The following is a 72,089-nucleotide window of genomic DNA, read 5'->3' on the forward strand; positions in this document are numbered from 1 at the left end:
TACACAACACTCAAACAATACAACACGTCTAATTCATATAAAACAGTTATTCATGAAAACCTGCTGGTCATGGGCCCACCGGTTAGTCCGTCCCTGAGGACCAGACCGGGTGTTGAATCACTCCAGATTGTTGTCAGGTGCTTCATGTTTGCTTTAAGGATCCTTGAGGTAAGTCTAGACCTTAGTTATAGTCCAGCTGTTGCAGATTATACAGTTGAGAAAGGGAAACAGTTCACACGGCATGTCGGCACGAAACAACAAAAACAACAAGCCTCCAAGTCAAAGTATTTCTAAAGTTTTGAGAGTCCTCAGAAGAACAGAGGACTCACAGCTGTGAATGTGAAGATGTTTGGAGACAAACACTTAAGAGGTCCTTTGAAAAAACAACCGTGTTTCCGTAGTGAACGGTCACTCGAAGATTACCAGCACAACGATGACCGGAAGCGAACGAGCAGGTCGACGCTGGAGTCGCCTCGGACATCTGTGAAGGTCCTGAAGATCTAAAGACGGTCGTTCAGACACTTTCCATCAGCCTGTTTGAGTCTGAGAGGATCGACTGAACGATGAGGTAAACTAACTAAATTCAGATGTTTAAAGCTTAAAGAAACCAAAGAAGACTTGACGCTCTAGCTGCTTCCTCAAAGTACTGAAGTGTCAAAAGATTTTTTTGTAAATGACAGATTTCAGTTTCAGATTTTTTGTAAATTTGCAAATATTTTTTAAAACATGTTTTTTTTCCTTTGTGTGTCACTGAATCCCATAATGTATGTATATTTCAATTCAATTCAACTTTATTTATGTAGCGCCAAGTCACAACATAGGTTATTTTATGGCACTTAACCCTCGTGTTGTCCTTGGGTCAAAATGACCCGCAGCTGTGTTCAACCAAGTTCTATTTTATTTCTATATTTTCATATTTTTTTGGGACCATTGGTGACAAGGATGCTGTGAGGGTTTCTTTAAACCAAAAAAAAAAAATCCCCAAAAATATAAAAATATAGAAATAAAATAGAACTTGGTTGAACACGAGGGTTAACACATTAAAGTCCTTACAACAAGGCTTTACAATATTATACAGACAAACCCAACAATTCAACAATTCAACAATTCAACAATTCCCACATAAGCTAGGAGGGAAAAACTCCTCTTTAAGGGAGAAAAACCTCCAACAGAGGGAAGAAAAACTCCCTTTAACAGGAAGAAACCTCCAACAGAACCAGGATCAGAGGTGGGAGGAGCATCTGTTAACAGAACCAGGATCAGAGGTGGGAGGAGCATCTGTTAACAGAACCAGGATCAGAGGTGGGCGGAGCATCTGTTAACAGAACCAGGATCAGAGGTGGGCGGAGCATCTGTTAACAGAACCGGGATCAGAGGTGGGAGGAGCATCTGTTAACAGAACCGGGATCAGAGGTGGGCGGAGCATCTGTTAACAGAACCAGGATCAGAGGTGGGCGGAGCATCTGTTAACAGAACCAAGCTCAGAGGTGGGCGGAGCATCTGTTAACAGAACCAGGATCAGAGGTGGGCGGAGCATCTGCCTCAACCAGTTGGGGTGAGAGGAGAGCAGAGAGAGAAAAGGACAGCATAGAGATAGAAGAGAAGAACTGTTGGTGGAGACAACAAGCAGAGCAGAGACATGCAGCTCCATGACGGGACATCTGGAAAAGAAAGAACAGAAACTACGCGAGCGAAGGAACTGATGTTTGTATGTTGATATATTCTGCTCTACAAATGTAAGAAATAATCAGAGATTCTAAGGAAAGATTTAAGATCCAATAACAGACAAAATGCTAAAGTATTTCTCTTTAAAGTGTTATTATAAATCTTTGTTCCACACTGTGCCGTCACCAGACTGAATTACACCAGCAGGAGATCAGAAGGAGAAATGATCCTGAAGCCACTTTTCCAACGTGAGTAAAGTCTCTGCTGTTGGAGGATGCAGTTCTCTGTTTCTCCACTAGATGGTGGTCTACGCTCAGTGTCCTGTTCCTCAGCTCTGAACGTGTCTCCTGTCATTTCATGACATGTGTCATGTTGGTTTGGGCTTTTCTAGGATTTATCATTAATGTAACAGTCCTGACTCCGGCTGCAGAGATCATATGCTGAAATATGTTTATGATGCTGGTTTTATTTAGAAAATACAATATTCCAGCAGGTGTGGAATTTCTTCTTCTTTTTTTTACTCCATCAGCTTTTGCTAAATTTTCTTCAGCCTTTAATGCGAATTTGTGGAGTTTAAACTTGCTGAAAGTTGCAGACTCACTCCTTTTTTTGTTCTTTTTCTTTTGCTCATTAACCGCTGCAGGCAGCGCTGGTAATAAACTGCAGAGAGTAGACTGAGCGTGCTGAGCTGCAGGGTGGTGGGAAGCATGCAGGAATTAAATCCATCTATCTGTGGACGCCGTGCGCATGACAACGTTCCTGCTATCAGGTAAACACACAACTGCAGAAAACAATATCCTCAGTGACAAGCAGGCGTTTTCATTCCAACAGGTTTCACAGAGGCCTCAAACAGAAATTAGAAAATAAAGCTGAGATGAACATGTTTTATTATTACAGTTCAGTGTTTGACAGCAGCTTTCCCTCTTCTGTCTGCCAGCTGCCTGTTTATCAGCACAAATTGAATCTTTAATGAAGAGAGTCATTCAGAAAACGATTTCATTATAAAGCCCTAATTAAGTTAATCAGGAGTTTGTATCATGCTTAGCAGAGCAGAGAAGAGCTTTTACAAAGGACATCAACTTAATGTGTTCATTCAAAACAAATTGCATGATATTTTGACCTTGAAAATCATTATTTCATTGAATATTGAGGGTTTGTTTATTTAATCCTTAAAGAAATAACTTGAACATGTTCAGTAGATTTAAAGGAAAATACCAGTTTTTACGTCATTAGCAGGTTTGATCATTTTTCTCCATGAAGTCAGAGTAGTTAAAAATATCAGGGCTTGTTTTCCCTCTTCAGAAAAAAAAAAAGAAAACCCTTTAATTTGTGTTCAGTATGAAATTTATTTTTCAAAGAGCTAAAAAGAGAGAATTCATGCAGGAAGCGTGACGTTTTTAGTTTTTTCTGGACTCTGAGCTGCAGCGTGTTTTTTTGCTCTGTCAGTCACCGGAGACTCAGGGAGAACTGGAAGTCTCCTCCAAGAAATATTCTGGCAAAGATCAATCGTAACAAGTGAAAGTCAACACATTTAATTATCCACACCGCTGCAGCACAACATGAAAAAGGGGACGGGAAAGGAAACCGTGAGAAGTGGGTTTATTCTCAGAATGATGAAACTCAATATCCTCCAGTGTGTGAAATGGGAGTTTGGTGATGAAGTGGTTTCTTCTCTTCTTTTAGTCAGCCAATCGAAAATGTATTTAAATTTAAACAACCACATTCAAGCTCGTAGGAACTAAAACGGAGACACAAAAGTACGAAACTCTACTCAAAATACAAAGTGGATTTATTCTTCGGGTTGCAGAGAAGTACAAACCTGAAATACCAAATCTGAAACTTGAGATGGTTGAACATCAATCTGCTTTTATCTTTCTGAGCATCCTCAGACCAGGAAGTCTTTCGATAGGAGACGATCCTTTCCCTTCACTCACAACAATATTCTCTTTTTCTTAATAAAGACTTTTTATTGAACGATCTCATCAAACCAGACAGTGTTTATCACAAAGTCTTCAGGTTTGCACAACAAAAATGACCTGGATTGAGGAACAAGAGGTTTTTCTTTCTGACTGTCAGATTTCCTGTGATTCACAATGAACACACATTTTGGTCCTGCAAATAACATGGCGGCTTTTAATATAGCAAACGTTTCTCAAATATTAAAACAAGTTTACAGTGCGGTGTAGTGATTTTATTGGTGTGAAAACCACTTCCCTCTCTCAACGTGAACATTTAAAACAAACCTCTTCCATCAACAGCTGCGTTTTAATAAGATGACATACCATCACCACGTCATAGTCCCTGGGGAGACAAATATTCCAACAACTGCAAATAGACATTCAACACTCCTGTGCTCAACCTTAGTTGTCAGTTTTCACAACACAATCACGTCTTCGCTCTCCTTCTCGCTCTTTCAGTGGCATAAATCACATTTCCAACTTTCCAAAATTCAGGAACCCATGAAAGCACAAAAAGCACAGAGCTCCAATCACACCAGTTTATATTGGTGGGACCAAAGCAAACTGCAAATAACCTCAAATCTATTTAGGTGTGTGTGTGTGTGTGTGTGTGTGTGTGTGTGTGTGTGTGTGTGTGTGTGTGTGTGTGTGTGTGTGTGAACAGATGTTCTTTGAGCTGAATCAGCCAGGATGCGTTTTGTTTCCAGGTGTGAGAGTCTTACGATCAGTTTGCTTGTGTCTCATTCTGCATTCATACCTTTAGAAAACCGGTGGCCTCTCCAGGTTTTGGTCACTTGTCTACACAAATAATTAAATACAGACTCTTCAAAACAAGATTTCTAGAATGAATAAAATGTGAAAGATATTTTGTTTGTCTCAGTGGAGTTTACTGGGTGTGTTTTCGATGCTGTCAGATTCACAGTTTGTAGCGTTAAATTAATATTTGGAAGGTTGTTCAGCCTCGATAGAGTCACTCTGAGCTCTCTGACTGCTTTTTAATTTGGTATTAAACTGCAAAATTGGTGTGTTTTCACTTTCAATACTAAAATGTCCAATTCTACCATCAGGTCCCTCTGAAGCTAAACTTAAACTGAATCTGAAGCAAAACCAACTATAAACCAGGTCTTCACCTGAAAACGAATGACCCCAAAGTCAAGTCCACACAGTGTAAACAGATTCATGTCCTCACAACATCAGTAATGCAAATACACACTCACACAACTCTCTCTGTCTCCTGCAGCTTCTCCAGCTGCTGAGTCCTCTGCTGCTTTGGATTTGTATGGAGGGAGGAGCATCCCGTTTCCCCCTCAGAGCAATCTCATCCTCTCTCTCTCTCTCTGTGTCTCCCTCCGTCTCCCTCTGCCTCTCAGTCTCTCTGTCTCTGTCTCTCTCTCATCCTCTGTCTCTGTCTCTGTCTCTCTCTGTCTCCGGTATCTGCGGCTGCTTCAGGAGGAACTCTGGTCAGTTTCCCGTCTGTGTGACTCGCGGTCGCTGAGGATGGACACTCGGATGTTCTCCCTTCACATCCTGATACTCTGCTGCCTCGTTCACGGTAGGCTCAACACACACACACACACACACACACACACACACACACACACACACACACACACACACACACACACACACACACACACACACTCCTGTTGGTCTTTCTATCGCTCAGAGGACTCTCCTTTTCAGATAACTCTCCTTAACCATCACAACTAAATGCCTTTCTCTGCCTGATTCTAAACTGTGCTCCTTAAATCAAGTGTTAACCCTCAAACACATCGACATTATAGTCAGTCAAAGAAAAATATTCACTCACTGAACACACCATTATCTTTAATGTAACTATAAACCATTATTTTCATTACCAGTGAATTTATTAAGCTCTTTACTGTAAAAACTTCTCTGCAGATTTGTCTTTTATTCACTTTGGAAAGTGTTTATTTTCAGCTTTATTTCAGTTTGAAAAGCTAAAATCCAACTAAAGCTTTCTCAGACAGTGAAAAACAACAGCCGATGAGCCGCTTTCAGCTCTGTAGTTCCTCTGCAGGCTAAAACGTTGATATCTGCTGTATTGTCATGTATTACAGTCTACAATCATCGTTGTACCTTGAAGCATATAAATCTCCAGTCTGATCGTCTTCCTACAGGTTTCACGCTTCACATTATTTATTGCTGGAGAAGCTGCTTTACAGTTAAATAGTGTACTTGGTGGTTTTTAACCATTTAATGTTGTGAAGTGCTGATTCTCAGAATGAAAAGGAAAACTTTTTAACTTTAATATTAATGCTTTGGAATATTAAAGCTTAAAATCAGATGTTAATTTATGTCTTTTGCCAAAACTAATAAAAAGACACTTCACACTTTCCAGAATCACTTATAGTCCCGACGCCGGCACCCATTAAATCAAATATTTTTTTTACTGGGTAATTTACTGTCGGCTGGTTTTTAAAAGGTCGTCAGTCATTTCATCTCTAATGTTTCTGACAGAATTTTGTTCTTGTCAGAAACCTGAACTCAACATTCACAACGTGATATAAAATGTTCCTTTTGAAGGAAACATTTACAGACAGGCTTGTGACCAGAACAGATATGGATTAATACATAGAGCAGTGTATATATGTATTTCTGAGCTGTCCAGCTGTACCTTGCCTTCACAGGCAGCAGAGATGGAGACTTGAACTCCACAAGTACACCTTTATTTTAATGTTACTTAATATAGCTTCTAAACCTGTGCTGCCTGGTAAATGGAGTGTTTTTGCGTTTATCAGTAGAATAACCACAAAACAGTGTTTTCTGAGACTTGATGAAGCTCATCGGGACATTACACAACTGTTTTACAGGCTCAGGTGAATAAACCTCTCGTTTTAGAAGTGCATTATTAAAATAGTGATGTGCACCTCTGTAGGCACACACACAAGGATTATCATTGTGTACATCAGCTGCTCAATCTGCACACAAGCAGATGTGTTTCCTCCGCAGAGACACGTTGCTAAAGTGGATTCACAAACACGTGAAATGCAACTCAGACTAAATATAGAACGAAACGTTTCAGCTCGACGAGGAAGTGCTCCGACTCTTTTTCCTTGAACTTCCTACTGTGGAAGTGGAAGTGGATCATATTGTGTCTGTTGATATCTGTTGAGCGTGATTATGTCACTCCTTCTTTTAAACAAATATTTGATGAACTAACATACAGAGTGACGCGTCGAGCTGAAAGACTTTGTTCAGCAGTCTGACAAACCTTCAGTGCTATTTACACACTGGATCTAATTACATCTGTTCACCTGCAGCTCTGAGAAAAGATGTTTACTATTATATTAGTGAATTTAGAATGTGTCAGTGATTCATGAATTATTTATAATAATCCGATTAAAAACAGAATAAACTGCCTAAATGTGGTCATTCAAGTCACACCAGTATAAACAGTCCAGATTTCCATAACATGGTACCATTATTATTATTATCATTATTATTGTACCACAAACTAGTCAAATTAAAGATAATACCGTAAACGTTTTGCACCAAAGATTGTTTTTTTAATCCAATCTCTGAAGTGAATGAAAATGCGGGCGTGATATTTGTTTGGTACGCTATATGTTTGGTACGCTATATGTTTGGTACGCTATATGTTTGGTACACTATATGTTTGGTACACTATATGTTTGGTACACTATATGTTTGGTACACTATATGTTTGGTACACTATATGTTTGGTACGCTATATGTTTGGTACACTATATGTTTGGTACGCTATATGTTTGGTACACTATATGTTTGGTACACTATATGTTTGGTACACTATATGTTTGGTACACTATATGTTTGGTACACTATATGTTTGGTACACTATATGTTTGGTACGCTATATGTTTGGTACGCTATATGTTTGGTACGCTATATGTTTGGTACACTATATGTTTGGTACACTATATGTTTGGTACACTATATGTTTGGTACACTATATGTTTGGTACACTATATGTTTGGTACACTATATGTTTGGTACACTATATGTTTGGTACGCTATATGTTTGGTACGCTATATGTTTATTATGCTACACAGAAGGGACTAATCATGCAACCCGGTATCACGGCAAAACGTGAAATAGCCACGCAATGGCCTGTCTCGGCATGAAAGTTACACGTTTTCCTGTAGTGGCCAAAAAAGAAACCTACTGCATGTAGAGTCATGTGATTTACAGGAAAATGAAACATATGGTTGGAAAAATACAAACAACTTGACAAAAACGTTGTCAACTCTTACATTCGAACCTCATCGTCCCGCATGGCAGTAGTCTGTGACGAATGCCACCAAACAACCCCTCCTGCCTCCTGATGCTGCCTAAAAACGTGTCCTTTGTTGCCTCTGTTGTGAGGCTTTGATCACATGATCCAGCATCACATGACATTAACATGCTTGTAAGTTTCACGCCTCGACAGGCCAAAGCGTGGCTATTTCACGCTCTGCCGTGGTTGAATCATGACTGTAATTTTGTTTTGCCGTCACTGCGTCATAAAAACTCTGATCCTCAGGACTGACAATAAGAAGTCAGTCAATCAGCTGTCCGTCTGGCTGATCACCTGTCAGGCATCAGGACGAGCTTTCATCTTGAACCCCGCTGATGTAACCCGCGTCCGTAAAGCCTTTTAAAGCCCATATTAACGGTGCGATGACGGACGGGCTGAGATGAAAGGAGACGGTCGTAAGAGAGATGTGGTGAAATCTTTGTCCCAACAGGGGTCTCAGATCTCACAATGAGTGCTGCCGTAACCCACGACGACAACGCAGCCAATCAGAACTTTGTGGATCACTGACACTGCAAACAACAGCTTCTTTCTCTCTATGAAGTGGATGGTGAGGTTTTGGTACAATTCACTCTGTAAATAGTGACAGGACACATTTGTGTTGTGTTGCAGATGACAGAATTCCCTCAGTTCACCAACAAATAGAGCTCTTACATGTCAGGACTCGTACTGCTGTAGTGCAGGAAGAGTAGTTTTGTTTCAATCTGCACACTGCTGTTCTGCACTGACAGGAAATGACCTCATCATGTGACCACATCAGCCTCCAAAACATCTGCAGCTTTAATTATTTTACCCAGAAATCAGTGCGTTTTTGTGTCCTCTGTTTAACACTCAATAAACACTCTGATTCTTCTGTCCAGCAGCAGCAGAGAAGAAACACGTTGTGTTCAGGAACAGCTGCAGCTTCCTCACATACCTTTAATTTGAAAATCCTTTATGGCCCCGCCCCCTTCCTCTACGGAGCCAAGATGGCGACCGTTTAGGGTGAAAGTGTTTCTCACTTCTTCTTTGGAGCGTTCTGAGTGATTCATCCTGGAACTGGTAGTGTTCTGATGGTTCTGTACTGACAGAGAGAACACACTGATGGACTCAGAGTAGAGAGTTAGTACACAAGTACAACATCTGGAACACAAGTACAACATCTGGAACACAAGAACAACATCTGGAACACAAGAACAACATCCGGAACACAAGAACAACATCTGGAACACAAGTACAACATCTGGAACAAGTACAACATCTGGAACACAATAACAACATCTGGAACCAATACAACATCTGGAACACTAGTACAACATCTGGAACAAGTACAACATCTGGAACAAGTACAACATCTGGAACACAATAACAACATCTGGAACACAAGTACAACATCTGGAACACAATAACAACATCTGGAACCAATACAACATCTGGAACACTAGTAGAACATCTGGAACACTAGTACAACATCTGGAACACAAGTACAACATCTGGAACACAATAACAACATCTGGAACACAAGTACAACATCTGGAACAAGTACAACATCTGGAACACAATAACAACATCTGGAACACTAGTACAACATCTGGAACACAATAACAACATCTGGAACCAATACAACATCTGGAACACAAGTACAACATCTGGAACACTAGTACAACATCTGGAACACAAGTACAACATCTGGAACACAAGTACAACATCTGGAACACAATAACAACATCTGGAACAAGTACAACATCTGGAACAAGTACAACATCTGGAACACAATAACAACATCTGGAACACAAGAACAACATCTGGAACACTCGTACAACATCTGGAACACAAGTACAACATCTGGAACAAGTACAACATCTGGAACACAAGAACAACATCTGGAACACTCGTACAACATCTGGAACACAAGTACAACATCTGGAACACAAGTACAACATCTGGAACAAGTACAACATCTGGAACAAGTACAACATCTGGAACACTCGAACAACATCTGGAACACAAGAACAACATCTGGAACACTCGTACAACATCTGGAACACAAGTACAACATCTGGAACAAGTACAACATCTGGAACACAAGAACAACATCTGGAACACTCGTACAACATCTGGAACACAAGAACAACATCTGGAACACAAGAACAACATCTGGAACACAAGAACAACATCTGGAACACTCGTACAACATCTGGAACACAAGAACAACATCTGGAACACAAGAACAACATCTGGAACACAGCAACGGAGTCTTTGTACCTCTGATCTGAAGCCCTGATTGAATCATGTCTCCTTGAGTGAAGTTAAACGTGCTGACGGTCTGTTTTCCTGCTCCAGGTTCTCTGCAGGGTTTGTACCAGCGGCGTCTCTACAAGGAGCTGATGAGGAACTACAACCCGCTGGAGCGGCCGGTCAGCAACGACTCCGACAGCCTGACGGTCCGCTTCAGCTTCAGCCTGCTGCAGATCATGGACGTGGTAAGAACACACACGGCTGAGTCGAGTGTTTGTCGGAACACGATGATACCAGATGAAGTGGAAGAAGGTTCATCTGAGGTGTTAAAGCAAATAATGGAAGTCAACATGTATCTTTTGGACATGAGCTGTCCAAAGTGATCTGTATATCCGTAACCGTAGTAACGGGCATGTACATCAGCATGTGTCAGAGTGACTAGTAGTTCAAACTAGAGACGTGCAACACCACAAATTTCCCGTCCGATCTAACTGCAAGTAAAAATGTGGACTGATATCACAGATGCAGATACTTTTTATTAAAGCTTTGTGTTCAGAAAAGGTAAATAATAAGTTATAGACGCAGCCTCTCAAAATGTACTGTAGCTCAGAGGAGAGGAACTGACAGCTGACCACTTTAAAATGCTCGTTGAAATGAAATGAAATCCATAAATGCCATAATAAATGTATAAATCAGACAATACATTTTGAAATAATCTGTCAGCAGTGAACATCACTGGCTGTTCAGGGGCACATTTAGTAGGTCAGGTTTGTTGCTTATAGAATAAATAGTTAGTTTATTGTTAAAATCAGCAATAAAACAGCTGTTTCAGCATCATGACACACTGAGAAATAGGCTATTTTATTGATGTTTGCTTTATCGCTATTTATTGTAGCATTTATCTATTTCAGTACGTACCTCAAGACCATATTTATTTATTTATTTAGCTACATTTATTTGCATCAGTTTAAATCCTGTGGTTTTAAGATTGCGGTGAATTCCCGTCGTCTCATGGACACTTCAATCTTGAACAAACGGAGCTGGTCAGTAGCACTGGTTTACGACTCTCTCTCTCTACCTGCTCTATGACCTCATCATATTCTTTGTTGTCGTCTGTTTATCGACTTTGTGTTGCTGCCATCACAAACGAACCTACATCCCCATGTGACTGTTTGCTCTCCGTCGAGCACATTTACCTACGACAGGCGGAAAGAAAAGTAGTTCCTGCATTCACTGCTCTGCTGCTGTCCGTGTCGATGTCTGACTGTCTTCGGGTGGACAGGCTTCTGTCTCAGACTGTTATTTGGCTTGAAGTGTACAAAGATGCACTGATTGTTGAAAATCCCCTTTTCCTCTCCGACCGTCTGCTTCAGGTCTCGTTTCTTCAGCCGCATATTTAATGTGTTTTTGCTGCTTCTCCTTTTTCCTCGGGGACGCGTTGTTGGTCCGATGATGGAGGGTTCAGAAAAAACTTAGCTTTGATCTAGTAGATGGTGAGGATCAAAGATTCATATTGATCTGTGTGTGTGTGTGTGTGTGTGTGTGTGTGTGTGTGTGTGTGTGTGTGTGTGTGCGTGCATGTGTGCGTGCGTGCATGTGTGTGCGTGTGTGTGTGTGTGTGTGTGGGGGGGGTTAAATACACTTTGATGTTGAGGCTTTTGTCATCTTCAATTTCTAAACAGACCAGACGATTTCCTCTGACAACCTCCTGCGTGATGTTGCGGTCCACCGCACCGATCTGTTCTGTGAAGACTTCCACTTCCTGTTTTGATTTTGACCCGGGTGTCATCCATGTTCCCAAACCAGAGACTGGGACCAGTGAAGAAGATCAGTGTCCTGCTCTCTTAAAGCTGCTGACGATGTGTCTGAGTGCAGCTTCAATGTCCTCTATGATGGTTTGTTTGTTTCCAGTTGTTGTTTGCTGCCTTGTTAAATTTGCTGAGTCAGTTCCCTTTGGCCGGGTCGTCCCCTACGTTCAGAACCACGGTGCTTCCTCCGTCATCATCCCACGAAATGGGGATTTTTTTTTTTTTTAAATGTATTTATTTCTTCAGTCTTGTTATAGCGACGTCAGCTCTGTCCTGTCGTCGATGGTGACGGAGGAAGGCGGAGCTTCCACACTGGTGAGGATGGCTGATACCTCCATCTGGAGTAATTCCACCTGTGTCACACTGCTGAAACAACGATCCACCTGTAGGGCGGCGACACATCTTAATATTTATTATTGCATATTTTATTGCAGTTTTTGTGAATTTATATTACACATATTTAAAACAAGAAATATTTCTGTCTGCATCAGAAATACATCTGTGAACCGGATTTTTTTTTTTGTATGTGTGGAAAGTTTTTTTTGTGCATTGAAAACTATTTTAGTGGAGAGATATTTATAATGTGAGTTTGCTTGTGGCTGCGTGGGTTTTCTCCAGCTTCCTCCGACCAAACACATGCACGTTAGGTTGATTGGCGATTCTTGATTGACCGTAGGTGTGAATGTGGTTGTCTGTCTGTTTGTCTGTTTGTCTGTATGTCTGTGTGTGTGTGTGTGTGTGTGTGTGTGTGTGTGTGTGTGTGTGTGTGTGTGTGTGTGTGTTGGTCCTGTAATGGACTGAAACGTCATCTGTAATGTTCTTCAGCCCTCCTGTGATCCTGCAGGATGAAACAGGTGTGGATGTTTGTTCTGTGTGAAATCATTGATTGATCTGACTCAGCACTTTTCACTCCATCTGTGAGTTGTTTTTTATTTGTTTGTTTCCGTGAGGCTGAAACTGACAACACACTGTTTACCCCGTGTGTGTGTGTGTGTGTGTGTCTTTAAAGTAAACAAACACACACACACACACACACACACACACACACACACACACACACACACACACACACACACACACACACACACACACACACACACAAACGGAAATTCTGATGCACTGAAACCTCAGCATGACACTGACACACAGCGGGAGCATAGGGCAGCTTCACTCCTCTCATCTGCACACACACACACACACACACACACACACACACACACAGTTTGACTCAGCTGGTGGCTGTAGAGATTCCACAGGAGGATGAATTCAGAGTGAAACTCCAGGAGACACATCTGTGCTGCTGCAGCTCGATATCAAACAATACTTCACAAGTCTTTGCAAGTTTTTCTGTCTGTCAAATGCTGAGATGAAACTGAATATTTGGTCAAATTAATTAACTTTTAACATCATTACAGAAAGAAACACAACATTAGCTCTGTTGGAAACATCGATCACTTTGATTTTACATCACGAAACAATTTTCCATCCAGATGTAAAGCAAACGGATTAAATGACATGTTGGTTTGTTTCTCATCCCATCATATCTGATGTATGTATTTAATCTCATGGTCTTATTTTCATTTCTGCATCTGTCATCACTTCTCACCACATTTAATATTGTTGTCTTTTCTCAGTTTGTCTAATTCTATTCTCCCATTTTATATCATTATATCTTTTCAGTTCTCATACCGAGATCTTATTTAGTCTTTTTGATCATCATTTTTATTATCTTATCTCATTTTATATCAAACAATCTCATAATTTTAGTTTATTAATATTTAGTTTACTTAATTGTTCTCATCTTATTGTCTCATTTCATCTCAAATATTTCTTCTCATTACAGTATTTTTCATAATTTCCTTTGAGATATTAACACATTTCACACATGATCTTATTTCATCTTGTCTCATTTCATATCATCTTCTCTGATGATCCAGTTCTACTTATGCGATATGTATTTTCCCTGTTTATCCCGTCTCATCTCATCTCCCTGTTACGTGCGATCTTCAGGTTATGTGAGTCTCTCCAGCTTTCTTCTACCTGCTCTGTGGGACAGTTTCTCTGCTGCAGGAAACCTTCTTGTTCTGCAGGTTTTTATCTCTGATACCACACTGTGTGTGTGTGTGTGTGTGTGTGTGTGTGTGTGTGTGTGTGTGTGTGTGTGTGTGTGTGTGTGTGTGTGTGTTTAGAATATGCTCTGAAAATGGGTAAAACTGAGTCTGACAGCACAGAAACACACAACAAAGATACAGATCAGCAGGATGGCACAGTTTACAATATGACTCTTCATAACAACAACAAACAAAACGTTGTAATTATGGTAATTAGTTAGATGTTTAATTAAAGATTCTCTCAGTGTTCAATACCACAAAATGAACAGAATATATTTTGCGTGGGCTTCAGAGGATTCTTGATCAATATCAGTGAGTCAGCCTGAACTCGGCTAGATGCTGAGGGTTCAGCTTTTACAAACTTTACTCAGTAGACTCTTGTTTAATCACATTATTGTCAAAGTTTTGTAGCTTTAATTTAACTCTTGAGAACTTTTGCCATTTTCAGTTTCATTTAGTCATGTTTTTGTTCTCCTTTAGGAAAAAGTGAGTGTTTTGTAGTTTCTGAAATGTGAGTCTTCTTAACTTTTCATCTGGATTTCCCATCACTTTCCTGTTGTTATTTCCTAGATTTGTCTTTTCTTAGTCCACATGTTAAGTGTGATGCTCCAATGATCTCCATTAAGAATCTGATTGATTAAAAACAAAAAATTCACTGTCTTATTTAAAAACCCATCTCAAAGACAATTGGTGAGACAAATATCAGATTTGAGCTCTGTGGAAGTGTAGATATGTAAATATGATGGGCTCATTTCAAGGTAATTAAAACATACCGATACTCCGTCAGGATTATACACTAATTAAAACATAATTATTTGATTCCATTTCTGCCAGTAGATCCTTTTAAAACCTGCACACTGGACCTTTAATCTTTCTGGCTCTCTGGAGACACACTGCTTTGTCTATTTTCTGTTTTCGTCATTCACAGTCTTGGAGTCCTTATTCATTACCGAGCCTTGTAATTCATTACTTATTAATATCAGATAATGACACAGATTCAGCTGAAGAAGCAGCTTTTGCTGTCCTGCAGCCTCTTTGCAGACTCTGTGTTCTCCCAGGGAGACGTTGGAGAGGTCTGACCTCATTGCTCTCTTATTTTAATTTTTTTGGACTGTTTTCAGGTGATTTTTGTTGTTGTTGGATACTAACAGAATCTCCTTCATCCTCCATCTGTGTTGAAACGCAGCCTGCCTGATGTAAGTCTGCTCCGGACTCGAAGCTGCAGCCTTTGTCTAAGTCTTTATGAATGCTGTGAAACTCAGGGGAGCTGCCGCCAAATATAATACTTAACTCATATCAGCTCCTCAGACGTTCCAGCACCGCATGGGAACATCCACAATATTATGCACAGGGAGGAACTACAGAGACACAGATTTTTAATGATGGTATTCCATATGTTGAACGTAATGCTTCCAAATTGCTCGTTTGTTAATTAACTACAATCAGTGTCTCTTGCAATAAAGCTCCATTCTGTGTAAAAATCAGAGCTAAGCAGTTTGACTTAATTTCCCTAAGATTATATTTTATGTTTGTCCCACTTACAACATTTTCACAACTTAAAATGTTTTATTCTGTTAATGTAGTAAAAGTCAAGAAAGTTAAATTCATGAGACTGGTTTGATTTGGTGACATCATTTCAATATTTGCTTTAAATGCTGATATTTAAGTGTCTGAAGTGAAACAATTCCGTGCCTTTTATAATGAAAGCTACAGGCTGTTCTGAATAGTTGGATGGACTCCAGTGGACTTAAAGTCCCAGTAAATACTCACCAGTGAGTCAACTGATCACTCACAGAAACAAATAACATTGATTGAACAAGCTATAACTTCTATTTGTCCAACAAACTCGAAGAGAGTCGTACTTTTTACAGAATATATTGTTTAAAATTTCAAACGGAGTTTTACTAGTTGTGGTTTTTGTGTGCGTCCATGAAGGAGAGTTACAGACAGTCCTTCAGGTCTGTGTGTCTGTCCGACGTCTGTAGTTCTGGTAACAGAAGCCCGTCTGTGAGGAGGGCAGCGGCGGTCATGAACTCGTATCATCTGAGCTGCAGTTTCACAGCTGCTGCTGTTTTGCCCCGTTGCTCCAGAGTTTTATCTCCAGACCAGTGGCTTCTCTTTCCAGCTCGCTGGGCGGTCTGGTCTGTGACTCGCAGGTGAAGTGGAGGTCACGCTGCAGCTCCTCGGCTCGCTCTACATGCAGGAACAATGAGCTATAAAACCAGATGCAGCCTCCTGCTGCCTCTCTGACCCTGATAACCTGTCCCTGAATGTCTTTGTGAACATCAGCAGAGGTTTCCCTCAGGTACTGTTAATGATCAGCATCGTGGCCCAGTGAGACGCTGCTTTGACAAAAATACACAAATATCATCCAAAACACTGCGAAGAGGATCAGCAGAGTACAAATGATCCCTGCAGCTGTTGACTCTGTGCAGGAGGTGATGAATTTAAGAGCTGTCCTAATTAATGTTTTAATACTAATGATGATTCAGGTGACTGTCTGATGATAAAAATGTTGTTTGGTGACAAACCCACAGAGATTTCTCACCAACTGCAGCTTTGCAGAGTTTTCAGCTGCTGCTTCTTGTTTTCCGGCACATTTACAGTTTGATTCAGCTTCAGTATTTCCAGCAGCTGTTTTTCAGGAGTTGGTGGAGACCAAATCAGAGCTAAACATCATTAGTACTGAAGTATATCTGCGATGTGCAGCATGCTTATTATCAAAGGAATTGATAACATCTGACTATTTATCAGTTACTGCTTTAAAAAAATAATAATTTTAAAATCGCTTTTTTTCCCCTCAACTTCCAATGTTTTCTAATTCCTGCAATTTTACTGCATAAAAATCCTTTAAAACTTCACAAATTACATCACGATTTTGGGGGGAAATTAGCAGCAAAATCAACCTTTTTGATAGCAACAATCACTAAAAAACTCATTAATATCCTGGAGGGACTGATTGAAGAGTTTAGAGTACTTCTAGCATGCTGTGTAAATACGATATAAAATACAATATACGTTCTTTAGATTCAGAGTCAGTGTGTGCATTCGTGGTAAAGTCCTGGTTACAATTATTGGCTCCCAGAAATAAATGCAAAAAAAAAAGAATTTTGTCTCATCAGATTATTTAAGAATGACTACATTTATTCTTTAATATAGTAAAATGTCTGTGAGAAGAGTATCTAACTGCCACACCTCATTTCAACAACTCCAGTTATTTTTGTTTGTTCTAAAATAAATGGAGGATTTGACTGCTGGTGTTACCGCTCATTATTTGTCACGGTTTCTGAACTGGTTGTGACATATTGGGAGTGTGGGGGTGTGTGAGAAAGTTCTCTGTGATGGTGCTTGTTTGCCTTTCGGATAAAATGTTTTTTGTTTCCCTGACAGGACGCATGGTGGCTGTTAAAATCCAGAGATAAACAGGCACGTTGGATTCACTTATCCTGGCGTCAGTTCAGTGATATGATTTTGGGGATTCAGCGTTACTTTGGGATATGGGATTGTTCTTCTCGTCTGCTCAAGTGGAGATGTTGCATCTCTTTGAAGATGTGGTGCAGGGGGAAGTGTGCATTGCGGTGTGTCTGGCTTTGCTGGTGGAAGGAGTCCATGTTTTTCTTGAGGATGGGCCAGCTGGTGGGTGGATGCGGCCAGATGTTCCTCCACCTCCACTTGTTAATCCAAACCCTGGGATTAACAGTGAACTAGATTTGAGTGTGTGTGACTTCCAGGAAGTTTTTGCAGCATGTGTTGTTACCTGTATGGGATGGCCCTCAGGCAGCACTGCTTTAAAAACAGACATGAATCTGTAGTGGAAATCACTGCACGGGCTCAGGAACACTTGTGAAAACCATCGTCTGTGAACACAGTTCATCGCTGCGTCCACAAATGCAGGTTAAAACTCTCCAAAGAAGAAACCAGATAGAAACATGATCCAGAAACACCACCGCCTTCTCTGGACCGAGATCATTGAAGATGGACTGAGGTGAAGTGGAAAGCTGGCCACTTTGAAATCATGGATGCTGTGTCCTCCGGGCTAAAGAGAGGGACCATCCAGCTTGTTATCAGCGCACAGTTCAAAAGCCAGCATCTGTGATGGTATCAGGGTGCATTAGTGCACATGACATGGGTAGCTTGTACATCTTGGAGGATATTTTTAATGTTGAATGATGGTTTTGGAGCAACATATGCTGCCATCCAGACAACGTCTCTTTCAGGGAAGGTCTTGTTTATTTAGCAAAACAAAGCCAAACCACATTCTGCACGTATTCCAACAGCATGGCTCCGTAGTACAAGAGTCCGGGTGCTGAACTGCCTGCCTGCAGACCAGACCTGTCAGTCATTGAAAACACTCTGTTCAGCTGCTTCCACCATCTCCCTCAGTGCCTGCTGCTGAGGTTTAAACTGGTGGAAACACAAGTGTGACCTCAAAAGTGACACCAAAGTTGCATTGCACAAGCAAACCTTTATGGACACGCCCCTCGTAGAGCTGCTCCACCCATCTAGGCGCAGCCGGGCTCATGTTGAGCTGCAAAAGGTTCACGCAAGCATAAAAAAAGCTCCTTGAGCTGTGACAAATTGCAAATTCACTCGCATTCACTCTTGGACCAGTTTTATACTTTTATGAAAATTGTCTCGCTCACTCATCGCTGTCTTTTGGCTCCATAGGTTATTTATGCTTTCATATGCAAGCCCCTCTGAACAAATAACAAATAACACACTGTGGATATTTCATGTTGCTATTGGCTGAGCATGTAAATCAATATTGCATGAAGTCAGAGTGATATTTCTGATATATCCTCGTGTTTCTGAGGTGAAGAAGCTGCTGTTGAACTTTCAGGTGAAACACATGGAGACATCTCCTGTTGGCAAGAGTCCTGAGCTGCAATACTTTATCTGAGAAGCCATCCCTCAGGTCGTTCATGTGGTAACTAACTGGCTGTAGCTGCTTGGTGAAGCTCGATACTGCGGCTCAAACTGTTTCAAATTAAAAGCCCTGTAGCGTTTCTTTCACGGTCCAGTCTGAAACTGGATTTTTCACCTGGTTTTCTCCACAACTATCTGGTGATCCTTGGAAATGATCTCAGAGATATAAAATAGACAGGTTCTAATCATTGTCACCTCTGAAGCTCTGATTCTAGTTTTAAGTGCTTTTTGCATCACTGTGACTGATCTGATTTTACTTCCTGTTTTGAAGAGGGTCTCGTGTTTGCTAATTCAAATACAGTACACAGAAAAAGTCAATAGTTTCCATAGAATGCACTTAATTTTTCACATATTGTGTCTTGGCTTTGCATCCTTAGGATACTAAGTGAAGGTCAGTCCTGAAACTTTTTATTATCTCTGTATGCTTCGCTGCCTGAGAATATATTAACAGACTGGACATTCATCAAACTGACATTATTCGTATCCCCCCCTGATGGCTGGCTGCCATGTTTAAGATTAATTTAAAGGGATGAAACAAACAGTGGAGAATGGACAGACTTTGTCTCAGAGGAGACGGACGTCTGCAAACAGACGAGGCTCCTGTTTCCCAACAGTGTCTTTAGGCCGAATTTTTTTTTCCATGACTTAGTTTTTAGATTATCATGCAGCTCCTGACTTTTTGAAACAAGCCAAGAGCATCTTCAACATCTTAAACTTTGGATTTAATTCATTTGTTTGCTCATTTTCGGTCCATACTTCTATCATAAACTGTTCCTTGTAAACATTTGGTGAAAAATGATTGATGCTGAATACCTGATTTGCAAAACTGATCTTCTGGCTGCTTGTAACATGCAAATACAAGCTGCTTATCAGCCAACCTCTCCGTGCATACAGTACATGTGACAGTCATATTTATGTGTAGACTCAACAGGCTCTCCGACGTTGCCTCTTCTCGCCACTGAGTGAAATCCTGAGTTTCTGTGAATTGTCATCCAGCCTCCTGAAGCTTTTTGTTATTTTTCCGCTGTATGTAGGTTGAGACTCTGATTTGAATAAATTCCCGCAGCATCACTCAGCAGCAGGAACCACATGTGCGTCTCTAAAGTGAAAGCTCTGCTTATTTACTCAAGTCGCACAGCAGCTGTTGCCTCATTAATTATTTATACTGATTAATTATCAGGACATGCTGACGAGATCGGTAAAGATAACGGTAACGGACCGTTTACTTTTGTATTTACGTCCATGCTTCAGCTGTTACGCAAACTGTTTAATCCAAAAAAAAGATATTTTCTGTTCTGACTTTCTTTCTTTGACACCAAAAACAGCCGAGCAGCACTGAAAATAACTTGACTTTCTTATCTGATGCCCACTCGGTAGCAGCGAGTTTAAAGCTGCAGATTGCAAATTCTACAGTAGACCTTACTTTTATGAAGGATTACTCATTAACAACACCTACGTTTTGAGATGTATGTTCTTCCAACATAAAGAGCAAGTCCACATTGTCTGTTTGCGCTCGCTCTCAAGTGCTGTTTTAATAAACATGAGGTACTTGATAAAAATTCTCAGGGACTGATTGTGTTTTGGGGAAATGGGGCGAAGACACTGATTGCTTTTGTTGTTTGTGTTTTTTAGGATGAGAAGAACCAAGTACTGACCACCAACATCTGGCTGCAGCTGGTGAGTTTTCAAACTTTTCTGTCGCTTTACTCTGATTTCTGTTTAATCTGTGCTCAGTTTGCACTTTTAACTTTGTATTTGCTTTCATCCTCATTTGTTATCTTTTATCTGCAAACTTTGTAAAATACATCGAACCGTCTGGAGTGTTTCTTTTACTACCGAACATCCTCCGGGGTTTAAAGTTGCATTTGTAAAAAAATCCCCCCACTGTGTACTTCAGGGGTGATCGGGAGTCACTGTGGTGTTCAGTCAGTCCGACATCAGTTCACTGTGACTCTGAAATCTGTGGCCCACAGTGGGGAGGTTCGTCAGGTTTACTGATGTCAGGTTTGATGGGTCTCCGAGGGTCTCTGCAGTGTTCAGAGGCTTCAGAGACGAGCAAACCTCGTGGCTATAGATTCCATTTCATGGTGTTTTTGTTTGTGGATATCATCCTACAACAGACACTGATTGAAGCCTTGCAGCCTTCTTGTTGTGCTCAAATGGAAGTAAACCTACCTACCTCTAAATTATGTTTTTTATTTCCTAATTTGCACCACTGGATTTGGAGCTGCAAGAATAATACAGTCATACACATCATAAGATTACCCGTCACATTTAAATCTGTAATCTTATTTTGCACAGCTGTGAACTCATCACATGTAAAACGAGGTGTTATTGCGTCGTTTATTAGTATTCTTTGTGGTGTTACATTTCACATCACATAATCGGTTTATACTGTGTATTTTTGTACTTTAGTGTGAAATTTTATTTCTACCAACTACCTTTTGAGTTTAATTTTCTCGCTCCTTGATATTTCTTTCACTTTTTAGTATTTAGTTTTTTGCAGCCCAACATTCCTTTTATGTGAAAACATACTTGGCAATAAATCCAATTCTGAATACGAAAAAAAACATGTAAGCAACATATCTCTTTAATGGAAACCACAAATGTAATCATGGTCACGTGCATTGCTGCCCTACAGGGCGCTGATAAACCTTCTAACTGCAAAGTCACACGGTCAGCGTTTTTTTTTTTTTTTTACTCCTGTCCTTCCTGCATCCAACAGCTGCAGCTGAGCTGCTTCAAGACAACAGCGGTTATGAGTTTAACTTGTTTGTATTTGTCTGATATTATAGTTTACTCTTGGTTTGTACAATAAGTCACTGCTGCCTGTCGACTGTCTGTGTTGGTGATCGGTCAGATGCTGAAACACATTCATGGAAGGATCAAGAAACTCTGGGATCCCTTCATGTGACTGTTTAGTAGTTTGTCAGCTTAGTTAAACCAGATAAGAGAAAGATATCCTGGATGTGTTGAACCTGCTGCGTAGTCCAGGTCTCTGGAGTCCTCGCTGGGTCAGAGCCAAAAAACAGTTTGGCATCAATCCAGCCAGAATAGAGAAGTGGATTATGTTGGGATTAAACAACAGGACGAGATTTCCCACTTTAACTCGGGAGCCTAAGAGGCAGTCAGGTGAATAAAATGAATCTGAGCACACAGAAACTGTTGATGTTTTCAACACATTTGAACAAGCAAACACTGTTTGTGACTACAGATAAAGGTGAAGTCATTTTCATGACACTAATCACATGGTAGGAAGTGATTACACCGCTCTGGGGTACATTACTGCCATAAATCAAGAGAATGCTCTTTCAATGTGAGAGCCGGATTTCCTGTTTTTATCATCAAATATTGTCATTTTCTCTCTGGAAAGTCTTCCCTCGGACTCAAGGACTCAAATAGTCGCTGCTGCTACGTTCATTTAACACGGCGCTGAAGGAAGGGATGAATCCGCTTCAACCGTTACGGTCCAATCGGGACGCACACACAAGGAGGCAGTGAGGATTTCATTGGTCGACGTCATACCTGTCGGTTGGGGAATTTTGACAGGGTCATTTCGAGTCATTTCATCCAAATCCAAGAGCGCCAGCTGAGGTCAGACATTCAGTTTTAAAAGAGCTCTTCAGGTCCACAGGTGAGCAGTAACTGTTTGAGCTGCGAGCGAAGACTTTCCAGAGAGAAAATTACAATATTTCAATGTGAAAACAAGAAGTCACGCTCTCAAATTGGAAGAGCATGCTCTTGACTTGTGGCAGTACTGTACCCCCATACACTTATTCATTTACCACACTTTCAAATCTGTTTTGAATATCTTTAAATATCTTTGTTTCAGATTGATGCCAATGATTCAGACCTGCTCAGGGAGTCATCTCCGGTCATGTAGCCCGTTTCCACTTACATGAGAGTGGTCTCAAGCTTTTTATATTCTGCAAGTCTCAGTAAGAAAGTAGAAAAGCATATAAAATGTCAAACTTTTCCTTTATGGTTCTTTAAAGGCTTGCTTCAGCATTTAGTAGCAGCAGTGCTCATTTACAAACAATAATCTGTATTTTATTGTCAATGGATTATTTGTCTCGTCGGCAGGTTAGAATATGTGCTGGATCTTCATCACAAAATCACCTCCGGCCGCTGCAGATGGATATTTGTGTCAGTCAGGGCACCGGGGACGAGGAGTAAACTGACTCTGGTGAAAGAAACCAAGTAAATATGATAAAGAATAAAAGCCTGCAGCCACATGATCCCATCCGTCCTCCAGCTCAGTGCCGAGAGGAATCTGTAGCTCTGCTGCTTGACCCAGATAAGTTTGCAGCGGTGGAGAAAAACTCGATCCAGAAGTCGGCAGAGTACAAACTTGTTCTTCTTCCTCTGTGAGAGTCGGTCCCTCGTGCTCTTTGACGCCTCACACCTTGCTGAAATCAACCGCTGCTTCTTTGTTCACTTCGAATTGGTTTCATTCCCTGAAAAGCTGTTTTTCTTTGCCGGTTGTCGGCCCGGACTGACTGTGGTGTGAATGTCAGAGCTAATGGAGAGTGTAGGAATTCATTAAGAGAGCTTCCTAAACCCATTTCACGCAGCTGTCCAAATTTAATTAGCTTTCATATCAGGTCCTGTGGAATGTGTGTTTGTAAAGTGGCGATGCACTAATCCGGCCTAATCTGCTCCTCTCGGATGGAAAGGTTGCTTCCTCCCGGGGGGCTCGGCATTTCCTCCCCGCAGCACCCTCCCAGGAACAACGAGTGTTTTGGCTTAATTTAATTTGGCGTTCTCCTCTCCTCCTCCTCCTCTTCCTCCCCCTCCCCCTCCTCCTCTTCCTCCTCCACTGCTGCTGCTGCTGGAGTCATGGAGAGCCTTTTTTTTGAGCAGGGGATGAATGTCTTTAAGCGAGAGAAAACATTTCTGCACTGGGAGCTGTGTGGATTTTTTAATGTCAGTGTTACTGCGGCTTTTTGGAAGTTTTTCTCCTGGCAAGCGAGAAAACTTTGACTCACTGGGAATAAAAACTGCCTCAGTATCAACATTTGGATTCAGATTTTTTTACCTTTAGGGGGTTTTGTATTTCATATCGTTGAATTATTTTGTTGACTATTGTCATTTAAAGGCTGTTTGAGCACTGAAAACTAAACACATACATAAGCATAAAAAGATAAACTACACAAATCTGAGATGAGAATATAATAGTAAAGGATGCGGTACCTTAATAGTTGAACAGTTATTTAATGAATGAAGACACCAATACAACATCTATATATTATGGGATGCCGACTGCACAATGTTTACCCTGTCCAACATCTTGGTTTACACAAAGTTCAGCCAATTCTGGTGGGATTGTCCTAATTTTGCAGGTCTTTGTTTTTGGGGTGAAATGAATGATTATTTTCATTATCCATTAATCTGCCAATGATCATTATGATTAACTGATTGATGGTTTGATCTATAAAAAAAATACTCACCGTACACACAAATTTGACATAAACAAGTGTTTTGTTTTCTCTAAAGAGAAGTAAAATAAATTAAAGATATTCAGAATACTATAATGTAGTACAAAGAAAGGTAAAAACAAAATTCACCATCAAATCGACCTGGTTCCACCCGACTATTGCTTAAGTGTGATTATTGATTGCAAAGTGTGTAACTGTCACGCCTAAACATCACCAGGCGTGTCTATTTCACGCTTTGCCGTGATACCGGGTTACAGGAAATGACTCATAGAGACTTCACCAGGAGTGAAAGTTTGTACCGTGTTAGTTTCCCTTAATGGAAAAAACATTTTTATCCCATTCATTGTTGCAGCAGCACCTCAGTATTCAATCAATGGCTCTCACAATATTTTTTTGTTTTTGTGATGGAGAGAAACATTTGTGGCAAGTAGGTCTGTGATAAAAAAACAAAACAAAAAAAAACCAGTACTACAACTCCTTTTAGAGTCCCTAGTAGGTCATCATTTAACTCTCTCTCTCTCACACACACACACACACACACACACACACACACACACACACACACACACACACACATCCTCTCCTGAAAAAAAAAACAAGGATGAATCCTTCTTTCCTTTTGATTTTAATGACCCTGTATTAAATCGAAATCCTCAGCGTGTGTTGAGTCTTTACATTTTTAGTCTTGTTAAAAGGGAAGCTTTAAACTGCTGCCAAGATCCCAAAATAACCAACAGCTCCGACAGGGAGGATAATCTCTCTTATTAGAAAATGATTCTGTATCAGACTAAAAATGTGGACAATCCCAAAATAAATGTGATGATATACAAAACCAATTTCAGTTCAGAAGTGGCTGTTAGATGACATTGTTTGAAAGGTTTTTTTTTTTTTCTTGTATGTTTTTTCCTTCCTTTTCCTTTCTTTGCATCAGTTTGGCTTTATATTGTGCAGCCTGCTTTGGTCTCATCCTGTTCTGACTCTTGGAGCCTTTGAAGCTTTTTAGACAGAAAAAAAGAACAGAGACATTCTCACCTGCTTATTAAAAATACATGTAGACACTGAAAATCAAACCATCTTTTTATGATGCTTCTGATGTCCGTGTTTCTTCTCTTCAAGTCTTCGTTGTTTCAGCTGGAAGGCTGTGATGTCATTCAACCAAAGTGCTGTTCCTATTAGTCGTGACATTCAACTTTATGGAAATTCATGGTAAAATTGTAAACTATTGTAATTGTAATTTCGTCACCATATAACGAGGAAAGCGTAAGAAAACAAACAATAAAAGAATAACATATTGGAAAAATACAGATAATTACACAAGAAATACTGGAACCGGGATCCCAACTTTAATAAAAGAAATAACTGAAGATATTGAAGCGTAAAGTAAACATTTAAATGTCTGTTAATCATGGATTCATAAATATAAATGATTAAACGGAGGAAACAGCCTGATTACTGTTTAGTAACTGTTTAGTTAGTGTAACTGTTTATGGAGTAAATAACATCTGTTGAAAGTTTGTAACTCATAAAAAATTATTACCATCTCGTGATTGAATAATAGTGTTTTCAACATTTTTGTAAGATTTATATGTTAAGACGGATAATAACTTTCATGTCTGTGTGTTCAGTAAAGAGCTTCAGTCAGGATGTGATTAACGAGGTTCAAGATTAATTAATTTGTCATTCTTACCACATCCATATTAATACGCATACAGTGGGATGAGATTAAGTTTGTCAGGTCCAGGGTGCAAAGTTAATTATCTAAACATTCCTGAACACACAATTAAAATGTGTCGCTAAAAACCTACAAATAAACATCCCTAAGACACAGCTCACAACTCATCCTCAACATTAACACGCATCCCACAAAGAAACACGTTTGGTGGCTGTAGCTCTGGACTCTCCTGAATATTCAGAAGCTTATTACATAAACTAGATGAACCTTGTCTGTACTGCAGACGAAGGGCTGTTCTTCAAAGTGTGAAGAATATTTCATGACGAAAGCTCTGCTCTCTAAATCCCCGGCATCAGGCTCAGGTGGAGGAGCATCGAGCTCTGTGGCTGAAGCACCGACAGCTCGGTCCATAAAAGTTTAAATATTAAACTCCTGACAAAACAAACTCTGGATTTTTGCAGTAAATCTGTGGGTATATTTTTACGCACAAAAACGATGTGATTGATTAAATCGTAAGTGTGTTCCTTTGTACAATAAATGTAAGATCCAGGTCACCGTGGCTCATTAACTTTTAAAACCTTTAACTCGTTAACTGTTTTTTAGATGACACAACGACTAAAGAAGAGCTTTTCATTAAAGTGACTACCGGAAACATAATGATCATTTTAGGGTTCTTTTTGTCTCTTATTTTAAAAGTTATACATTCTTGAGAAATCCAAAGTATCAAATCAAACATTTCTGAGAAGCCATCCCACTTTTAGTTTTTGGACGTGAACTTCAGGGTCTTGTCCTGTGATTTTCGGGGTCATGTCTGCAGCTACTGAGACAGTTTCTACTTCCAAAAGAGTCCTCTGAGAAAAACATTTCAACTCGGTGACAGGAAGTAAACAAGACAGAGAGAGAGAGAGGAGAGAGAGAGAAGAGAGGGAGATGTCTGCGTGACCTTCACCATCACAGCCTCGAACCATCAACACAAACCAAAGAGAGGCTGTGAAATGTAATGAGGACGGAGACTTGTATGCTAATGAGACATCAACACTGCTGATGATTCCTGGCAGCAGCGCTCGTCTTCCTCACTCAGCTTCGTAGAAACAACACAGATAGAGAAATAACAACAGCTGTTACATCACAGTCATCAGAGAAATCTGGATGTCATCAGCTGAAATATGAAGGTCGAACACAGACGAGCTGCTGCTCATCAAATGGCCACTTTAGGACAATTTTACTTTTTTATTTCTCTGTGTAGATTTCACAAAAAAACATGCACCACATTGTGGAGAAAACAATCTTGGTGATATTTAACTTTATTTAATTAAGTAGTCACAATAAGTTTGAGATTTCAACATCCAGAGCTTCGAGGCCACGTGGATAACGACTTTCAGGGGAAGTCTTCCTCCGTCGAAAGGTTTCGTAATAGTTTCAGTGATTAGCAGATGCAGACGAATCCAAGTTGTTGCTTTGATGTCCTCATTTTAAAGTCGGTTGTTACTTTATGCACACATGTAGTTAAAAGCTCCGGAAATACTGTAAGTGACTGAAGTTTTTATTTATTTATTTTGTGTGTGTATTAGTACTCACATTAATGTGTGTTTATGTGTCTGCAGTACTGGACAGATTTCTACCTTCAGTGGAACATGTCGGACTATCCGGGTGTCGCCAACGTTCGGTTCCCCGACAACCAGATCTGGAGGCCCGACATCCTGCTGTACAACAGGTACTGACCTCAGAGCTGCAGACGAACAGCTGACCCGCCAACCACAGGAGACACAACCCAACTTACATCAGAGAATTACTTAAACCCGCGGCTGTGATTTATCTCTGAGCTTTATAACATTTTAATAGAGTCGGCTTCTTTGACATTTTTTGGGGGAAATTGTTAATAATGATTATTGTGTTAAGAATGATACTCTTTTACATTAGCAACATTTTGGGAAGTAAAAAATGTACTGTGGTACGTGCCGGTACTCAAAAGATAAATAGACTGAAAGCAACACGTTACCAGTTTCAACCACAATTTTTTCCGTTTTCTACACAAAGCTTTCCCTTCGCAATAATTGTTAGTTCACAAAACAAAATCCACTTTCATCAGTATCACCTGGTCTTCATGAGCAGCGGTTGGACGAATTTCCATTGAACACTTCATGTCCAAACCTTCAAAGCACCGAATAGGATTTTGATGGATGTTCATGTTAAGGAATGAAATAATGGAAAGTCTGAACATCTGCAGTTTTATGAAAACTAGGCAACAATTGAATGTTTAAGAAAGTATTTGAATCGATGTAAATGGACTGTTAACTGCTTATCGTACATGGCATTAGGTTATTATTATTATTTTATTTGCTGGATATATTACTGACAATCGGTAGACTTACTTGCAGTCACTTGTTTTACTGAATGTTCTGTAAAATTCTCCATGTTCAGAGCAAATGTTCTCTGTAGTTCAGAGAAATGATCAATTCAGCCAGGTTTTCTTCTGTGAGAGTAACATGTCAGAAAAAAAGAAGGAACACCAGGATCAGGTTGTCTCTTAGAGGACTCATAATGTTTTGCTAGAAAATCAATGAGCCTGTAATCTGAGTGTCTCCTGGAGGATCGAGGATGTTTGAGGATGTTTGAGGATGTTTGAGGATGTCTGAGTTCACCGTGATGAACGCTGCACGAAGCCAACAGGCTGTTCAAAGGTTTATTTCCATCCCTCAGTTGTGATTCAGTAAACAAGCTAATTCAGCTAATTCCCTCCTGTTTCCTGTTGGCCCTAAATATAGTTCCTCTCCCCGCGTCAGGATTAATACCTCTCCGTTAACACACTCATCAGAGCGCTGGCTGTGGGAGGCTCTCTGCAGGGTGCTGACGAGCGTTTCAGCTCATTAACTGAGCAGCGCTCAGAAGCAGAGTTTGATTCTGGGAAGGAGGGCGGGGTTGTCAGAGGGAATATTGACCCGGCTGGCTTTAATGAGAGGCGACCGATGAACAGAACCGGAGCCTGACTTTGAGTTATTATTGGGTCAACCTGTGCAGCAAACTTACTGTAGTCACTTCTGAGTCTTCTGCTCTCTGACTTCTGCAGGTCAAACTTTCTAAAGGTGAAACAGTTTCTGAAGTTCATTTTCTGTATTGATATTTCTTGATTATGTTGGCGGACATATTATACACAGATACTGATACATCTGCTGAAGCTGTTATTGGTTGATGGATGTACCTCTGGATCTCAGGCCAGGAGATATAATCCTGTATGCTCCAGGTTCCAGTTAGATCTTCATCACCTAGAAAACCTCCAAAAGAAAGCTTGTTAGAAGTATCCTGTCTGCTGTCTGAACCATTTCAGCTGGCTAGAACAGATGTTCTACTCTGAGCTTCTTCTTCTTCTGTCTGAGCTCCTCAAACTGTCTCAGAGGCTCAACTCAGACACCTTGAAAAGGAATTTCAACTGTTTCTATCCGTGATTTAGTCGTTCCCCAGGGCCCACGCCCAGAGAAGATCCTTCTCCTAAATTCTGCACACGACTCCTGCCCTGATTGGCAAATGGCGTGAGAACCAGCCGTAGATCCCTTGTTAGCAGAGGACGAACAAAGCAAATTAGTTTTAAAGTGGACTGTGTTAATCTGCAGAGAATAAAGGAGTGACGGGTTTCTTTCAGCCTTCACCTCGGGAACACCACACCGCAAAGACTACTTAACATCGGGGCCGCGACTGCTTAACAAAGCAGCACACCAAGGAACCCCTTCATGGCACCACAGACTGTGTTTAAAAAATGGATGTAACCTCGGTGACGTCACCCGTAGGTTTCCTGAAGAGCTGTTTGGAAACTCAGTTCCGGGTCACCATCTCAGCAGTGCCTTACTCAGCCAGCTTTACTGCTGACTAATCCAAAAATGTGGAAAGAGGTGGTGTTGGTGGAGCAGAGGGATGCCAAATGAAACGTGGATGCTGAAACCTGCAGGCAGCTCGCCAACTGTCACAGTACCTACCTGTCAATCAAAGCAGCCACGTCTTATTCATGCGTAACTTTAATCCTTTATACATTTTAAATGAATGACTTGTATACAAATTTATTCCCACTAACGTTTTCAGGAATTAGGAAAATAGCTAACCATTTTTTGTACCCGGTGGTAAACATGTTTATTTCTGGACATCTGAGCACAGAGATCAGCAGGGATGGATCTGGTTTTGGAGCCTGTATCAAGTGTCACACAGATGGAGGGTGCTGCATGCAAACTAACTGTCCTCTTTTCTAACCGGCAGCATCATCATACTGGGATCACAGAAATTAATCAATATGTGGTTTTGTTGTTTTATTTTTTTGTCAGTTTTAAAGTTCTGGTCGAAGGTCTGGATAAAAACAGTTTGGTTAGACTTGTGTTCAGTACTAAAGAAAATAATGTATTCACAGTCAGCTTCTTGTCCTAAATATTACAACATTTATTTGTTTCCAAAATTTTAGCTGCAACAGTGATCAAATCTAAACGAGATCTGCTCCATTTCCTCTGTGAAAACAGGAAAACGTGTTTATTACCTGAGCGGGGGTGATGCACACCAGCAGGCTGCCTTCACTGTGATCATCAACGCCACATTTATTGTTTGGGCACAGCACAGCAGCTGTTTTCCAAGTAAACAGCATAAAGGCAGAGAGCTGCAGGGACTCGTCTGTTTGTTGAAATCTGTTTCTGTGTTTGAAAGAGGAGATCAGAAGTTCACGATGCGAAGAAGTCAGACTCAAATGAATTTAATGTAACTAAAAACACAATAATATATGAAGCCACATTCAAGTATTACATGGTTCCTCTGTGGAGTCAAATTCAACTATCTGAATAAAAGAAACTGATTTTAAAAAGAGGAAACATAGATTTTTGTCTGTCAAATTAAAAAATGTATTTTTTTTTTTTTTTTTTTTAAATGAGCATGTTGTGAGACATTTTTCAAATCTGATGGCAATTTATTAAAACTTAAAACTACGTGTTGAGAACAAGTGAGAACACTGAAAATTGGAAAATAAGGATCATTTTCAAAACTGGAGGATGTAAGTATGCAATTTTGGAAAGTGGAAACATTTTGAAAAAGGCTGAACGTGAGAACATTTTGGGAAAATTAGGACATTCTGAGAAGTGAGGATACAAATACACAGACGCAGTATCTGGAGAAAATGCTGGACTTTTTAAAATAGTGCAGACATTTCTTATTTTAAGACTTGTTTTAGGGTTCAGGACAGAATGAGATTTAGTTGAGGTCAGAGGGCTTAGATAATGACTCGTGTCCAGATGTGTGTGTTGTGTGTGTGTTGTGTGTGTGTTGTGTGTGTTGTGTTGTGTGTGTGTGTGTGTGTGTGTTGTGTGTGTGTTGTGTGTGTGTTGTGTGTGTGTTGTGTGTGTGTTGTGTGTGTTGTGTTGTGTGTGTGTGTGTGTGTGTGTGTGTGTGTGTGTGTGTGTGTGTGTGTGTGTGTGTGTGTGTGTGTGTGTGTGTGTTGTGTGTGTGTTGTGTGTGTGTTGTGTGTGTGTTGAGCTGCAGCCTCGGCTCAGTCGGCCTCAGCTTCATGAAACTATGATTTACTCTCCTGATGGATCGTGACTGTCAACCTGTCTCCGTCTCTGTCCGCAGCGCCGATGAAAGGTTCGATGCCTCGTTCCACACCAACGTCCTGGTCAACTCCACCGGCTACTGCCAGTACCTGCCGCCAGGTAGCGCACTCACAGGCTCCTCCCACTAATACAGAGACACGTGCCCGGTTTTATAGACCCCGTTTGTGGTTCGACAGATCAAACATTCAGCGTATGGGAGCTTTCTTCAGTGTGGAGGTCAATCATGGCCAAGACTGAAATATATGAATATCTCAACAACCTTGGCTCTGCAATACAATTTGCTGTAGACATTCAATATTCCAGATGATGGATGAACGGTCGGTCGGTCAAGCCAAAAATATTCAATAATGTAAGTGAAATTTCAAGCCTAAAGGCTCCTTTATGCTCTGAAACCCTTGGTGGTTGTTGTTGTGCTTTTTTACACAAAAGGACTTTTATTAACACACAAAATCAATAGAAGTTTGTTTGTGATGAAATATCTGAGTTTTTTTTTTATAAGTTTTCAACTGCATCTCAACCTTCTTCAACAAATGTGATATAAATTCAAGATGTATTTGCTGACATGCTTTGAAGGAAAAATGGAGACAAAACTCAAAAAAATAAACATTGAGTTTAAAATCTTTTAATACAGCTGTACCTCTATGCTCAAAGATGTGATGTAACTGCTCAGAAAGAGGTGGGTGCTTACAAGCTGGCCTGCTACTAAAAAATGTCCAATTATTTCAATAAACATACAATTTTGTAAATACAAATTTAAATTTAAAGGGTCTTTTCATTGGAAATGTGACTTTTTGATTCAGCCTGTATTTTAAAATCAAAGGGATGATGTCAAATAAATACTTTTTAATAAAGGCAGATGGATTTTAGTCATCTGTCTACACACACACTTCTTCATAGCTTTTGTAAATGACTCCATCAACCCAGGTTGATGGTGGTGTGGTGTGTGTGTGTGGCGGGGTGGGGGTCGGGGGGGTCGAGGTCGAGGGTTCAGCAGGAAGTCAGGAGCAGTAATAGTCCTGATAAACGATGTGAGACTCATCATGACTTTCAGCCTGGCTGCTGATGGAAGTCAGACTTTAACACTCACAGTTAATAACACTGATTATTATGTCATTTAAAAAAAAATATGTCTGTTTAAATTGGACACAACCAGCACAGGTTAACAGGAAGTAAAGACATCATCAAAATATGTGAGATAATTTATTGTTGCTGTGAAACAAACAATATAAATAAGCAGACTGAACAGTATTTTAGAGCGAAACCAGAAGATGGCAGGAAGAGGAAGAGAAGCCATCAGTCGATCAGAAATCAATAACCAATAAAAGTGGAAACATCTCGAATACCGCTGACAGCTGACTTTGATTAGTGCGTCGGGGGTGTCGCGGGGGGGTGCGGTGGTAACGGAGATGAGTTCATGTTTGATCTTTGAAGCTTCTGCAGAAAAGTCCTGCAGCGAATCACTGGAGCCTTTGATGATTAACTCATGAAACCTTTTAAATGACTAAAACAGCAAAGCTGACGTTTGAGATTGAGCAGTGAGAAATGAAATATGATGGGAGTTAGTTTATCACCTAAAAGTAAAATAAAAACAATGGTGGCAAAACTAAATAATGGAACCAGTGAAGGAGAATGCAGCCGAGGATTTTATTCGAGACAACAACAGTCTTTGTTCTCAGTTGGTGGAAAACCAACCAGGGATGAATCAATATTGGTTTTACATTCAAAAAGCAAAAATATGTACAAACTTGTAGTTTCAGAACAAAACGTTTTAGTCCTTAATAAAACGTATTTGTGCTTTTTATGCTTCCGCGGCTCAGGAAATATCTTCAAATGTGGTTGGTGCCAAGGATGAACTTCTTCTTGATTCTTATTATCCTCATCACCAACCCAAAGAAGTGTGGAGTTGGAAGGAGGGAGTTATGGTATCGGCGGTACCACTTGGGCAAATGTGTCTTCAGATGGACAAGATTGTCACCATAGCAACCTGCCCAAGTCCAAAAGAGAAGTGAGGTGTTTTTTGGTGCCTGACAGGTTATTAGTGGCGTTTCAATCTCAACTTTACAGACGTGGTCGGTGCCCCGACGGGTCTGACCCAAACAGGTGCCTCTGATCTGGTCCTGGTGGACGGAGCAGGTCACAGGGGGGTGTTAGGAGAGGAGGAGGTTCGGCCGGACGGTTCCTCCAGTTGTGTGTCAGCTGTAAGAGGGAGAGATGGTGGAAATGGTTCTGGAAACGGTGCCAGGGACAGATGTGATTAGCATCAGGTGACTCATGTTGACGGATTACTCTGTATGTACTGGGAGTAGTGTGTGGGGACACACACACACACACACACACACACACACACACACGCCCTCGCACACACACACGCACTCACACACACACGCGCACACACACACACGCACTCGCACTCGCACTCGCACACACACTCGCACACACACACACACACACACACACACAACTTTGTGCTGACTGACCTGTTTTTTTGTCCTCTACATTTTCCCTTCAGTGCTTAATTTGAATCTTTATTTTGTCAATTCTTTATGTATTTTCCAAATATGTTATAACGACATAAATGACCAAGTTTTCCACATGTGATTGCTTAAATTGTTTAAATAGAATGAAGCTGATCTTCACCAACACTCATCTGAATGTCTGTCCTTATTTTAGGAATATTTAAGAGCACCTGCTACATCGACGTCCGCTGGTTCCCTTTCGACGTGCAGCGCTGCGATCTGAAGTTCGGCTCGTGGACGTACGGCGGCTGGTCTCTGGACCTGCAGATGGTTGAGGCGGATGTCACGGGATACATCGCCAACGGAGAGTGGGACCTCGTCGGTAAGACTCCTCAGACGAGAGTTAGTGTGAAGAACTCACAGGAGTGTATAATAATCTCACCAAAACTGGACAGTTGAACTCAATCATCTCAATTTCTGCTGAGATAATAAAATGTTAGGATCAGATTTTGACATCAGCAGCTTGAATCCATCGATGCAACCATCCTTGTTTTAACGGTCCAGGCTGCTGCTGCTGGTGTAACGATGTGGGGAATATTTTTGGGTTTGAACGAGGGATCTTCCTGAAAAAGAAACTAAATATTATGCTGTTCTTATGTAGAAAACGCTGATGTCGCAAAATAAATCCTGTCTCATCTACCTGGTTTAATAAGTATGATCTTGCAGAATCCATTTCATGTAATCAAGCACTGAGGTTGTTTTGAGAGACACGCCAACAAAGTGCTCAGTGAGTGCAAAAAGGGAGTGCTTATAAATTTGTTGTGCACTGAAATGCCATTTCTCATAATTAATCAATAAGAAAACAAAAACAAATCTGAGTAAAAAAAAAAAAAAAAAAAAAAAAAACCTGAAACAGTTATAAAAAGTTCTGCCTGCATCCAACTGGCCAAGAATCGGTTTACAATCTCCAGTCCGGACGCACCTTGTTGAACTCTTGTTTGTCCCTTTAACTCATTTTTTTGGGAACATAACTACTGATTTTGGGTGATAAGGTGATGAAGTCGATGCTCAGTGCTCCGGGACCTCCAGCAGCAGCCGGCAAAACCTGATGTAAATACAGAGAAAACAGTCAAAGGGTATATACAGTGTATACAGTGGGTACGGAAAGTATTCAGACCCCTTTAAATGTTTCACTCTTTGTTTCATTGCAGCCATTTGCTAAAATCAAAAAAGTTCATTTTATTTCACATTAATGTACACTAAGCACCCCATGTTGACAGAAAAAACAGAAATGTAGAAATTTGTGCAAATTTATTAAAAAAGAAAAACTGAAATATCACATGGTCATAAGTATTCAGACCCTTTGCTGTGACACTCATATTTAACTCACATGCTGTCCATTTCTTCTGATCCTCCTTGAGATGGTTCTACTCCTTCATTGGAGTCCAGCTGTGTTTAATTAAACTGATTGGACTTGATTAGGAAAGGCACACACCTGTCTATATAAGACCTTACAGCTCACAGTGCATGTCAGAGCAAATGAGAATCATGAGGTCGAAGGAACTGTCCAAGGAGCTCAGAGACAGAATTGTGGCAAGGCACCGATCTGGCCAAGGTTACAAAATAATTTCTGCAGCACTCAAGGTTCCTAAGAGCACAGTGGCCTCCATAATCCTTAAATGGAAGAAGTTTGGGACGACCAGAACTCTTCCTAGACCTGGCCGTCCAGCCAAACTGAGCAATGGTGGGAGAAGAGCCTTGGTGAGAGAGGTAAAGAAGAACCCAAAGATCACTGTGGCTGAGCTCCAGAGATGCAGTAGGGAGATGGAGAAAGTTCCACAAAGTCAACTATCACTGCAGCCCTCCACCAGTCGGGGCTTTACGGCAGAGTGGCCCGACAGAAGCCTCTCCTCAGTGCAAGACATATGAAAGCCCGCATAGAGTTTGACAAAAAACACATGAAGGACTCCCAGATTATGAGAAATAAGATTCTCTGGTCTGATGAGACCAAGATTGAACTTTTTGGCGTTAATTCTAAGCGGTATGTGTGGAGAAAACCAGGCACTGCTCATCACCTGCCCAATACAATCCCAACAGTGAAACATGGTGGTGGCAGCATCATGCTATGGGGGTGTTTTTCAGCTGCAGGGACAGGACGACCGGTTGCAATTGAAGGAAAGATGAATGCGGCCAAGTACAGAGATATCCTGGAAGAAAACCTCTTCCAGAGTGCTCTGGACCTCAGACTGGGCCGAAGGTTCACCTTCCAACAAGACAATGACCCTAAGCACACAGCTAAAATAACAAAGGAGTGGCTTCGGAACAACTCTGTGACCATTCTTGACTGGCCCAGCCAGAGCCCTGACCTAAACCCAATTGAGCATCTCTGGAGAGAACTGAAAATGGCTGTCCACCAACGTTCACCATCCAACCTGACGGAACTGGAGAGGATCTGCAAGGAAGAATGGCAGAGGATCCCCAAATCCAGGTGTGAAAAGCTTGTTGCATCATTCCCAAGAAGACTCATGGCTGTACGAGCTCAAAAGGGTGCTTCTACTCAATACTGAGCAAAGGGTCTGAATACTTATGACCATGTGATATTTCAGTTTTTCTTTTTTAATAAATTTGCACAAATTTCTACATTTCTGTTTTTTTCTGTCAACATGGGGTGCTGAGTGTACATTAATGAGAAATAAAATGAGCTTTTTTGATTTTAGCAAACGGCTGCAATGAAACAAAGAGTGAAAAATTTAAAGGGGTCTGAATACTTTCCGTACCCACTGTATTTCCTTTTTTCTACAACATTATAACTCATACAAGTCTTCATTTTAGAGTTTTGATTATGGAGTCACCTCATGTCTCAATGCCACCAATGTTTTTAAGGACTTAAGATGTTTAATGAGGACTTACTTTACTCTGTATCTACGATCAGGAAGAGCTGGATGTGCCTAAAATAAATAATATAAATAATACAAGACAGAAAGATAAAATACGCCTGATCGAACTGATCAACAATGAACAGAACCTCTGATCAAACCTGGCGAAGGAGGAAAAAGGCCCAAAAGAAGCCTGATTTCCCTCCAAGAAAGTCTTGGAGTGGAAATCGGATAGAAACCTTTTTAAGCTTGTTTCATGGTGAGACAAGTTTTTTAATTAGTTTTTAAAAAGTTTCCATTCAGGAGTCTCTCTCCCCCACAGCGACAGTTCGTATTTGTTCAAGAATACGTCGGGCTTCACTCGGCCCTTAAATCCTCAAAGCGACAAGCAACTTAAAAGTCAACCGAGCCCGTCTGTCTGCTGTGGAGTCAAAGGGTTTCCTATCAGCGCCTCCATCCAGCATCAATCTCCTGCTAATTAAACCCTCCTGCTGCTGCGCCGGGCGAGCCTGCAGGGCGAGCAGCCCGGTGGACCTGAGGGCTGATGGGAGCGCTGCTGCCGCCGTCCCGTGCAGACAGTTTATACTGCAGGCTGATACACACAACCGAGCGTGATGATTGAGTGACATTTATTCCATCAAACTGCCCCTCCGATTTCTTTCACTGCTCTGATTGGATCCTGGAAGAAATGCTGTGATGCGGAGACGCGAGGGCTCCTGGTGTCTCCTGAGCAGATGAAACCCAGTTTAGTGTTTTAATAAAGTCGTAAAGATGTCTCATCACACTTGTACTGCTGTATGTTGGTGCAGAGAACACAGAGAACACACGAGAAGCTCTGGAGGTTTATCTTCAGCCTCATTAAACTGAATAAAAATGATGCCATTCATTAAATCTAACTGTTAGACAGGAATTTGACCATTTCCCTGACTCGTATTTGTTCCCTAACAATGGCCCCTATCCTTTTTTTTTTTAGCTGGTCTCAGAGCAGGTCCAGGTGCATTTGCATTGTGGAGCAGAGCGAAGGGCTCTTTCTCTGTTCTTGTACCTAATTGCTGTTTTTGTGGCTCAACATGAACGCCGCTACGCCGAGAGGGGTGTGTCGGTAAAGATGCAATGTTGGTGTCAATCCTGAGGTGAAAATACACTTCCACTTCCGCCAGCTCAAACTAGGTTAAGATTTATCAAGATTTTATCACCAATATTGCTGATCAATTCTGTGTTCCCTACAGAGACTCCTCTCTTGTGTCAAATCCAAAACACGGGATCTCCCTCCAACTCCAGATCAGGTCATCAGCTTCACTTCCAGTGTTCAAATCTCATTCCATCATTTAGTTTGTTTTTAATTCGATTTATTTTCCTTTTTTATTACTTCATCAGTGGCTTAATTTTTTTTTTTTTTTTTTAATCTGTTTTTGTTAAAATTGTGTTCAATGCTTTGCAGTACTTTTGTCATCTGACCCAACTGGGCTGGAATGTCCCACAAAACACAAACAAAGCGCATCAACGTTGAGATCAAAAAGTGTCCGTTGGTACGTCACTTCAGGTGCAGCGTGCACCGACCTCTTTCAGCAGTATACCACTCCTATGTACTGAAACATGGTGGGATGCTGCTCCTTTTCTACCCGTTCATACGATGTACCCACAGTAAATATTAGAGCTGGACTTCGTTAACGGAGTTGATGTGAGCTGAGCCACGGTGATCACCAAAAAGGCTAACATGTTGGATTTATTAGTGAACACGCTCACACGTTACATCAGATAAAACTCATCGTGGAACATCAATCAGGCGTCATATTTATTATTCACCGTAAATACATTGAGTGATTATCCAGTTGCTATTATTGTAGCGTGAGCTGTTTTCTCCTGGGATCAGTACGTAGGAGTTATGTCCCGCTGAAGAGGACTGGGACACGGTGTTCCTGGAGGGACATACCACCAAGCAGGTTTTAATCTCAGCGTGTCGCACAAAACTGCATGTTTGCAGTTGCAGGTTTTTTTTAAATGCTGGCTGTAACAATGTAAACGCTAACATACTTGACCAGTGGTGACGCTGCAAGTTCTTGAATCTTAAGAAAGGACCACACCCCGAGCAGGGACTTTGTTGGGGTAAACTTTATTCCTGGGACTTAGTTTTGACCCTGGTTGTTCTGATGAGAAGGCAGGTAGGAGAATTTAATTATTAAAAAGATGTCACTGTGTTAATGTGGTTCAGGACCACACAGATTACAAAGCCTCTGAAGATCAGAGGTTCCCTCCTCTTCCACAGAGCTGCAGTTGGAGATGAATGAGGAGCGTGGGATCGTCCAGAGTCTCCGGGGAGCTGAAGCTGCTCTGTTTGTACCGGCTCAAAGAGAGTATGAACCGGAGACAGAGATAACAGAGGATGAACGCCTACCTCCTCTACAGAAGCTGCTCAGCCAATGGCCCATTGAGAGGAAACCTAATTGAAAATCTCAACAGCATGTTTCCCATTTACTCCCCTCCATCACCCACCAGAGATTAAAGCCAATGTACTGAGCACAGTAGCAATGTATAGGCGAATGAAAGGCAGCCGGGCGTACGGCGCTCTATGGGCGACGGATACAATAGAAACAGGAAGTTTTTATCTGTTCCCTCCTGCAGTAATTAATCAGAACAATAACTAGAAAAAAAGGGGAAGGAGAGACTCACTGGAGCCACAAATATGATTTATCCGTGGTCTAAATTGAAATGGTCGAGGTGGTCTTAGGCCACTGCCAGCATGTTTTCTGCTTTATATTGCAAAGAGCTCTTTCGAATTTTTTATTTCCACATTGACTTCAGTGTCAAACATCGTTGATGAGAGGTTCGACAACTGAGGAGTTGAAACCAAAAAACACTTTTTGGCCGACATCCAGACTCATAATTTAGGTCGAGTTTTGATGTTGTCTGGAAATAAGATTTTGCAACCTGAGGATGAAACATTGAGATTGAAACGGCTTTAAGTCATTTAAAGGCCTTTTTCTGTGCAAGTTACTCAAGTTAATGCCTCTGGTGTAAACATAACAGAAACATATTCATGTCAAATTGAAGTAAAAATACATTTATACTAAATGTAAATTTGAAATAGAGGGCCGTGAATTCATGACATTTAGAGTCTCAATAATGCTCTAAGAACAGCTCTCTGTGCATTTGTACTGTGTAAGATGGATCTGATAATTAACAGTCATTAGCACATAAAATAAATCTCTCATGGTTTTAGGGAATCAGACATTTGTCAAACGTACTTCTATGTGCGTCCATCAGCAGCAGCAGTAACAGAGTGCTTTATATGTAATGTGAGTATCGTTGCAACTTTTTTTTAACTGTGCACAGCTGTTGTGTTGACATGAACACCAACATCATGCAGGACCAATGTAGTGAGAATCCAGCATGTTTAACACTGAATATGAAGAGCAGAAATATATCTTTGTTTTAGCTTTTCGAGACATTTATTGACTAATAATTCCAGATAGGAGAGGCACATTTTTCATATATTGAGGTCTGACTCTGCGTCCCCTGTGGCTATATTACACGCTTATTGTTTTATTCAATGAAATATCCAATGTGTTCACTTGTATTACAAAGGTCAGAGGTCACAGACACACGGTACAATAATCCTGTGAGGAATAATGACAGACGATGGGGAGAAATGTTCGGGGAAGTAATAAACTCAGATTGTTCTTATTAACTTCTTGTCATGGGCACATTTGAGTTGATCATGTTTTGATTTTGAGATCCATCGCTGGCTCAGACATTATGGCAACAGATTATCATTCCAGTAATAAAATCCAAGCAGACCTCATTAATGTCAGTCATCCTCAGCTTCACGCCTCCGAGCTGCAGCACAGATGCAGGATTTGATTTTGAGTGAAATGTTTAAATATCTTTCCTGTAGAGGAATAAATTACTTTCTGTGAGCTATTTGAGGTGAAATAGTCTCATTTACCGGCAGGTTTAGTGAATGTGACTGAAGCAAATGTTTAGCATTTAACTGAAGGAAAATATCTCTGTTGTATGTCATCCGTTTTATTTTTCTTGAACCCAGTGGATGAATTTCTGAGTTTCTGTTTTCATGAGAAAATTATAACTTTGACACTTGAAACAGCAGCTTATATTACTTACAACGCGTTTATCTTCTGTAGGTTTCTCTTCAGATCGATAGAAAAGCTGTCTGACAGTTGCAGTTCATCGAGAACGCGGCTGCTCGAGTCTCATTAAAAACAGAGACAACTTAACATCAGTCAATCTCTCTGATCTCCACGCCGCTTCTTATCTGCGACAGAGTCGATCCTGAAGTTCTTATAACTGACATTTAAATCCCTAAACGCTCCAAAACTTGTTTCTCATCTTTTGATTGAGCATCAACTCACCAGACAGCTGAGATCAACCAGAACTGTGGCATCAAATCAGAGTATGAAGACGCTGGTTTTCGTTACTGTGCTGCAAATATTAGTCGTTTCATTCAGTCGTGTATTTTGTTGTTTTAGTCTTCATTGTTTAAACTTAAGCTTCAACTTCAATATAGCAAATTAAACACAAAATAACGGATCACATCACAGAAAGACAAACTGAAGAAAATAAAGGATCTTTTTTAGTGTAAATAGTCATTATGGAGAGAAACCGTCCGGGTTTAAAGAGGAATCCTGATTTCTGCAACCAGTTAAGATTTCTACAGACTGGATATAAAAGTGTTCGCAGCTTCAGGCTTTGAAAAATGGTTCCGATACAGAAGTGCCTCAAGCTGCTGTATCTCGGTGTTGTTAGCTAAAGTCACTCCTTCTTCTTAGTTTTCTGGAGGTCCATCTGAAAATAATCCCTCATTCATTAGAAAAGAAGATTCAAGAAGACCTGTTTTTGGGGGCGTGTCTGTTTGATTGACAGGCCTGTGGTGCAGTCAGGTTACAGCTATCGGTGGGCGGGACGTAGTATCGTCAGGAAAAAACTAATTGTCATATATCTGGGGAGACTGTGTCGGTGTACTGGTGCTGTTTAAAACTCAAAGTGTGTTCCCACAAAATATGGATTTGTTTTTTGTCTTTATTGCACTTTGTATTAAAAAAAAAAAAAAAAAAAAAAAAAAAAAAGCCTTTAAAACATCAGAGGGATTTTTTTCTGGACTATTTTGGTGTTACCTTGCATTAGTATTTGCATCTCATCTGACCCACAGAGAAAAGACTGAGCTGTATTATTACAAATCGTTATGTATTTATGCATTTATTGATATCAATCAATATCTTTTCGTACATTTTGGTGCCGTTCAAAGTGCTTGACAGATGATTGACAGGCTAATAATAAAACTTAACAATTGTAGACCAGAAAAATGAAATAAATTTGAGAACAATTTAAAAACAATAAAAAACGACGATAGAGATAAAAGAAATGTAGACGATAGATTAAAAGCGAAAATGACAATAAGAGCAGTAAAACAGAGATAAAAAACTAAAAATAAGAATGAAAATGAGGACAATGAAATGCATTAAAAAAATAAAAGTATGTTAAAGTGACTAAAAGGACAATTAAAGGTATGAAAGTGTGAAGGAAATAAAGAAAGAAAAGAAGATAGATACAGCTATGGTACAGTGGAGGTTACTATGATGGGATGTTATTTCCCTGTTCAGTCTGGAGATCCCTTTAAAAAACCTCCACATGTTAGATGTGACTCTCAAACTCAGCCACAGTCTGATTGCTGCTGTTTTCTCTGCAGAGGTTCCCGGACGGAGGAACGAGCGCTTCTACGACTGCTGTAAGGAGCCGTACCCCGACGTGACCTTCACCGTGGTGATGAGGAGGAGGACGCTCTACTACGGGCTCAACCTCCTCATCCCCTGTGTCCTTATCTCCACGCTCGCGCTCCTCGTCTTCCTGCTGCCTGCCGACTCCGGAGAGAAGATTTCCCTGGGTGAGGACTTATCTCTCTGTTGATGCTGACAAGTTCTCACCTCATCCCAGAAAAAAATTATTATTTTCAGGATCCTCAAAGACTCTTCGAACCAGCACCTGGTCAAATTCAGCAGTTTTTCACCAAAAAGCTAAATGCTTTCACATTTGTGTGGACCAGGCGGCAGGAAAGAGAACCGTGATGCAGACTAGTAGGATTTTCTAGCAGTAATATAGAAACTTCTGGGACTGTCTCTCATGCAGTGATGAGACAGTCCTGCTGGTAGACCAATCAGTGATGTCATCATCCATCAGTGATGTCATCGTTGGTTTGTGAACGTTATGAATCCTCCAGTTCAGATTCTGTCCTTCACCATCTTGTTAGTTCGGAGTGGTTTGAAGCAGGAAGTGACCATATTTGGATGAGCTGGGGGAGGAGCTACCAGTGGATCTGACCAATCTGATTGGAAACCTGACGATAGCTGTAACCTGACTGCACCACAGACCTGTCAATCAAACAGACACGCCCCCAAAAACAGGTCTTCTTGAATCTTCTTTTCTAATGAATGAGGGATTATTTTCAGATGGACCTCCAGAAAACTAATAAGAAGGAGTGACTTTAGCTAACAACACCGAGATAACTGATGGACACATTTTATTCACTTTGGATTTGATGAGAGAAGTTGAATGGGAGTCTATGGAGCCGGAGGCTTTTTGGAGCCGACCTCTAGTGGCACTCGCTGGTATTGCAGTTGAAGGTACTTCTGCAATGATAATTCTTCAGACCCAGAAACTACGTCCAGTTTTGTACACAGTCTACAGTAGACACTCCAAAATAAGTCTCGGTGGAGCTCGTTACAATTTGCACATGTTGGTGCTTGAATGTCTCCATTTATAGATTCATGTCCTGCATAGAAAAATTCACACATAATCACCACCTACAACAGCAGAAATATGAGAAACAGATACCTGAACATAGACAAGCTGGAAACGATCTGTTTATGTAATTTGGTTGAGCTGGCCTTTTAAGATATCCTCTGTCCAAGCAGTTTTTGGGTGTCAGATGGCTGCTGGAGGTATTTCAGGTGGCTGCTTCCTCTGCCGAGTCCTCACATGACTGATGTCTCAGAGTCGATATTCATCAGCCATAAAACATCCTGAAACAGTAAGTTAAAGCTGCTGCGAGGCTTCCAGCTGCTGAGATCAGATACAGTGTCTTTCAGTAGGAATGTAATTTACACACTCAGTCAAACCTGACTGTCAACGGGACTATCGGTCTCCACCTCCCGACGTCCGGCCGACGCTCTTATCTAGAGCTACCGTTAATGAGCCGGCAGGAAGAGATTCAACAGGACATCTTTTATGTAAAAGCAGACTTAATATTATTTTTTACAAGAAAAAGAAGAGAAAAAAGATCGATACTGGTAAACGAACACATTTTAGGACCTGCACACCTCCAGGACACTGAAGGAAAGATTTTGTCCGACCCCTTCCACCCTGGACTTTGTTACAAACAGTGTACTTCCCTTAGTACCCGAGCACATAGTCCTCTTAGATGTTAGTACACTTGCTTGTGTAGAACTTGATTTTGACAGGGTTGCTCAGTCATTCTGCAATTACTGGAAAGAACAGAAACATTTGGACACATCACCTGCCAACATATCTGACAGCTTAATTTTGTCACCCAGAATTGAACCTGTTTTTCTGCTCTTTGGTTAACGCACACACAAAAATCACTGGTGGACTCTATCCAGCAGCAGTCAGTGAAAGATAAACACCTTTGTGTGATGTCGACGGTTCCTCCTTCTGCGCTGTTTTTTGACCGCTTTGATTACGTGATCCGTGTATTTCTAGTTCGCTGCATGTTTCCGTACTCGTCAGTGTGAACGCAGTTATTTCGTTAGCGAGTGTTAGTATGTAAGTATGCCAGTTAGAAGGCGCAGGTCTGTTTTGACAGCTCGAACAGTTTCCTCTCGACTGCAGTTTGACTGACATGGACTTTTCACATCACACGCATCAGAACCGCTGATCATAAAACCATGTGCTCAAAATAAACAACCTCAAGTGCTGATTTTGACCCAGTGATAAAACTACTCACAAAGGTTTCAGCGTCTCGACGCTCCGAGCGACGTCACGGCGCGGCGCACTGTTCACGCGCAACAGGAACAGTCTCTGAACTTTGTAATCCTCTCTGCATATTTCTGTACTTCAACGGGAATTTTTGTTTATGTACCAGTTCGTTATATTTTTCTAACTCAATCATTTGGTCTTTCTCTTTGATTTTTTTGAGAGTTGATCACCACCACACCAGAAATAATTCCTTCAATATGAAAACTTATTTGGCAATAAATCTGATTCTGATGACACGATATGATAATATTCACCTCGCTCCACTTTGTGTGTGTGTATTTGCGTGCGTTGGAGGGAGGGGTGTGTGTGTGGGGGGGGTGTATTCATGCATGTGTGTGTTTGTGTGTGTCTGAACTTTTATGGTTTTGTCACATCTATTGATCCTTTTATTTGGAAACATTGAGAGGCAGAGAGGTGGTCTATATATCTCTGACCTTTGACTTCTTCACCTCCTGACAGGTGATCATATAATTACAGTTCATTGTGTTGCTTGACCTGAATGGAGTAGTTTTACCTAGAATTTATATCAACACATTAACAGGACTGGAAACTTGTCGTAAACTAACAACAACCGCAGAGCCTGACAGATGTTGTAGTGATGTCACTGATGTTGTAGTGATGTCACAGATGTTGTAGTGATGTCACTGATGTTGTAGTGATGTCACTGATGTTGTCGTGATGTCTCAGATGTTGTCGTGATGTCACTGATGTTGTCGTGATGTCACAGATGTTGTAGTGATGTCTCAGATGTTGTAGTGATGTCACTGATGTTGTCGTGATGTCTCAGATGTTGTCGTGATGTCACTGATGTTGTCGTGATGTCACAGATGTTGTAGTGATGTCTCAGATGTTGTAGTGATGTCACAGATGTTGTAGTGATGTCTCAGATGTTGTAGTGATGTCACTGATGTTGTCGTGATGTCACAGATGTTGTAGTGATGTCACTGATGGGTCAAACAAACAGTCTGATCATGTAGATGTACATCCAGTGACACAATAAACTGAGTTTAGTGATATTACTCAATTAATTTGATCCAAATCATAGAACATAACCTTTACACCTATTTGTTCGTTTACAGATAAAATACATATCTGACAAAAAATATGTAATTTATGTACATAATTTGGAAAATTAATTATTCAAACTTAAGGTTATAGTCATGCAGAGCCAAACCACCAAAAGGCTCCTTTCACCATCAGAACCGCACCATATTTCAGGATTTTATGAAACATCTGGCGATAAGTTTAGAAAATTACAGGGAATTATATTTCATATTGTCCTTTGAGGAATGTTTTTGAATCGGCCATTTGGAGTTCTTGAAGATGCAGACTGACAGCGATGATAAATCGTTGCTCCATAGTTGGTGCTTAATATTCTGAAATTATGATTTTGGTATAATCTTATTTAAGATTAAATTATGTAGTAATATAAACATGACCCTGACACACGTTTGATTGTTGACATGTTTGTGTAAATTAATTGGTTATTGTGTTTTCTTCAATTCTAAAGTTCTATGATATTTTAGGACTTCACACACAATCACACTTTTTGTAATTAATAATATTTTGTGTAATTATTGTGAGGAATGAATAACTGCTTCTGTCTGCAGGTATCACGGTGCTGCTCTCTCTGACGGTCTTCATGCTGCTGGTAGCTGAGATAATGCCGGCAACATCCGACTCTGTTCCTCTCATAGGTGAGTCCTCCATCACCGTTTCCCTCCATCACCGTTTCCCTCCATCACAGAAATGGATCAATGGATTAATGGATCAATCAGACAGAATGACACCTGAGTATTCTGATCTGACTCGACTCTGGTGTGTGTTTTCTCTTTTATAAACGCTGAGCATGCATTGAGGTTCCTCTAGATGAACTGACCTTTGACCCTTTGTCTCTCAGCGCAGTACTTTGCGACCACCATGGTGATCGTGGGACTGTCCGTCATCGCCACAGTTCTGGTTCTGCAGTATCATCACCACGACCCTGACGGAGGACACATGCCACAATGGGTCAGTGTTCGGTTCCTCCTCCTCCGGGAGTCCGGCGTGGTCTCCGCATTCTGCTGAATCAGCGTTAATGAGTAAACGAGATCTGTGTTTCAACGAGAGCTTAAGTCGTTCCTCTTTATCTCACAGCTTGAGATGCTCAAAGAAAAGTACACATCTAGCTGTTGTCAGCCGCTCACACACACACACACACACACACACACACACACACACACACACACACACACACACACACACACACACACACACACACACACACACACTCCCCTTTGGGAATCTGAAGAAGAGAACTTCCATTAAAGTGGATTTCAGTTTGAAGGTCAGAGCTCTTTCGTCTGTGTGTGTGTGTGTGTGTGTGTGTGTGTGTGTGTGTGTGTGTGTGTGTGTGTGTGTGTGTGTGTGTGTGTGTGTGTGTGTGTGTGTGTGTGTGTGTGACTGCCCTGCTCTGATGTGTGTTATGAATTTGAACGCTCTTGCTGAGGAAGAGGAGGGATGACCGTGAAGGTGAAGCTGCAACACTAAAAGGACAAATCGACCGGCTTCTGTGAGAAGTGGAGCTCAGCAGCATGTTGCAGAAAATATTTACAGTCAATCTTCAACTTAGGAAAACAAGTTTTAAAATCAGGTCTGTGGTTCTGTGTAAGAACCAGTTTAGTCCAAATTCATAAGGTTTGTTCTTCTTCACTTTGCCTTTTGTCACCGCTCACTAATTTGTACACGGAGATTTATTCTGACAGGATTTGAACTGTCGACCTCTCAGTTTTCATCTTAAGTCTTTAACCTTGAAGCCACCGCAGATGATCCAGCTATTACTTGACAGTTCAAAGCAGCGTTGCCGACCGGTTGCTGCAGGGTTTTCATATAATCCTGGTTCACTACATGGTAACTGGTCAGCTGATACAAAAGCAGTTCCCACAGTTTTGTGTTGATGTGTAGCAGGTTAGCTGTTTAGTATACCATACCAGACATTTGTAAGTTAGCATTAAAAACTGAGGCCTGATTTAATAAGGTCTCAACTAAAGGGCACTCAATTGCTTGTTTATTCCAACAGTTTGCACATTTATTTTGCACCTGTTTTGAGACAAAGAGTAAGTGCGTCATTGATATCTGGTTGAAATCATTTAAATGAGGGGTTTGTGTGTTTTAACATGATTCCAGCCATGGAAAACAGAAAAGGAAAAGGAAATGTCATCCCACTGAATCAGAGTTACTAGTGGAGGAGGCAAATAGGCACATTGTTTAGCTGAAGCAAAGAAATATAAATATAACGTGAAGAAACGCTTTATGGGAGATTATCAGCAAGAAAGTCACTGCTGTGGGAAAAACAAAAAGATTAAATTAGGAGATGACAAGATATTAGGCAAAGAACAATATACAAATTGGCTTATAATAAATAATTGGCAAATAAAACAGGAGGGACGGTGGATGAGGTCCGGCTCTTTCTGTGATTTCAAGAGGATTCATCCTGACGGGAACATGATCATCTGTTGTGAGCTTCATGGTACACCAGATGCTCCAGACGGGAGCAAAGTGGTGGACCAACAGACACAATGAGAAAATGTATTTCCATCCTTAGAGTCAAAAAAAGGTGCTTTGTAGGAAAGTAAACACAAAAATAAATGGAGGGAAAATAAAAAGAGCAGAAAAGAGAAAATTGAAGAGAAGATCAGGAAACTTAAAATGTTCCAAAAAAAACAAACAAACGAATGTTAAAGAAAATTAAATGTAAATGCATAAAAAACAAAAAGGATGGGAAACTGGTGCAATTTGAAGGAAAATGAGAAAAGTAACAGCAAGGAAAAGAAAGAAATGTAATTAAAAGTGTCCAAACATTTGAAGGTGTTGGTGAATTTAAGTGATTTAAACTCTGCTGTCCAACTTCCTCCAGATGAGTCCCAGGCTGAAGCAGTAAATGTTGGAGGTCTGACTGATGTTCAGACTCTCAGACAGTCAACAGCCAAGAGTTTGACAGCTAAATATTTAATGAGCGACTGTGTGAGTGTGAACTGAAATATTGGACTGGAGGAGAAGATTTCCTCTGAGAGCTGAGCAGGCACACATCCACTTTATTCAAGCTCTATTTCCATCTGCCTATACACACACACACACACACACACACACACACACACACACTCACACACTCACACACACACACACATGAACTCGTCACACATGAACTCTTATCTTTCTCACGCACATTGGTTCCATATAAACAAGTTTTTGCATAAATTAATTTTAAGTAGTTTGTTTTCATGTAAATGTTTTTTTACTCCTTCATTGTAAAGTCAACTTCCTGATAACATCACTACAGTTCCTGTTTGTCTCCTTCGATCATGATACCAGAAGCTTCACACAAACACTTTATGATCGTCTCATTAGATTTATCTTTCTGCATAAATGTTTGCGTTGATAACACCGTAACTCTGCAAAACTTGAACACGTTAAGCTAATGAATTCAGATTTTATGTGTTAAGTTTGTAGACAAATATTTTGTCAAAAAACAATTTTAAAAAATCTTTGTTTATGAAGTAAATTATTTGGCCTGATTATGAGAAATCTGATTTTCTCATGAACACCATAACTTGAAAACTAAACATTATGTCCCGATCTGCTGTATGTATATATATACAGATGTGCCAAGTTCACAGACTGGATATAAAAGTTAAGCTCCCGGGTCTGACAAATGAGGCCAAAGCAGAAGTGCCTTAAACTGTAATACCAGCGAGTGCCACTAGAGGTCGGTTCCAAAAAGCCTCCGGCTCCATAGACTCCCATTCAACTTCTCTCATCAAATCCAAAGTGAATAAAATGTGTCCATCAGTTATCTCGGTGTTGTTAGCTAAAGTCACTCCTTCTTATTAGTTTTCTGGAGGTCCATCTGAAAATAATCCCTCATTCATTAGAAAAGAAGATTCAAGAAGACCTGTTTTTGGGGGCGTGTCTGTTTGATTGACAGGCCTGTGGTGCAGTCAGGTTACAGCTATCGGTGGGCGGGACGTAGTATCGTCAGGTTTCCAATCAGATCGGTCAGATCCACCGCTGGCTCCTCCCCCAGCTCGTCCAAATATGGTCACGTCCTGCTCCAAACTGCTCCGAACTAGCAAAGATGGTGACGGACAGAATCTGAACTGGAGGATTCATAACGGCTGTTAACTAACCAATGGGAGACGTCACTGCTGGTTGCTGATTGGCCAAGACATGAATGTTTTTTTATTCACTTTAAAATAGAAGCAAATCAGAAATTGTGATAGGCTATGAAATCCATTACAAAAAAATCTAAATAATTCAAAATGTTTTGGTCATCTGTGCAGGTACGATGTTTTTTTTATCAATTCAATGAGAAAATTCTCACCATAACTTTCTTTTCTTCTCCTTCTTCTTCAGACTCGTGTGATTTTGTTGAACTGGTGCGCCTGGTTCTTGCGGATGCGGCGTCCCGGTGAAGCGAAGGTCCGTCTGGCGTGTCACAACGCCGCCAAGCGTCGGCGCGGCAGCCTGTCCAGCCTGGAGCTCAGCGTCAGCCAGGGGTCGCTGCGGCACCACCCGCACGTAACCAACGGCAACCTGCTCTACGTGGGCTTCCGAGGGATGGAGGGGTTGCACTACGGCTCGCCCACGGAGCCGGAGATCCTCTGCTCGAGACTGGTGGGAGCCAGCATCGGCAGCGAGGAAGAGGTTCTGAGAGCCAGAGGCGGGGCCGCAGCAGGAGGAAGAGGAGGAGCGGCGGTGGGCGGCTCCACCCTGGAGGCGGAGCTAAATCAGATCCTGGAAGAGGTGAGGTACATCGCGAGCCGTTTCCGCGGCCAGGACGAGGAGGAGACGGTCTGCAGCGAGTGGAAGTTCGCCGCGGCGGTGATCGACCGGCTCTGTCTGGTGGCGTTCTCCCTCTTCACCATCCTCTGCACCATCGGCATCCTCATGTCGGCTCCCAACTTTGTGGAGGCCATTTCCAAAGACTTCTTCAGCTGAGGAGGAACACAGGAAGTGACAGCTGACCCACATGTCCGCTGTTGTTTTTGTTATTATTGCCAACAAATCCCATGTGCAGACCCCAACCAGTGTTAGTTTTAGTACTTCCAAACTCTCCCTGCAGCTCTCAGCTCACAGTTCAGTTTCCTCTGCGAGGCCTAAATCTCACAAATATATTGTTTCTGTTTTCTTTTTTCAGGCTCAATTACAATCGATTCCAACGGTGACCTTTCAGAGAAAAAACGACTTCCTGCCTGCTTCCCGACCTCATCGCTCTTTCACTGATTTAGTGAGTCTTGATCTCAGTGATGACAGCATCGCCGTGTTCAAAAACAACTCGAGCCAATCAGAGCTGTCGAGGCAGGTTTAAAGAAATTCTTGAAACCTGAAAGCATTTGGGAAATTCCACTTTTAGTTTTTACAATTACAACGAAAAGATAACGACTGCAACATGTGGATGTTCAGTAAAAACTAACTGAGACTGAAAATCGTTCCGTAGTTTCCAAGTGACGTTTGGTACCAATGGACCAACTCTTGTACTTTGTGATAGTTGACGCGTAGTTTCAGTATCATCCCGGAGATACACTTGCTTTAAATCACGCGTTCCCATTCGCAGGATGTCTGCCTCGCGTATCCTGCGTCTGTTTGGAGCGTTAGTTGTGCACGTCCTCAGAAATTAACGCAACTCGTCCCCAAAATGCAAAAATACACGTGACCGGTAAGGGCGGTGGTATCCTCGCTTCACTGGTGCGCCCTCTGGTGGAGTCCTCCAGTAACACGCCGAGTACATAGTCAAGTAAGGGAACAAATACGTTCACGACGCAAACAGTTGTCAACGCAAATGCGTGATTTAACAGAAAGTAGATCTCCGGCTTGAATCCATCTCCTGTTGGTGCAGTGTTCAGCAAAAACATATATATGTAGCCATGTTTATCATTATTATAAACATAAACCACTTAGTGCACAGGAAAAGTTCTGATTTGAGAGAGTTACACAGTGAAAGTATTTCTTGACTAATTGTTTTTGAGTTTCTGTTCATCGGGGAGCTTCAGTGGAGATTATTGAGCTCCAGACGGAGACATGCTAACCGTTTCCTTCCAATTATATTCAATACTCCAGACATGAGTGCTGTTAAACTTCTCATCTGATTCCCAGCAAGAAAATGTCAGAGCACAGTCTCCCATAAATCTAATCTAATCATAATGAGTCTGTCATGATATCATGATATTCATTATGGAATTGGCTCCAGCGTCAACAGGTGAACCTGAGGAGTGTCGGACACATGCTATCCTGAAGCTGTGAGCCAAACACTGGAGGGTTGTTATCACTGTCTCAGTTTAAGGATGGTCTTTGGCACCACATGTGCGTATCACTGTTTATTTATGCTGTGTGCTTGTGATCGACAATATCTGCAGATGTCAGCGCTCCTTTTTCTTCCTTCAGAAAAAAATATTTCCTGCAAGAAAAACAACTTTGGAAACAGACTCAAGAAAAACGGATCAGAAACCTCTTTTAACCGCTTCCAGTTCAAACATAACTGAATGTTTTTGTGACACTCAGCAATAACAGCTCATCTAAAACTGATCTGAAAGTTATTCTCACACAGAAGTCCACAGAGAATAATCTGTCCACAATAGAGCAGTAAAGTCATTTATTCACCATTTCAAGTTTAGCCATTTTTCTTTAGGATTTTTGTCTTTAAATAAAATAGAACATGAGTGAGTCTGATGATGGGATGCATCTGCAGCACGGGGGTAGAAAACCTTCCACCACCATGTCATGATAACTTGGTACTGAATCATTATTGTGAGCTGCCAGTCTTTAGAAACAAAGCAGCACGTAAAGCCTTCATGACGCTCCTGGTACGTCCTGAAAACATGGTGAGGAGTTTATTACTGTGAGTTTCCATCAGGCGTAACACGACTTCAATTTCTTTCCTTTTTAAACTCTTGCAAATCCAAAAGTTTAAAAACAACTGTTTACATTTTGGCTCCCACTTCCCTGACCTGAAACAACATTTAATATGTGTTATAAGTATTATATTAAAACTCCAAACATCTTTTTCATTTATTATTCTCTTAAAAACTGTAACAAATTTAGCATTTTCCCTCCAAAACCATCAGTTTACACAGATGTCACTAAGTTGTACAGTAAAACTCTAAATGTGTGACGAACTGATCACCAAAGTATTGATCATCGAGCCTGGAAAGTATTCACATAATTCATTCAGCAGCTGTGAAGATGCAGTAGCAGTGTGAGCTGTCTCAATTTAAGGAAACCTTTTCCTCCTAACTGAGTTGTATGCAGAAGCATCACATCCAAAATAAAAAATAAGTCTGTCTGTGGCTCTGGCAACATTTAACTCTGATTCATACAGTTGAAGGCACAAAAACATCATGTTCATCTTCTTTTGGTTTGTTTTTGCTTCCCTGCCTCCATGTGCATCTCTAATGATGCAGTTCAGAAAGCTCCCCGTGATCTGTGCCAAAAAAAAGCTCATGTGATATTTATTGTGTTCAGATATTTTCTTAATTGCTTGCGAGCAAACTTATAGCATTAAAAAGCAATCAAATAAAATGACCAACAGTTTATCCCTTCATCACGTCAGCTGATCACGTGAACTAACAGCAATACTTCAGTCCAAGAAGACACAAAACTATTCTGTGCTTTTATTCCTGAAATGGTGAACAGTAGGGAAATATGATTTTATATCAGCAGATACACATTGATGTGACTCAATCTCAGACCTGATATATGTTCTTCATTATTTGTTGGAGGAAAAACTAAATATTTTTAGACCTTAGATGAGCACTGTGGGAACGTGTGAGTGATTCCAATCAGCTCTGTTATGTACAGATACTGTTCCCACTTTATTTAAACTACTGTTGATGGTAAGTCAAGAAAAAAAAACAAAGGCTAATTGTGTTTAAATATTCTAATGTAAATGTAAAGTGATCCCTCTGAGAGTGACGCCTGAGACCTGAAGGATGGTGGTTCATTGGATCATGATGTGGGTGTCCAAGCGGATCCGTCAGTCGTGGTTTGTTCAGTCACAGTTGGATTTCTGTTCAATAAATGTATTTTCTTACACATCAACGAGGATCCTTTCATCCGTTTACACTATAAACACTGGAGGTTTGGACGATACCCGCTCTGTCTGATGAGCATCTGACTGGTGAGAGGTTCCACTAACAGGCTTTATCTATTGAATTCATTCCTTTACATTGATATTGTTATGTTATTACATTCTTTACATTTGCCCCCATCACACTTTCCTCTACAGTTGTGATGGTGTTGGATGGAGAGAAATAGCCTCAATAATGGGGCCAAATGTGTGTCTATAAAAATGTTTTCTTTTTATGATTTATGGTAAATTTATACTGATCACAAGTGCATTGTTCAGTTACTGTGACTAATTTCTGTCCATAGTGTTAGACACTGTTGCCAGTGGCCAGACACCCACCATGGACAATCTAATCTAAGTGAAACACTTTGATTTAACGCAGTTTTTTTCCCAGTATTTTGCCCGATAAACAACACTGTTATCTCTGACATCCTCTCAGATAACGGGAAGACGAACACTTTGTTCACACACAGAAACAAAGCTTCAGGCAGTAGCTGTTTGTTTGTGTTGTGCTGTGAGAGAGGAAGCTGTTCATTTCTGCTCGTACAGTTTGATTATTGTGATTTTCAAGTTTCTCCAAACTGAAGTGAGGTCGTGCTGCTGTGTGCTCATCACCTGAAATGACATCTTAATCATGTCTGAGGGTCGGCTTTAGATCAGGTGATGAGTGACCTGCCACCTGTCCCAGCTGAAGTCTCTGAGCTCCACACGGACACGGAGGGAGATGTATTGTTTGTGTTTGAGGAGTTGTTGATGCCAAAACCTGGATTAATCCAAGACTTGGCAGAGAGACCGCTGAACCAAAGAGACAGACAATCAGAGCGACGGAGGAGCAGCAGATGTTCTGAGACTGTTGTGATAAAAAGCAACAAAAAGCTGATTGGCTGTGAGAGTGTGTGACTATGAGTGTGTGTCAATATTCTCGGTGTCTGAGTGAATGGAGGGCAATTTTCCAGATTGTTCTCCGGGGGAAGTCGTTTCCACTCCTCCTTTTATTGTGTGTCGTTTCTAATTTGGCCCGCTGTGGAGCGTCTGCCGGAGCAGAAGAGTCCCACTGATTTCCAACCAGCAGCCAGAAGAACCAGCAGCTCCTCCAACAGATTAAAATATGTCCACATCTTTAAAAAGAGGCGATCAGCAAAGACTTTTACTGCTCAATGGTAAAGACAGATCGGGAGACAATATATCTGCCAGGTATCACCAGCTGTTCTGACTTTGATCTGTCCTGAAGTGGAACCACATTCATGACATTTGGATGCTGAAAAAAATAATACATCACATTGTGTGTAGCAGAATAATCCTGTCTTGTAATATTAGAAACGGCTGTCTCTTTTTTTTAAGTCACAGGTACCAGTGTGGTACACCAACACACCCCATCCCCAAACTTGTCCCTCACAACTGACCAGGTGAGGAAAGAACTGAGAAGGATCAAGGTGAGAAAGGCCACGGGTCCAGACCATATCAGCTCAAGGCTCCTCAGGTCCAGCGCAGACCAGCTGTGCAGGATAGTGGAGCACGTCTTCAACTTGAGCTTGAAGCTGGGGAGAGTACCACAGCTGTGGAGAACATCCTGCGTGGTACCAGTCCCAAAGACCTCGCGACCCAAGGACTTCAACAGCTTCAGACCGGTGGCGTTAACATCCCACCTGATGAAGACGCTAGAGAGGCTGGTCCTTGTACATCTCCGCCCCCTGGTGAGCTCATCTTTGGACCCACTTCAGTTCACCTACCAATCTGGCATCGGGGTGGATGACGCTGTCATCTACCTGCTACACAGATGCCTTCCTCACCTGGAAAAGACTGGAAGCACTGTGAGAATCATGTTTTTTGATTTCTCTAGTGCCTTCAATAACATCCAGCCTTTACTTCTGAGGGACAAGCTGGAGCAGACCGGAGTGGACCACCACCTCACTGCATGGATCTTGGACTACCTCACCAACCGTCCACAGTATGTGCGGATACGGGAGTGTGAGTCCGACCTGGTGTCCTGCAGCACGGGGAACCCACAAGGAACCGTTCTTGCTCCATTCCTCTTCACCATCTACATCTCAGACTTCAAATATGACTCTGCTAACTGCCACCTGCAAAAGTTCTCTGATGACTCTGTAATCGTCAGCCTCATTTCCGCCGGTGATGACAGAATACAGAGAACTGAACCAGGACTTTATAGGATGGTGCCAGCGGAACCGCCTCCAGATCAACTCTGGTAAAACCAAAGAGCTGGTGGTGGACTTCCTCCGGGGTAAACACTGTCCTCCGGTACCAGTGAACATCTAGGGAATGGACATTGAGATGGTGAGATCTTATAAGTACCTGGGTGTTCACTTGAACAATAAACTGGACTGGACTGATAACACTCATGCAATTTACAAAAAGGGTCAGAGCAGATCTATCTGCTGAGGAGATTGAGGTCTTTTGGGGTAGAGGGAGAACTCCTGAGGACCTTCTTCGACTCTGTGGTGGCATCAGCCATCTTTTATGGAGTGGCCTGCTGGGGCAGCAGCATCTCGACGGCTGACAGGAAGAGACTGAACAAGCTCATTAAGAAGGCCAGCAGTGTGCTGGGATGTCCACTGGATACGGTGGAGGGAGACAGGAGGATGATGGCCAAGCTATCATCCCTGATGGACAACACCTCCCACCCGATGCAGGACGTCCTGGCGGCTCTGTGCAGCTCCTTCAGCCACCGGTTGATTCGCCCCCGGTGTGTGAAGAAGTACCGCAGGTCCTTCCTCCCTGCTGCTGTCAGGCTGCACAACCAGCTGTGCTCCCAGTAGACCACCGAACACAAAACAAACCTGTGCAATATAAATACACCGTGCAATACAACAATTATTCTGTCTGTATATGTTTAGTTATAGTTATATTTAATACAACATAAATTCACTGTGCAACACAACAATTAGGGAGGCTGTGGCTCAGACGGTAGAATGGGTTGCACACTAATCAAAAGGTTGGTGGTTCAATCCCCAGCTCCTCCTGTCCACATGCCTAAGTGTCCTTGAGCAAGACTCTGAGCCTTAAATTGCTCCCGATGGAGTACCATCAGTGTGTTGTAAGTTGCTTTGGATAAAAGCGTCAGCTAAATGTAATGTAACAATTATTCTGTCTGTATATTTTCAGTTGTAGTTATAATTAATACAATATAAATTCACTGTGCAATACAACAATTATTCTGTCTGTATATATCACATTTTTTAGTCTGGTTAGTTATATTTTAGTTATAGTGGATTTGTACTTTTTCTTAGTCAATGTCCTTTACTGTATTACGTATTTATGATGCTTCCTGATACATCGTTTTCTACTGTCTCTTGTTTGCACTATCCACTATGCTGCTGTAATCCTGTACATTTCCCCACTGCGGGACTAATAAAGGATTATCTTATTTTATCTTATCATATCTTATTCATGCTCCTCTTTGCACTTTTAATACTTTGTGTTAACTTTTTTCGCACCAGGAGACACAATTGTTCAACTTCTCAGCGATGTGCATCAACTCTGCAGGAAGTCATGAATTTGATTACATATGCCATCCTTTCTAAGACACCTCAGTACATGGACACATATTCAGGGTGCACTGGACAGACTTTAATGTAGAAACAACGGACCTTGCAGTTGAACCAAATGGAAAACCCTATAAGATTTTATTGTTTATGTCAACAGCTGGAGTTTATAAATTTACTTACATTTCGGGATTTTACCTTTAAAATTCTCAGAATAAATCACAGAAAACCTGATTCCTTGTAAAAAGTTTAGAGCTCTGCTGCAGTGTTTTGACTTCTATGTAGTCTATGGTTTTGACAGCCATACTGCAATAATGCAACATGCAGCTGCTGCCCTCTAGTGATGAGCTTCAGCAGTGCAGCACAAGAACACTGAAGATGCAATTACAACGTGTCATTATTAATTAAGTTTTTAAAACAGGTTTTATTGGCTTTAAGAGCTAAAAAAAAAAAAAAAACAACAACAACAACAACAACAACAAAAGCTCTGCCAAAGCATCAAAATACTGTTTGGACAGAGCAATAACATTAATATGAATTTCATCAAAACATAGATGGACAGTTATTATTTATATACAGTGTGTGTGTGTGTGTGTGTGTGTGTGTGTGTGTGTCTCAGGTTGTGGCATCTTGATACTTGTTGTGCAGCAGCATTTGCTGTGTCACCTGGAGTATTTGGAGAGGTCATAAAACTCTTTTAAATCTGAAATTCCAGAGTTGAGTGGGAAGTAGCAGCCAACCCTCCACCGGTGTTCTTCTGTTCTTGTCATTTTGATTTCCTGTTTTATTTTGGTTACTTACTCTCCTCTCGTTTCAGGTGTCTTGACTTTCTGCCCTCTTGTGTGATTACCAACCTCCACCCTGATTGTTTCCACCTGCCTCCAATTGTCTTCCTGCCCTCTTGTGTATATAGTCTGTGTTTCTGTTTGTCTGTTGTCAGTTTGTTGTTTCCTTTTACTCATCGTTTCAGGCGTTCTCTTCCCAGTATTTCCCCAGAGTGTTCTCGCATCCCTCTGGAGATCTTCTTCTTATTTTGTGCTACCTGCAAACTTCAAGTAAAGAGCCTGGACTCACCTTCTGTATCCTGAACCGTGCTTTTGGGTCCAGTCTGTATTCCCCTGCTGTTACACCAATGAGGAAATACCTTAATACCACTGAGGGGCCACTAGGGGCTGGCTTCAAAAACAGGTGCGTCTCCAATTGACTTCCAGCTCCCAAACCAATGGGTGATGTGCCCGTAGGTTGGTATCTGCAGTTAGAAGTTGTTATTTGGAAATATGGTTTATGAAACATATCAGTGGAAACAGTGATGGAAACACGCGGCTAATTTCTTATCACAGATTTCTACAGTGGGTTTGAATGCAGACGTGTATTTTTCCCAATTGTGCTGGAATTAAAAGTTTAAAAAAAGCATTTGATAGGGTGCTTCTATTGCTATTATTAGTAACTTATGTGTGAACAGCCTTTTAATGTTGCAGCTGGTTGCAGTGCAGAATTACATACTTCATGTTAAAGATGTACCAATCCACTCTGCTGATTAGTTTACATAAAAAAACAGGGTTTTTTTCCCGTCTTGTTTGTGCAGTAAGTTTCATTCATTTACATCCAGATGTAGATGTACGTTTTTTTTGTATTTCTAATATTGTATTATTGATCTCACTGCAGTAAAGCAGCAGATGGATCAGAGTCGGCCTCCCTGCTTGTTATCTACAACCACGTATCAAATCTGTCAGCAAATAACTGGAAACAGCACGTCTAAGCTTCTGCACCATAGCCAGGTGTGTCGGATTACCTGTTGTCACCTGTCGTGGTGACATCACTGCCCTGCCATCTCTCTCTCTCTTTCTCTCTCTCTCTCTGTGCTCTGGATGTTTCTGTGTGTGTCTGTGGATGTCACGATGGGCAGCGGAGCGTCCGTCAGTAAAGAACCCCGGCCGGAGGGGCTGGAGGTCGGGGAGGTTGAGCCTGAAGCCGCCCGACCCTCCACGCCTGCAGGACAGAGCGACGACAGACTGCAGGTTGGTGAAATGTTTACTTCGTTCATTTAGGGAGCACGAAGGAGCCAAAATCATCCATCCATCATCCACACTGTTCATAATGGAGTCAGGGATATAGGAAGTCTTCAAACACTGCTCCTGTGTGTGTTTCCAGGAAAATGTGAACGCAGCCAAACCTGACAGTCACACTGTGGACATCCAGTCACTGAAGACTGAAGAGAGCGTCACGCCCAGAAAAAAAGAGCAAGAAGAAGAAGAACAACAACAACCACAACAACAACAACAACAAACAAGGCAACCAGTCCTGAATCCAGCTGTGACTGTGAGCAGCGTTTTAACATAAGTAACACTTAGTTAACAAAGATTTTAACATTAATAACACTTAACTAACAAGATTTTAACATCAGTAACACTTTTTATGTAACTTGTCACAGATAGCACTCTGGTTGAACAGTGAGCAGTAAACAGTGATATAAATGTTTGGCTCTGTGGTCAGGAAACTGTGGCAGAGGGTGAAGGAGTGTCTGTGGATTTTGAGAGTTTCCTCCACAGCAACGGGACTCTCTACAGCTGCTTCAGCCATTACGGGAACAGAGTTTATGTGGACGAGTCGCAGGTAGCAACGATTGTACTAGAAACAAACAAACAAAAGCATGTTCTATGGAAGTAATGATTATTATACATGTCTGATCTTTACTATCCAGACAATCAAACCCATATCATCTCAGTTTAACCATCTGGTTCCAGATTCCACTCAGACACTTTGATTTAACATGTGTGCTCCACCTTTAAGACTGGGCATCAACCAGTTGCTCTCCTCTCATGTTTCTTTACATTAAGACCACATTTCCCATCAGCCTCTTTGGTTCTCGTCCACATTTGTCAAGTTCAGCATCTCATCTTGATTTCACTGTTTAAAATTATGTTTGAATTTAAAAAAAAAAATGCTTTATTTCAAACATCTAACTGCTTCTCTGTCTTTTCCAGAACCTGCAGCCGTTTCCAAATGAGTGGTGCAATCAGGGACGCTTCATTACCTTCAACAATGAGGTCTGACTGCTGTTAATTAGTTAATTAGTTTCTCTACAAATTAAATAAAGCTCTGACAATCTCAAGTGCAGCAAGTTCGCCCCCCTTTTTAGCCACAGCTGTGATATTGAGGTAAAAAAAAAAAAATGCGTTGCTTTGAATTAAAGGTGGTAAAAATGCTGAGTGTACTGTATAAACCTAGTGTGGTCTCTGAGGAGAGGGTCTGGTTTGACAGAGTTGGCAGCAGTGCAGGAAGAAACACACTGAAGGATAAAACCATCTCTCGTTGTGTTTTCTTTTCCTTCAGGGCTCTGGTCAGCTGCAGACTCCTGCCAGCAGCCAGCCGGTCGTCATGGAGGACGACCGCACCGGCAGCATCTACATCCAAGGCAAAGGAACCGTCATGACCTACATGTTTGAGGTGAGACAGGAGCAGATACACCAGGGACAATCTGAAATTTGGACTTGATGGGGGCTTTAGCTGAAAACCCAAGTTCACGTAGAACAAGATTTGCTGGACCAAACTGCATCGCTATCCGTCCAGCAGTCATTGAGACATTTTACTGTGTGAAACAAATGTGAACCTGCTGGAAGCTCTCCGAAAACTCTCAGCCAGTTCATCAGCAGAGAAGTAAAAACTGACCTACAGATGGTGCGATAGAAGAAAAGTCTGCCAACAAAGAAGGCTTTCCACAGAGCCAGACCGCCAGCATGGTTAATACGATTTTACAACCAAAGTTACAGCTGCAGCCTCTATGTGTTGAATTCTACAATCCACGGCTGTTTTCCAGGAGAGGGTGAATGTCTGCAGGTTCTGGGATCCTTACTCAGGTGTCTGGCTGCTGCTGCCGCTGCAGTGGGAGATGAATGTCGAGTTCGTCAAAGCTCGAGTCCAACGAGTCCTGGTGAGGAAGACTCGGATGCTGCTCTATGTTGTAATGTTTAATTAAGAGTTCTAATATGATGGATGGATAGGTACTTAACGAAGATAGCAACACTTTCTTTTCCCCATATTATTAGCACCAAGTTTATTGTCTATTGATTCTGGAAGGACATACTTTTCACCCTCAGTGGTTTCCATTATGGTAGCCACTCTTTGTGGGAGAGACCACTGATCTATTTTCAAACTGCAGCACTATACAAATAGAAGTTGTACATGTCTACACAAAGTGGTGTTTTTTTTGCTAAGCACCACCATACTGTAGTTGGAGAGAAGACAATATTATGTTTATTGTGTCCATGAAAAAGACAGCATGTTCATATTTTGGTATATCAACCAAATAAATCATTCAAATGTTACGGTTATTTTTCGGTAAGTGTGCTAAATGTAGGTTTTCTAACAGACGTGTGCAATTTGAGACTCAACTTCTGTCTGTGTAGTTTACTCAGAAAAACAACAGTGTGGTTTTGCGTTGCAGTCGGCCCTGCCCGGCCTGGTGGACCAGAAGGAGATCACGGCAGCTCTCAGACAGTGTAACTACGACCCTGAAGAGGTCATCTCCGTCTACCTCACCATGTTCGGTGAAATCCTCCTGCAGGCCTCTCAAAGTGGACATCAGAACTACGCCGACCTCAACTCCTTCAGGTCAGCAAGGGTTACCATGGGAACAGATTCATACATGTGGAGAAGTATGTAGACAAAGGGACATGTGGAAAAACAACTTGCATCTTAAATCCTTTCCACTTGTGGGGCAAAACAAGTATTGTTTACTTTCTGCTTCGAAGCCATGTCAGTAAATCTCAGACCCACCATGTCAGCTTCAGCTGTTACCAGTAATACGTGTAGAGTTTCTACAGTTGTATGCTGCTGTGTAGCAAAGAGCAGCTACCTGAGTCTCAATATGTTATTTCTGTATGGAGACTCAGAGTGTGGCGTAAAGCTGCAAAATCTTCGTCCGTACTCTGTGCCAATACTTTTGCCATTTTTCTGGCTACAGAAAGCTGATTCCATTTCCTGCCTACAAAGCTCTGATTTACTTGGTTGTTTTCCATCCATGCAAACAACCACTCAGTATCCACAACGCCTGACACGAGGTCGATGATAAAAACATCTTTTGACATTGATTTGGAGGTCCGGAGCCGGGCTTCAGATTGCATTTGCTCTTCCATGTTACACCTCAACAGTCATCACTCATCATGAGTTGTATATGAAAGCAACACCATCTTTAAGCAGGAGTTGCTCCATTGAATTGATCACCTAACATCTGGCTCTAACCCAACAGGGCCCTCCTGGAGAGGGACCGGGTCATCGAGGATCTGAGGCAGAAGCTCCAGACCAAAGAGAAGGCAGTGGACAATCTCTTCCAGAAGAACAGCTACCTGGGGAGGGATGTTCGCTACCTGACCGACATCGTCCAGCACCTGAACCAGAAGCTGGCCGAGCTGGAGGCGGACCAGCAGGAGGCACGGGAGAAGATCCGATCCCTCCTGAGCCGCCGAGCTGCTGCTGTCCTACCTGCCAAAACCGTCAGCGAACCCGCAGTGGACCCCGGCCAACTCCACCAAGTCAGACAGCTGACCCGCGAGCTGAACGTCTCCAACAAGCAGCTTCGATCCACAGTTCACCAAGCACTGGCTGACATGAAGAACCAGCTGGAGCCGTTTAAGGACACGGTTGGGAAGTTGGCCACAGTGGAGCAGGAGGCTGCCAGAGAGGTGGAGAACTTGCGATCCCTCTACAGGAAGGAGGCAGTGGAGAGGAAGAGCCTTTACAACAAGCTGCTGGAGCTGCAGGGGAACATCCAGGTGTTCTGCCGCTGCAGGAAGAGCTCAGCCTCGAGCTCTCTGGAGTCCACTGATGACCAGGAGGTGGTGGTCATCCAGAAGGGAAGTAAAAAGAAGTTCCAGTTTGACAAAATCTACCCACCGAGCAGCACACAGGTAATACCTTAACAGTACTGCTTCAACTCTCCTGAACACACAAAGTCATGTTGCAGCTTTGATCAAACACAGTTAGGATCTGGAAAGATTGGAGGGGTTTAGTCCAGTCCAGAATCTTTGGATGTTTAACCAATAATTGCACCATTTTGCAGTTATGTCAGAGTACAATGTAAAGCAGAGACATAGTATGTTAGACTGAAAGCTGCCAATGTCAAATTTTGAGAAGTGATCAACCCTTGTCTCATTGCTTCTGCTTCTATTGAACTGCCAGTTAGAGTTCAGTTGTTGGGCTGTTGCGTTACCACCAGGTGGAGCCTCGTAAAACCGTTTGGGAATCGCTGCTCTACAGAAGCAAACTGTCAGCGAGCTGCTAGCATCGCTGTAAACTCTTAGTTCTGTTGTTTTACATGTGTGATTAAAAGTTTGTCTAATTTTTGTGTAGCAACACCACACAGTTTGCATACATTGCCATTTAATGATTTCTATGGATTTCAGACAAATTTGCTTTCAAATATCGTCATATTGATGTTTTCCTTGTTGCCCAAACCTAAGTTCATGTCTCTTGTATTTCAGAGATTGATTAGATGTGTGCAGTTTGTTAAGTTATATAATGGTTTCTGAGGTAGTTAACAGAGAGCTCATGGTTAAATGTAATCCTGCATGTTCTTAAATTCCAAAGCAGTGTTCATTTGCCTGTAGGGACGGCCAGCAGTTGACATTAATGAGCTCAAGTCCTTATCGAGCTCTCCGCCTTAATGAGGCTCTGGGTCTTAACGAGTTCTTGGTCTTAACGAGTTCTTGGCCTCTTTTTACTGAACCTGATTGGTTTTTATATCATTCATTTAACACCACATAAACAAAATGATATGGTGTCTCTTAATTTCTAATTTAAAGATTTATCTAAAGATCATGGTGAGTTAATGGATCTTTCTCAAAGGAAAACAGCATGTACGGTATGAAGCATTTACACAATCAAGATGCCAAAATACAAAATGAATGCAGACTAAAGTCCAACATCAACCCTTGTTTACTTCAGATGGTGGAAGACATGTTTCAACACTACATCAAACAGTCTATGTCTTCTTCCTCTCATTGTGTGCCAGCTTTTTAATTTCTTGCCCATATCCTTTCTGCTTTTTCTTCTTGTGTCTGCAGGAGGACGTGTTCGCAGGAACTCTACCAGTAATAACTTCCTGTGTGGATGGATACAACGTCTGTATACTGGCTTACGGACAAACCGGCTCGGGAAAGACATACACGATGATGGGCAGCAAGGAAAACCCCGGAGTCAACATCAGGTTAATTTGATCTTTTTAAAAATGTAAACTGATGCTTTGTAGTTAAATATTTTAGTGCAAGGGTTCCTACCATGTTTTACAGTCATAAGTATTTGGATAGTTGCACATTGTCTTCATTCTTTAGGCTCTGTGCTTCAGCACATTCTATTAAAATAAAATTAAAGCACCATATTTCAGCTTTATTCTAAGGATGTTTACATAAATAGTGTGTGACTATTGTGCTTTCCCTGCCAAAAGTGCAACCAGGAGCTGAATTATGGGTCTGAATACTTTTCAAAATTTCTAAAGACATGACGGTTATATCAATTTAAGGTTACATCAAGCTTGATGGGTCTGAATACTTTCTGAAGTAACTACTAATGTACTAAGAAGCTTTCAAGCTTCAAAATCAAAGTACAGATTTGATCTCTAAGTATTCTACAGAAGAATAAAATCTGTGAAAAGCTAAAGCTGGTTTGACTAAAATCCCTCTCCAGATGCTTATCTGCCTGCCTGGAACGTTTTCACTCAGGGGCCAAATGACACTAACTGCAGCTCGTTGTACAACGTGTCACTTGACAACCCTTCATCAATACGTGATGAGGCAAGCCAACAGCTAAGCTTTTACAGAAGCGGGTCAGTTTACGGAGAGGTCAAGTTTCTTGTCAGGGAGGAGACAAACAACAGCAACACAAAACCCGCCTCACCACGGTGTCCTGTTGCCTCCAGTATGTTTACAGGGAGCGGTGCTGCAAGCTGGCAGTGATGTGTTTGTTTTTCTCAGGTCTATACGAGAGCTGCTACGTATTTGTGCAGAAAAAGAGGAGGTGTCCTACACTCTGAAGGTACGACTGATTTAGTTCCAGTTGATTTTCATTACAGAGCCCTGAAAACCACATAATGAAAATATATTGAAAATGAATGAACTCTTGACCTTGCTGTGTAAAGTGCCATGAGATTAATTGAAACTGTTTTGATACCGTAAAATGAAAAATACTATAATCAATTTGCTCAAAGAGACAAACCAAACAGAAGCTACTGTCTGCCAGAGTAACAACACACCAACTTAATCCGGTCCAATTACCAGAAAAGGCCTCTTTAAGGTCAAGTTAATTTACTTCACAAATGTATCCCAGACGAGCCCCCAATTGTCGCAACCCGGCTCAAGGCTGGACAAACGAGACGGGACCAATCATGAGTCAAACAAGGTAGAAGCCAAAGCAGAGTGAGAGACTGGATGACTGCCACCACCTTATATAGTGGAACCAGACCAGGTGGGCTGAATTTCCACAGAGGCCCTTACAACTATAAGAGATTTTACAACAAAAGGACACAAGACTGTCCTACAACAATGACATGGAACTTAAAGAGAGGCTTCATCATATTTTAGACTTCAGGCTGAACGGTGGTGCAGCAGTTAACACTGATGTATGTAAAAATGCTCTTTTTCAGATTTCCATGCTGGAGATTTATAACGACTCTTTAAACGACCTGCTGACCAAAAGTCCCGGCGCTTTGCTGGACCTCAGAGTCCAGGGGAAGTCGGTGTCTGTCCCGGGGCTGACTCAGGTCCAGGTCCAGACGGAGGCCGACATCATCAACGTCATAGAGATGGGTGAAAAGAACAGAAAGATCGCCTCCACCAAGATGAACATACAGAGGTTTTTCTTATTCTCTTCAGACCAACATGTTTTTAATAATTAAATAAAATTAATGTTTTCTTGTTGATCATATTATCAGTTGTTAATCTTCTTATTCTCCTGCCCAGCTCTCGCTCTCACCTGGTGGTGGCGTTGGAGGTGGAGGGCTCAGACAAAGTGTCCGGACTGACATCTCGTGGTACGTTGACCTTGTGTGACCTCGCTGGATCTGAGCGGATCTTCAAGACGGAGGCTGAGGGTCAGAGGCTGGTGGAGGCCGCTGCCATCAATAAATCGCTGACAGCGCTGGGACAGGTACGAGGACATTCTGATACTCATCTGCAGCGACGCACCTCTCAAGTGTCGTGGTTTGAGCCCTGATCCATTTAAAGACGAGATTTTGGTGTCACTTTGAGCCTTTTACACGTGAACCAGGCGCCCTTAAGTCAAGCTTTTATAACGGCAGGACTGCTGTTAGCCGTCATGGTGTTTCTTATGGTGTAACCATGGAAGTTATTTGAACAAATAATATCAATGTTTGGTTGTCGGTTAGACTCAAATAGCTTCACTGTGTTGTTCTTCTAGTACTCAGACCATTCGTCCATTGGTTGATTAGTTGAATTATTCTCAAGTATCGAGAAAAAATCCAAACATTCACTAGTTCGTCTCTATTCACTGTTTGCTGCTTTTTTAGGTTTGTGTATCAATTTTATTTTTGCTAACAATTCAATTAATTCATTCGATCTGGAAATGCAAAAACATGGTCAGATTTTCTTCATTCCTAAAATGTACCTTAATTATAAAAATGCTTTAAAAATCTCATTTCACTTGGACCTAATTTTCAGTTTTTTGGTTTTCTTGACTGAATTAGATAATTGAATGAAATAATGATACTCATCTCTTTTTAATATTATTGGAAATTTATACTATTTTTTTTTGTACTGTTGGTCAAACAAGACTTTTGAAGATGATAGATATCAGGATAGGCTTTTTTGCATTTTTTTATTTTAAATTTTCTGTTACAATACAATTTTGCGTTACAATACAATAATGAGGTTCAAGGTTTTTCCACAAGATAGAAATCAAAATATTACTGGAGAGAAACACATACTAGACTAGACTATCAGCTTTTCTTGTGTAGTGAATAAGTGGTCAGTCAGGTCCAAGGTTCAGTGTCCAGCTCCTTCTGTCCACATGCTGAAGTTTCCATGTGCCAGCTGCGCCACCATTGGTCTGAGAGTGTGTGTGTGTGTGAATGAGAGGCAACAATCGTGAAGCGCTATGGTCACAAAATAAGCATTAAATAAGTGCATTTAATTTGTCTCTCCTTCAGGTGTTTGGGGCTCTGAAGTGTAACGCCCTCCACATCCCATTCAGGAACTCTAAACTCACCCACCTCCTCCAGCCCTGCCTCAGCGGAGACGCCAAGGTAAGTCAGTGCTGTTCCAACGGGTTCTGTGTCTTTTAGTTTACTCTTTGGTGAGATTGCGTAAGTCTCTTCCTCTTACAGAAGTTCAAATATCCCCTTCTTCTCTTCACATGGCTCAGAGGTCAGGCAGCTCATGGTAGGATCATTATGGTGATTCATGTGAGCAAACATGAGGAATTTATTGCTTTGTAACAACCGACATTTCAGCCGAGTCAGGCAGCGATGTTTTGTTGAATAAAATAATAATAGAAGAGATAACAGTTTAATGATAAGAGTTGTAGTTCTCCACATTGATTGATTGGCAACTCTTTGAAATTATTATCAAGCTGCAGGTGGAGGGCGATAGACTCTGGGATCGTTTACATTTTCATAATCCCCGACAGCTCCGTGTGCAGTGACGGTCTTACAGGCAGCAAACTGACCCAGCTGCATTTTCTTTGTGGCCGGCCGGCGTCCTCCTGTTTCTCTGCAGTGCTGCGTGTTCGTGAATGTGAGTCCTGACGTGACGGACGTGATGGAAACTCTGAGCACGCTGCAGTTCGGCTCCACCATCCGACAGGTTTCACTCGGAAAAGCCACGAAGAACATCGTACCGACGAAGAACAACAAGACCGGCAAGTCGACCTGAAGCTCGTTTAGGTTTCAGATGTTTTCTGTTCTTTCATCTGTGTGTTCAGTGAGTGTCACAGCTCAGTCTGACTTCAGGGTTCGGTCTGCTCCGCAACTGCCATCAATTCACACTTGTAATCATAAACATAAGTATTGTCAGTCATCACTGGTTGTAGATTCAAATAGAATATGATTTTTTGTTTAAATATTAAAGTCAATATGCAAGAAAAGCTGTTTCAGCTGCTTTTATTGTTTGAATAGAAATAAGAAACAGGTTAAAGTTCATAATCTAAACTGCAAACAAGTGCACCACCGTCTTTTGATGGCTTTAAAAGTGCATGTTTGAGAACTGTCTTTAGAATAATCAGTTGTCCATGAGTCCAGGTGCACCGAGGTCGAGTCTGACAAGACAAAGATTTGTCCAAAAACAACAGAAGAGTCGGTGCGTTGATCCTCTTAGTTGCAGCATCCTCCGCTCTTCAGCAGCTGCTTGAGGACACTGCTCTGTTTCAGAGCTCTGAGGTTGGAGACGTCCTCTGCGATGACCGGGACGTCCTCGCTGTGATTTGTCTCGTCATTTTCATCGCTGTCGGTCAGCGTGCACAGCAGAGCGTCGTTCTCGTATGTGGGGAAGTAATACCTGCGGAGAGACGGAGACCCGAGGTTTACTCAGGTTTTTGCTTTTATCCAGGTGCACCATGTACGTTTTGTTGCAGTGATGTCATCAGTTTGCATGTGCGGTTCTGATTCAGGGGAGTATGTTGTGGGTTCATAATGGCTGACACTTTGCAACTACAGTTCCCATAATGCTTTGGGGGATGCAAGCAGTAAGTAAGTTAGCAGAGGCCTGCACCCTGTTTTTCAGCCGGTCTGTGTTTAGATTTTTGGGGAGCCAGGAAAGTGAGAAAAAAAATGAAGTTGTGCTCATGCATTAATAATTTCACTTTAATCATTTATTTTTAATTTTATTAATTTTTTACAAGTATTTTAATGCCAAGCATTCTGATGCAGTGTACCCATTTACTTCCAAATAATTAAGTAAATTCCTGCCAGCAATAATTTCTCGTGTGTGTGTTCAGAGGGTCGACACCTTCAGTTGGCTGTCTGGATTGGTGTGTGTTTGGTTTTTTGAAGGAGTGTGTTGTTATTACGGTTTATTAAAGGTTCCTGATCTAAGTCAAATTCTCTGACTTTCACTGACTTAAAAGCTCAAATTTGATGACCTTTAATAAACAGAGAAACATGCTGCCGTTGTGCTGAGTGACAAGAAACATTTCTGTTAGAAACAAGCTGCCAGACGCCTCTCCGGTTGATCCGATACTAAAATAAATGAACGACATGTCTAAATACTGGTCGCAGAGGCAAAGAATTTATCTAACAATAACAGTTATTAGGTCGCAACCTGATTTGCCATCGAGTCACTGAGGCCTACACCCTGTTTTCCACCTATGATTGTTTAGATGTTCATAATAACTCCTTTCCATTAGTCATGTTTTCCTTCATACTTCTGTCTGAATGGATTGTTCAGATTTTGTTGATGAAATATGTGCATCTGGAAAGTATTCACAGCGCTTCACTTTTTCCACATTTTGTTATATTACAGCCTTATTCCAAAATGGATTAAATTCATTTTTTTCCCTCAAAATTCTACACACAATATCCCGTAATGACGTGAAATACATTTTTTTGGAATTTTTGCAAATCTATTAAAAAACGAAAAAAAATCACATGTACATAAGTATTCACAGCCTTTGCCATTACACTCAACATTGAGCTCAGGTACATCCTGTTTCCACTGATCATCCTTCAGATGTTTCTACAACTTGATTGGAGTCCACCTGTGGTAAATTCAGTTGATTGGACATGATTTGGAAAGACACACACCGTCTCTATAAGGTCCCACAGTTGACATGTCAGAGCACAAACCAAGACATGAAGTCCAAAGAATTGTCTGTAGACCTCTGAGACAGGATTGTATCGAGGCACAGATCTGGGGAAGGGTACAGAAACATTTCTGCAGCATTGAAGGTCCCAATGAGCACAGTGGCCTCCATCATCCGTAAATGGAAGAAGTTTGAACCACCAGGACTCTTCCTAGAGTCGGCTGCCCGGCCAAACTGAGCGATCGGGGGAGAAGGGCCTTAGTCAGGGAGGTGACCAAGAACCCGATGCCAAGCGTCATGTCTGGAGGAAACCAGGCACCGCTCATCACCTGGCCAACACCATCTCTACAGTGAAGCATGGTGGTGGCAGCATCATGCTGTGGGGATGTTTTTCAGCAGCAGGAACTGGGAAACTAGTCAGGATGGAGGGAAAGATGAATGCAGCAATGTACAGAGACATCCTTGATGAAAACCTTCTCCAGAGCGCTCTGGACCTCAGACTGGGGCGAAGGTTCATCTTCCAACAGGACAACGACCCGAAGCACACAGCCAAGATAACAAAGGAGTGTCTTCGGGACAACTCTGTGAATGTCTTTGAGAGGCCCAGGCAGAGCCCAGACTTGAACCCGATTGAACATCTCTGGAGAGATCTGAAAATGTCTGAGCACCGACGCTCCCCATCCAACCTGATGGAGCTTGAGAGGTCCTGCAAAGAAGAACGGGAGAAACTGCCCAAGAATAGGAGCCAAGCTTGTAGCATCATACTCAAAAAGACTTGAGGCTGTAATTTCTGCCAAAGGTGCTTCAACAAAGTATTGAGCAAAGGCTGTGAATACTTATGTACGTGTTATATTTTCCTTCTTTATTTTTCATAGATTTGCAAAAATTTTAAAAAAATGATTTTCACGTTGTCATTATGGGATATTGTGTGTAGAATTTTGAGGGGAAAAAATGAATTCAATCCATTTTGGAGTAAAGCTGTAACATAACAAAATGTGTAAAAAGTGAAGCGCTGTGAATACTTTCCGGATGCACTGTACATTGGGTTTTGGTTTCTGAACACAATCTATGAAAATTATTTTAGAGGATAACAGACCAGACGTTAAACACAACTTGAATACTGTGAGTCGGACTCACTGCGGCTGGTCCCAGGTGGAAATCTCTGGCAGCTTCATCACGTGACCTTCAGCAGCGATGTGTTGCAGGACGTCGGCCGTGCAGTCGAACTTCTGCTGGCAGCCGTAGCAGCGGCTCTGGTGGATCTGCCGCCGGATGAAGTTCACCAGTTTGACCTGCTGGTAGAACTTGAGGTCTGAGGGAGGAGACACACCGGCGCAGGATGATGATGTCAGCCTCAGACATATTTACTGTGTTTCTCCAATAACAAATCAAACTGTTGCATCATCAGTTTGTTCACCAGTCGTGTGTGCTGGTACAATAGATGATGATTTTAAAGATGATACCGTTCCACACTTGGATGCTAGGATTTGTTGTACTTACTGAGTTCTGTCTTCAGGTGATGGAGATCAAAGCCATGGACCTCCTACGAAATAATCATGAAACAACAGAATTAGAGTCGCGGTACAACGAAAGGTGACCGTTTTTTTATTTTTTTTTGAAAATAAACTTAAAAAAGATGTGTTTTGGGGGCGTGTCTGTTTGATTGACAGGCCTGTGGTGCAGTCAGGTTACAGCTATCAGTGGGCGGGACATAGTATCGTCAGGTTTCCAATCAGA

At 41.5% G+C, this 72,089-nt stretch overlaps 3 protein-coding genes across 4 annotated transcripts in view; 2 read left to right on the forward strand and 1 right to left on the reverse strand.

Moving 5' to 3' along the window:
• Positions 1–5,006: 5,006 nt before the first annotated feature.
• LOC138206483 (neuronal acetylcholine receptor subunit alpha-7) lies at positions 5,007–54,077 on the forward strand. Its single transcript, XM_069163225.1, has 10 exons — positions 5,007–5,175; positions 10,244–10,383; positions 20,616–20,660; positions 27,698–27,807; positions 31,686–31,765; positions 34,337–34,504; positions 42,703–42,897; positions 46,616–46,702; positions 46,906–47,015; positions 50,397–54,077. The coding sequence occupies exons 1-10, from the start codon at positions 5,121–5,123 to the stop codon at positions 50,979–50,981; spliced, it is 1,575 nt and encodes a 524-aa protein (XP_069019326.1). The 5' UTR covers positions 5,007–5,120; the 3' UTR covers positions 50,982–54,077.
• A 6,733-nt stretch (positions 54,078–60,810) lies between these two features.
• Positions 60,811–68,619, forward strand: LOC138205901 (uncharacterized). Its single transcript, XM_069162258.1, has 11 exons — positions 60,811–60,855; positions 60,942–61,055; positions 61,426–61,539; positions 62,053–62,219; positions 62,857–63,514; positions 64,670–64,812; positions 65,576–65,636; positions 66,244–66,452; positions 66,560–66,746; positions 67,765–67,860; positions 68,333–68,619. The coding sequence occupies exons 1-11, from the start codon at positions 60,811–60,813 to the stop codon at positions 68,486–68,488; spliced, it is 1,950 nt and encodes a 649-aa protein (XP_069018359.1). The 3' UTR covers positions 68,489–68,619.
• Positions 68,620–68,689: 70 nt separating this feature from the next.
• znf277 (zinc finger protein 277) overlaps positions 68,690–72,089 on the reverse strand; it is a 7,973-nt gene continuing 4,573 nt past the window's right edge. For both annotated transcript variants that reach the window (XM_069162848.1, XM_069162849.1), the window contains 3 exons: positions 71,853–71,895; positions 71,490–71,664; positions 68,690–69,109 (listed from right to left, as the gene is read on the reverse strand). In XM_069162848.1, the coding sequence (XP_069018949.1) occupies positions 68,926–69,109; positions 71,490–71,664; positions 71,853–71,895 (402 nt within the window). In that variant the 3' untranslated portion in view covers positions 68,690–68,925. The remainder of the gene's footprint in view (positions 69,110–71,489; positions 71,665–71,852; positions 71,896–72,089) is intronic.

Source organism: Embiotoca jacksoni, unplaced genomic scaffold, assembly GCF_022577435.1.
Source record: "Embiotoca jacksoni isolate LCO1_2020_lvr unplaced genomic scaffold, fEmbJac1.0.p SCAF_3, whole genome shotgun sequence".
Classification (NCBI taxonomy): Eukaryota; Metazoa; Chordata; class Actinopteri; family Embiotocidae; genus Embiotoca; species Embiotoca jacksoni.

What these genes read in the sequence shown, in the direction of transcription:
- LOC138206483 (XM_069163225.1), top strand. Translation starts at nt 5,121, where the DNA reads ATGGACACTCGGATGTTCTCCCTTCACATCCTGATACTCTGCTGCCTC. An exon ending in CTGCCAGTACCTGCCGCCAG is followed by an intron (nt 31,766 to 34,336) that starts GTAGCGCACTCA and finishes TCCTTATTTTAG; the next exon opens with GAATATTTAAGAGCACCTGC. An exon ending in CGGAGAGAAGATTTCCCTGG is followed by an intron (nt 42,898 to 46,615) that starts GTGAGGACTTAT and finishes TTCTGTCTGCAG; the next exon opens with GTATCACGGTGCTGCTCTCT.
- LOC138205901 (XM_069162258.1), top strand. Translation starts at nt 60,811, where the DNA reads ATGCTGAGTGTACTGTATAAACCTAGTGTGGTCTCTGAGGAGAGG. An exon ending in AACCCCGGAGTCAACATCAG is followed by an intron (nt 64,813 to 65,575) that starts GTTAATTTGATC and finishes TGTTTTTCTCAG; the next exon opens with GTCTATACGAGAGCTGCTAC. An exon ending in ACCAAGATGAACATACAGAG is followed by an intron (nt 66,453 to 66,559) that starts GTTTTTCTTATT and finishes TCTCCTGCCCAG; the next exon opens with CTCTCGCTCTCACCTGGTGG.